Source organism: Pteronotus mesoamericanus, unplaced genomic scaffold (genome assembly GCF_021234165.1).
Source record: "Pteronotus mesoamericanus isolate MK-2021 breed Mesoamerican mustached bat unplaced genomic scaffold, CSHL_Meso_final contig_657, whole genome shotgun sequence".
NCBI lineage: Eukaryota > Metazoa > Chordata > Mammalia > Chiroptera > Mormoopidae > Pteronotus > Pteronotus mesoamericanus.
The window spans coordinates 17,555,264-17,627,352 of NW_026555229.1; the positions used below are offsets into that span (position 1 = coordinate 17,555,264).

A 72,089-nucleotide genomic window follows, 5' to 3' on the forward strand; every position below is an offset into this window, starting at 1 on the left:
CAAAAAAAGGAGCTATGTTTAACTGACACCTTTTTCATAAACTTTTAGTAATATTTGCAATTGGCAAACCCAGCACAGAAGGACAAAGGGAGATGTCTCACAATCTAGTTGTTTTTATCTGCACAATACCAAACAGTGTAATTTCTCCCCAACCCCACTACTTCCTTTACTGATTTTTTTTCCTTCTCATTTAACTTTTTTCATTTTTGCCAAACTGATCATTTGGACTCCCTCAGAAAGGTTGGGTATGCTAGGTTCGAAAGCACCTTAGCGAGTCCATCTGCCACAAGAGCTACTCACAGAAGGGACCTGATTAAGTCCTCTTCCTAGCTGACTGGTTCTCCCTTCACAAGGAAAGAAGAATCAGGGTGTCTCCCAGGTCTGGGCTTAAAGTGAAAGAGCCAGGAATAGGCATGGGGCTGCCTGAGTTATAAGTAAGGAAGATGGGCATTTTCCCCTGGGTCACTTTAAAAGATCTGATCGCCAGCTCATTCTGGGTAACGTGGTGAAATCTCCAGCCCTACTCTCCAGAGGCTCTTTTAAAATAACATGGCCCTGTGCTCCTCTATTTGTTAAGCAATGAGAGGTAATGGTGATTATTGCATATTAAGAAGAAGCCAAATTCCCCTAGCGCCAAGCAGCCCCCATCAGTGGCGTGCTGCTCAGAAGAGCAGACAGGTGATGTGCAAGCTGAATCTGGGAACTAGACTTTCGTTAGAAAACTTCAGACAGGACCAGATGATTTATTTTGCTACATGCCGCAGAAGCGCACCTTCTGCAGAACAGAGGCCCTGGATTTTGGAGTGCCTTCTGGCCCCTCTTCCCCACCGTCCTGAAAGACCAGGGCTGCCTGCGGTTGGTGTCAGCCCTGTCAGTGACCTGAAGCTCCTTCTGACTCATGCCCACTGGCTGTCTTTGGCACCGGCCCGATAAGGTGTGATGAATCCGGGACATCAGCAGCTGAGCTGGGCAGAATCATGAACACAAGCAATGATGCTAGAACCCCTAGGAAAAGGAGGCTGGGGTATCACAGTCAAGTGCAGGGGAGACAGTATGAGCAGTGGCCACCGAGCCTCGGGGGAGCCACTCAGAGGCTCTGAGCTGCTGTATCTTCCTCCGCAAGAGAGAGAAATAATAGTACTAACCCCATAAGAGAGCTGAGATGACTTGATACCATCACTACATGAGGTGTGAGGCATCCAGTACCAAGTAAGCAAAAGTGGTGATGATAATTAAGATGAACCAAATCAACCTGAACCTGGTATTCCAGGTCCTCTGGGAGCAAATCCTCTCGGGGAATGTCTCCAGAAGTTTCTGATGTGGCTGCTGCTTTTTAGGTCTGTGCAGGAGGGTCGGGTTTCCATCCACTCAGAGAAATTGGCTGAGCGCCCCATCAGAGGGCAGGGGCGGCCCCCACACCTTCTTGTAATAGCTTCTATTGGCGCTTACAGTGGCCTCCTCTGAGTTACCGACTTGCAAGTGGGGACGGGCCTCGGAGGGTAAGTCAGACCTGTGAGTGCAATCATGGGGCGTCCGCAGCCTGAGGTGGGCTCTGGGCAGTTTGTAATAGGAAGCCGACAAGTGTTGTGCGTGCCCCAAACCCAACCGAGTGTATAACGTCATCAGCAAAATGGGTGCTCTCTGGGGTGAGGCAGGGACCCTGAGGTGCCAAAACCCACCTCTGAATGCTCCGTCCGAGCATGAACTGCTCCCTGCTTCACTTCTCTAGTCCCCAGTGTCCTCACCTGTAAAAAGGCAGTTTCAGTCCCCCATGTCCAAGGATTGCCATATGGACTGAATAATGATACAGAAAAAACGTACCAGAAATAGAGGAGCTTGTAGAGTGTGGCACCCAGTCTCATCCTGGTGTCAAGCACAGTAATTGGAACACTGGGCCCTCATCACGCCACCATTCTTAACCCTAATGGTTTGTTAATTTAACTCATTATGGGCTCTTAGCTCTTGAAAGGGTATTTAAAGACACAAACCAACGATTAGTCTTTGGGGACCAAGGAATAAATGCAAGCATAACGTATTTCTTTTCCTGGCTCAGCAAACGCCAGTTTGATGTGCTAATGAGCCCTAGCAAAGGCAGTAATTGTCAGGTACATAGAGCAGGCCACCAGTCCAAATGCAAACTGTCCGCCGAGACGCAACCTGCCCTTCCGTCCCTGCGACTCAGCCAGGAATAAACACTAATCCGATATCATTTATGAAAGAATAACAAAATCAAAGCAATCTATGTAATAGAAAAGGTACTATCACCAAATATAGGTAATGGAAAAAATTCAAAAAAACACTGATCCTGGAGCCAGAAACAAGGAATCGAATCCAGACTCTGACACCCTTTCGCTCTGTGAAAGCAAAAGGTGATGTCAGCCAGGGTGTCCGACCCCTGGGCGTCTCTGGGCCCCCCTGGAAGAAGAAGAGTTGCCTTGGACCACACGTTAAATACACAAACACTAACAAAAACTGATGAGCAAAAAAAAAAAAAAAGGTTTTAAGTAAATTTACGATTCCGTGTTGGGACGCATGCGGAAGAGACAGCAAATGAACCAACCGCGGCCCATCCTGCCTTCACTGACCCTTGGGTTTCTCATCTGTAAAAGGAGGCCATGTCCCTCGCTGCCCCCCTCACAGGGTGATGAGGGATGGAGTTTAATATGACTCAAATATACAGCAACTCATTAAAATATGAAGGCCTTTGTTTTTGATAAATTCATTTTTAAGGTAAGTGATGGCAGACGTCAGTCCTGCCTCTCTAACTGTCCAGGTAAGTCTGTGACCTCAAAGGAGAAGAGAGAATTAGATGAAGATAAGTGTGACGGTTGGCCTCATGCTATTTTTTAAATTGTGGCAAAATACACATGACACGAATTTTACCATTTGGAAGTACACAATCGAGCAGCATTTAATACGCTCACAGTGTCGTGCATCCATCGCCACTGTCTCGGTCCAGAGCACTGCCGTCCCCCCAAGCAGAGACCCTGTCCCCGTTACTCAGCCGCTCCTTAGTCACTTCTTCCTCCCTCCCCAGCTCCTGGAAACCTTTAATCTACTTTCCGCCTCAGCGGATTTGCTTATTCTGAACTTTTCATCTTAATGGAATAACATGATGTGTGTTTTTTGTGTGTCCGCTTCTTTCACTCAACGCAATGTTTCCAAGGTTTTTATCCATGTTGTAGTGTGCAGCACTACCATTCACACAATTTTAAGCCTAGTGTCTCTAAGATGTATGCGCAAAATTCACTGCTGATAAAAAAAATGTTAATCTACCATTTCTTGAGCACTGACTATGGGCCAGGCACTGAGTACTTTGTATACTTGATCTCACATAATCTTTATCAGATATTATTGCCTCCATTTTACCAATGAGGAAGCCAAGACTCAGAAAGATTAAATGCCTTCTGCAACGTCACACAGCAATTAAATGGCTAGGAATCAAACCCTGGTTTGTCAGGTTCCAGAACTCCTGCTTCTAATCATCATCTTGGGTATTTTTGCACAGCCCAAGAGGACCAGGCCAGAGAGAGCTGGAGTATGACTAGGCAGCCAGCTATGGGGACCCCAGTGAGCTCTGAGAAGGCCTGCAAAGGGCGGCATCAAACACAAACGTGGCTCCCCTGACGGTCTCATAAGCTCCATCCTGGCTGTACCAACAACCAGCTGGGAGCCCACCTGCGGCACAAATGCCACCAGGCACAGTCCCTGGCATTGCCAGGCCCTTGTCCTATATTCCTGCAGTTGACTGTCCTCTCTGAATTAGGCAAGGCAAAGCAGCCAGCGTACAATTTAATTGCTCTGGTCCTGTTTCCAGGGGCCCTCTGAGGCCCAGAATTGGCTGAACTTAAAACATCTGTGTTCTGGAAAAGTGTTCTGTCCTTGGCTAACTGTTCTGTTAACTGCCTCTTTTGTGCTGCCCAAACACAAACACTAAAAACCTGAAGACTAGAGAATTAGGCCTAATTATGTGAATTAAAGAAATACATAAAGCCCTAACTATTGTGAGGATCTCAGGGGCTGTGCCCGTAGACTTAGCCAACGTTCACTAGGACTCAGGGTAAGGAGGAAGAACTGATGCCTCGCTCCACAGGAAGTTAACACTGAGTGTGTAGCATTAGAGGCAGCTCTGCAAACATCTTCCTTTCCATGTGCTGGTACTGGGTTCAGAGGAAAGAGGGCCCTCGTCTCCAGCCATCATCTTGTTATTTTTTAACTGGCCCAGCTGTAATTAATTTAAGTGACAATGACAGTAATATGGTATTAAGTGTAAAGAATTAGGAATAGCCCTGACAAATGTGACTCAGTTGGCTGTATGTCATCCTGCAAAGCGAATGTTCCCCGGTTTGATTCCCGGTCAGGGCACATGCCTGGGTTGCAGGTTCAGTCCCCCGGTGGGGATGTGAGAGGCAACCAGTTGATGTTTCTCTCCCTCTCTTTCTCCTCTCCCTTCATTCCCCTCTCTCTAAAAATAAATAAATAAAATATATATTTTTAAAAGAACTAGGATTAAAAGGATTCTGACTTCAATCCAGGCTGTGCCACTAAGTAAAAGTAGCAAGACCTAGGATAAATAATTTACTTTCTTGCAGGTGTCTGACCTGCAAAATGAGCTTCAGGAAGGGATTCACAGCTCACAGAATATGGACCTTTCAAGATTGTAACTGCCAAGCTTTTAGGGAGAACATTGTGCTCAAGCACCTCATTGTGCGAGTGTCTTGATTTGCTGTTAGTAAAGACAGGAGGAAGCCTGGAAGGGCACAGAGTGTTCCACTCACTTGCTCAGCACAGTAGCGTCTCAGCTTCCAGAAGACCCAATTTGTGTGCCCACGGACCGGAAACCACCATTCTCCCCGCACCCCGTGCTGCTGGGAAGAACAAGTGCCCTAACTTAGCACACAGGGCGCGGTACAGCTGAAGTTCAATAGCTGTTGCTTCCTCGCCCTTCCCCTTGGAGGTTCAAAAAGAAAACGTGCGTCTTGATGTTATTTTATGCAGTCTGGCCAAATGATTTAAAGAACTGACCCAAACAACAACAGGAAAAGCAAAAGATATGCCATGGACACCAATTTCTGGATGAGTAGCCAAGGGAGTTCATGGGTGAAAAGGGTAGCTGGAAGAAAGGGAGAGAGTTGCTCTAGCTTCACTGACAATTCACTAAGTCCCCTTCATAAATAGGGAGAAAAAGACTTCAGTGGCTAGTCTGTCCGATTACAGCTCACTTCCAGGGTTTATCTGTGTCTAAGAGCATAACTCACGGAAGGGCATTGATAGATGAGAAACTAGTGTTCAAATTCTACAGGCAGGAAACAAAAACTAAAGGTTTAACTTTAAGTCATGATCTGTAATGATCTTGCTTTTCATATACCTACCTCTGAGTTGCAAGGGAAACCCAGACTTCACTTCACTGAGCTCACAGTTAAGCCTGGTCTCCTAGCATGTCCAGCTCTCATTCCCATTTCCATGAAATCTGCAGCAAGGTAGGAGAATCTGGAAGAGAGGGTAAGATTTGGAACAAAGCCACTTGGATTTGAATCTTGGCTCCCAAACTGACTCTCTGTGTGAGCTAAGCCTTAGTTTCTTCGTCTGTAAAAAGGGGCAATAATAATAACTTTCAGAGTTTTATTTAGGGTTGAACAAATGAGGGAAAGGTTGACCAAGTTGTGTGTTTACAGCAGTGATTATCCTGAGGACTCACTGAGCCCACGCCCCACTTTGGAGCCCCGGGCACTTTGCCAGGCCTTACTGGGAGTGGGGGTACAGTAGGGGAGGCGGGCAAAGAGCAGAACTTGAGACCCGAGTTTTTCAGTTGTCCAAAAATATATCCTCTTCAGAACTATTCTCTGGAAATTGTGTATGTGAGTGCATTTGTGTGTGTTTTCTGAAGCAGATGAAATTTGTCAAAAAATCTTTACTGAAAATGGAACTTTTGCACACCTAATTGCAGAATTTTGCACAACAAAACAAAAGGTATCTTGCCTGCCTCCAGGCATATCCAAGGGGATTAATTTGTCACTCCTCAAAAACACTGCCTCGGAGGGATACCCACTTTGATTCTCTATTCTCACATTAATTAGCTGTAGAAGAAACAGCACAGTCTTGGTATAGGAGAAATTAGGAGAAATAAACCAGCCGCCCCTCGAAGGAGGGAGAAATCAATCGGAGAGGATGAGGAGACCAGGGCCCACGGCACAGCCGGCCCGAGGGAGGCTCCGTGCTTTACTTGTGTTGCCAGCGTCCCGTCCAGCCTCGGCGAGGATTCTTCCAAGGACAAGGACAATCAGACGTCATCATTTGATAGAGAGGCTGTCTACTGTTTCATAAAACTATTTCTTTGAAGCCTAAACCCAGTGATAAACACTTTTGAGAGTAAAACAGAGACTTAGTTCACTTGTTTTCTGCTTTGTTAGTGATTATGGAGGAAGTTGAGCATATTGGAACTGGATCCCAAATCAGATACTAGAACTTGAGATTATGGTAGGTCAAGCATTGAACACTATTTGTACTTTTGATGATTGCCTGATTGATTTGTCTTGATCAAAATCTTTATCCGAAGGCAGCTTTGTTTCAGATTCATAAGTGTTTATCATGTGCTGACTTTTTAATGGAATTTTTGAGTAGAGTTTAGATTTGCTCCCGTCCTTTGGTGTTGCTCAAATGCATTGGTTTTCCTTTAAAACATTTAAATATGTCCATTAATTTTCATCTTTCAAGAAAATCAAAGTAATACTCAATTAGTGGTATGCGTTTTACTACCTGCAGAGAGCATTTCTGCCACTAAGAAGGGTGCAGGCCACCTTTGCAAGGTGGCTGGGTCCCCCCTTTTGCCCCCAAGTGAGCAGATTCTTGGAAAGCTGAGTGCAGATGAGACACCCTGGTGTTCCCCACTTCTCCCAGGGCCAGAAGCTGCGGAAGCAGCCTCCCTTGCCTGCTCCTTTAAGGTAATTACAACATGTGTTTCTTCCCCGCTGGCTCTGCTGAGGCAGAAAACATTTTGTCCTTTACTTCAGTCATGAGAATAAAGCAAAAAATCTGGAACACAAACACCATTTTTTCTTTGCATTCAAAGACCGGGCTCAGGGTGAGTTCGTGAATAATAAACCGACGTTGGCAATCACACTAATAAGTATGGCGTTGCCGGGGAGAGGAGTCCTTCAGTGGCCCAGGGCGGAGGTGTCCCCTTGTTGGTAAATAACAGCCCTTTATTTACATACAGTTGTTTGGGTTTCAAAAGATAGTCAAAGCCCAGATAGTTTCTGCAGTCGCTTTACACTGAAAGGGATATACATGTGAATTTTTAAAGCGATGTCACACTCATTAAATCCATGCTGCCCGGAGAGACTTGTAGGTTTCAAGGGGGGAAGAAAACGCGCGCTTCGCAGGCAGGCCAGGGCTGTCCCAGGGGCTTGCTTTTGGAAATCACAGTCACCCCAGTGACGATGCAGCCACAGCCTGGGGCTCAGAGAAATCTCAGGGCCGGACGCCTTTGGGTTTAGAAGAACTGCGAACTCTCCGTTTCAAAACTTGCATTTCTCTTACTTGTGGCTAGGAAACGCATCGGATGTGCAGTATCTCCATTCAAACTCCCTGGACTATCAGCGGGTTCCGTTTCACGCTTACAGCAATGCAGGCCCCTGGTAATCAGTTCCCTGGCCCCGACAGGAGTCCTGCAACCAATCTGCCCGCTGTCCTGGTTTACAAGCCTGAGAGGGGAGAAATCCAAAGGAAGGTTCTGGACAGAAGGAATGAAGTGCTATCGCGGACATCTTTATCTGTGGGAAGAGGAAGGGCTCTGGCATTACCTCAGCACCATAGATTACAACATCAGTCGGATACCAAGTAAATGAATTCTAGTGGGAAACCATCAGAAACCCATAATCCTTTCTCAAAGCCCTTTTGTTATTTTAATGTCCGACAAATTATGTTGTTTTTTTTTAAGAAGAAAAACACTTAGTTTTGAGAGGATTCTTTTGCTTCAGTAAAAGTAATTTCACTGGTTAAAAAAGTTTTAATTTTCTGTAACCCAGCCGTTACTGTGCTGGCCAAGCACATGCTCAAGGCCACGGTAATTTTTAGCTTCAATAGAATTGGGCACAGTGACCACCAAGCTCTGCTTCTGGTTGCTATAGCAACGGTGGACCTAAAAAGTACTTAAGTGAAGCGGGGCATTTTTGGTTGCTAATTTGAAACTTTGCCTTTACAGTTTTTTTTTGGGGGGGGTGGTTTGAGTGAATGAGTGTGGATGAATAAATTACACGACTTAGCTGTATTTTTCCTCTCTTTATGTCAGTCTTACCATAGGAATCCTGAGGACTTATCTTCTAAATAACTTCCTAAAGAATGGTAAGCAAAACAGACATTGTGAACAAAATTAGGCAGATGGCAAAAATGAAGAAAAAATAAACCTTTTCTCTGTAGAAGCTCTTTCCTGGGAAGACCCCATGGGAAGTTCACAAGAGGGCACTGCCCTGGAGGAGGGGGTGGTTCCATGTGCCAGCCCGGCTTCGTGATCGATGTAAAGGTGAGTGAGATAGGGTCCAATTGCGCAGGAATGGAAGAGATGGACACATTGACATGCTATCACATGTCAGATGAGGAGCATCGAACCACCTCTCTATGCTCTAGTCACGTGCCTTTCCCCTTCCTTCACGGTCCTCATCACTTGCACCTGCTGGATAAGCAGGTGTTGGAGTGAACACGAGCATGCGTGCTGAGAGCAGTGTTTTCCACCAGAGCTCATTTAAGTCCATTACCTCCCCCAGATTCCAACAACAACCCTCTCACGTACATAGAGAAAGTGCCATTAGCCTCCGTTCAGAGACGGGTCGGCAGATGGAAAGACGTTAAGCGACTCCCACCACAGTGACAGGCAGACCCCGTTAGGTCCAAGGGTTCTGACTCCAATGTCACATGTGTCCAGAATAGACAGTGACAGCTGGGACGGCAGAGGTTTGGAATTACTCCAGAACATGTGAACCGAAGGACAACCTTGGGTGGCAGGCAGAGCCGCAGTCCAATGTAAAGGATAAGAATTAACTCAGAAATTAACCTCATAGGTGTGGCATGCATGATAATGGGTCTAGAAATGGGTGTGGAGGGCCACAGTGCCCAGGGGCTGGTCCTGGCTCGGCTCTTGGACACAGCGCTCCCCCCACTGAGCCTCAGTCACCTCGGCGTGGAGGAGAGGGAGCTGCCCTAAACGACCTGTCACAGAGCGTGGGGGCGAGCGAGGCGATTTCGGAGTCCCTGAGAGAACGCAACGCACCATGGCAGCGAGTCCTGTGAGCGCGATGCCCTTTTCTCTTTTCACCCCTTGGCTCAGGCACCAGACTCGGGTGGGCAGCACTGAATTTATTTTTACATTTCCCTCCATTTCCAGCAAACGATGCTGATTTTTCCTCTTTAGTAGGAATATCAAGACTCCTCCTAAAATAAATGTGTTTAGTTAAACACAGTGGATTATTAAGAGAAAACCATTAAGTAAATAACATTAGAGGTGGGACACAGACCTTACAAAGGTTATGAAGGGGGTTCAGGTGTGAGTGGCATTTCGGAAGAGCTAGGTCAGATGGCCTCACGGGCCCTCCTGCCCTGAGAAGCAGTAGACGGTCGTGGTCATGAACGTGGGCTCTGGAGCCAGGCTGTCTGGTCTGCATTCTTGGCTCTGCTCATTACACTTGGATGCATTTGGGCAGGTTACGTAATCTCTCTGTGCCTCACTTCCCTTATCTGCAGAATGGGAATAATAGCGCACCTCCCTCAAGAGCTTGCTCCATACAGGAAGAGTGCCTGGCTCAGTGTAAGTGCTACATGAGTGTCTACTGTCACTATGACCTGCAAGGAGTCCTTGACTGGACCACGAGCCAAGGACTTTTGGAAGAGAGGGGTGTGGTCCTGTAACCCTGCCCATCCTCAACGGCTAACCAGAGCCCACTTGCTCGTACGCACTGCGTCCTGTCCTGGAACACGCCATCCCAGCGCCCATTTCTCCCTCTCTCTCCCTGTTAGAAAGTGAGGGAAGCCTTCCAGAAATGAAGGGGGTGGAAGAGAGAGCCCACCTGGCTCCAGCCTCTCTCCACGCAGAACGGTATAAAGGTGCCCAGGTGTTCTCTGTTTTCCCATCATTTTCTGAAATCCCTGCAAGAGGCAGCTGTGAGCCACATGTTAAATCATCCTCTGAGCCAAAAAGAAAGAAAAGAAGCATCACGAAGTTCGAGCAGCAAAGACGGGAGCGCCCGTTCACTGTCCTCTCCAGGCGCTTCCCTCCACAACCCCCACTCTGCTCCCAGCCACACTTCCTGTTTCCTCAGGACAAACCTCATTGGTTTCCCCTCAGAGGCTGGCGATGAAGCATCTTCTGGGGCACTGAACCATGACGGAGGCCGCAGGAGGTAGCAGCCTGACCTTGCAGGTGTCCTCCTGTGGAACCTCAACTGCGTCTCTATCTTCAGCGGGTCTACCCCAGCCCAGCTCCACTTTGGGGGCCACAGAGGCAGCCGGGGTTGTTGCTGGGACACCCAGCTGCTTTCTTCCGGTGTAAGTTAACATTTTCCCAGGGTCAAACGTACAGGCAGGGACATTCTGAGCAGGTTAGATTTTCATTTATAATTTACCGCCCAACACTCTTCAAATAGAGGCAAGTGAAATGCTCTCCACCTGCCTGCACTCCCTGGTGGCAGAGAGCAGATAACTTTTAATAGACTGGCTAGGAAATTTTATTTAAAGGGCAAAGTTAATTGTATTCTTTTCCAGGGAGCTGTGGAAATTCTTAAGTAGCTTGGTTGCAGCATTTACACACCACCAGAAGGCACCGTGAGGATGTTCCTGTGCAGCGAGGGGCGCAGAGAGCCAGCTGCCGCAGGCACGGTGTGTGGAGAAGGTCATTGTGTAGATCATGAGCTTCCCGATTCTTGAGTTGCTATTCTTAACACAGTAGCAAAGGAGCTTCCCACCTTCCTGGATCCCTCCTATCCTCCATATTTCCTTTCCCACTTCCACAGAACACTTGCAAACCAAACCATGGCAGCGGAATTTAGTATGACCAAGGGCCAGGATATTACAGGGCTTACGAATGTGGCTTCTGAAGCCAGACTGCCTGCATTTTCTATAAACCAAGCAAATGGCATTGGGCAAATTACTCAAGCTCTTAGTGCCTCAGTTTCCTCATCTGTAAAATAAGGATAATAGTATCCACCTCGGGATTGTTGGGAAGATTAAAGGAGTTCTATATGTAAAGCATTTTCAACAGGTCTGTAACATAGCAAGTACAGGATAAATGTTAGCAACTCTTGTTTACTGGAAAATTTCTCCCATTAGGCAAGTATCTCATGTGTTGACTGTAGTATCCAGCTTCCAAGGTGGCCCCCATTGATTCTCATCTCCTGGCATTTGTACTCTTGTATTGTTTTTCCCAGGTTGAATAAGGTTGACTGTGTGACCAACAGGACTTTGAGGAAATGATGGCATATGTCCTCTGAGAGTAGGTCATAAAAGTCAATTCACCTTCCACCTTATACTCTCTTCAAATAGCTTCTCTGAAGACTGGAGGATCTACCTGCAAGAGGACTCCCTCCCGTGGCTGGAAAATTAATGCTGGCTGTTTGCCAGAAGTTACAGCTCCTCCCTGCCTGGGCACCACCCACCCGCCCCCCGCATTTGGGCTGCTTGGGTGCCGCACAACATGGCAGCTGGCGAGTGAACCAAAGCGAGTGATTGAAGAGAGAGCACATGGTGTTCATACCATTATCTTTTCTTCCATTGGGTTTCTTTATTCTTGAAAGTTCATATTTTCTTGAATTACTTTACAAGTATCAGGCAGAAGCTATCTAAAAATTTTGTTTCCTTAAGTAAATTGTTTCCAAAATAATGACCTCCTTCTTTGTGATATGTTCCTCCAATTTCCTACACTGTAAGCCCATCTTTTTTCTTGAGTCGTTGCTTCAAATTCCATCCTTCCTTCCTTCCTTCCCTTTTTGCTCTTTCTCCTCCTTCTCCCTTTTCCATGAGTAAAGAAGGGTCATATCTGCATTTGCTGTTTGCTTCCAAACACAGTAGGTGGACTTTCTCTGGCCTCTTCATTGAATCATTCTCTTGCTTTCTGAGAACTTTCTTCCAGAGCTTGGGGAAGGTTGGTATTGGTTAGCTTTGCTGTGTAACAAAACACCCAAATCTCAGGGGCTTAAAATATCAGTGATTTATTATTCCTCCCATCTGTGGCTCTGCTGGGATTTAGCTGATCTAGCTGGGCTCGGCTGAGAGCTCTGCTTCAGACCTCTTGGCAGCTCTCACTGCGGGTCTGTTGGCTGGTCGGGGCAACTCCACTCCATATGTCTCCCTTCCTCCTTTGCCCGCCCTTTTTGATCTCTCGTACCTAATGTGGGCATGTTTTTCTTGCAGTGATGGAAAAGGTACCAAATGACAAGTGGAAACATGAACTTAGCATCAGAGCTGGTGCACTGTCATTTCACCTGTATATCATTAACCAAAACAAGTCACATGGCCAAACCCAAATTCAAGGAGCATTCAAACTATATTCTGCCATTCCGCTCAGAGACAGAGTGGGAGAATTACGATGTCACTAGGAAAAGATGAACACAGGGAGGGGGAAAGAATTGGGGCCAATAACACAATCACCCACAGCGGTTCAAAGAGAAACAAAAGATCTCTTGCGCTGGAGTCCGCCTTTAAGGATTCAAGAAAGAAGCCTGAAAAGGAATGCTCTGAGAAGAGGAAGGCTGTCAAGGAGAAAGGGTTCAAGACCTCAGTGAAAAACAGCCCAGACTAATTTTACTAATCTCCCTACTTGTTCAAGGCTTCATCCAGTCCTTCCAGGAACTGCACAAACCTGCTGTAAGAACCTCTCAGGGAGCCAGCCTGGTTCCAAGCTACTGACTTTTACTTTCTCCTGGAGACTTGCAAAGAAAAACCATGCAGCGTTGATAATTTCCCAGCTAGTCCCAACCACCCCAACTAGGCCGCGCGGTCTGCCTATAGATTGGCTCTTACACAACTGAGCACATTTGTCAACTGTGACTACCTGGAAACGTCATCGTTTTGCATTGCAAGCGCATGCTCACCAGCTGGTACCCGTGAGCAGATCCCAAATGGGCTTCATTATGGCAATGCGCAGAACTTTCGTACAGTCTAAAAATAGTTTCCCCAAGAGCCCAGCCTACAGTCTGTATTCCAGGGACTTGGTTGGTCTCCACTCCCCAAGGAATGGCACTCTCTGTCTACTTGGGACACACAGACTTTCTGCTGAGCTCTTCAAAGAAAATCACATTTCATGCAATCCGTGGGTTCTACCCGCTCAGGAATTCATGCAGATTTTGTAATAGAAGGAAAAATTAGAGGTTATCCACTAAAGTTCTGTAAAGGGCCAAATAGTCCATATTTTAGGTTTTGTGGGTCATACCAACTATTTTACACTTGTTCAACTCTGCTGTTGTAGCAGGAAAGCAGATATAGACAATATACCAACAAATGAGAGCGGCAATCCTTCAACAAAGCTTTGTTTCCAGAACATCGGGCAAGTCGAACTTGGTCTACAGGCAGGGTTGTAATTGGCTGGCCTCTGCTCTAATCTAACCCTTTATTTTACACATGTGCACACTGAGACCTTGGGTTCCTTTTCCTGTTACCACTGACTCTTGTTTGTTTGTTTGTTTAAATGTTCAAGACTTCTTGCAAGAGTAAGAGCCACTTAAGGTTGGAGACCTTGAGCCATCCACCATTGCAACCCTGGTAACTCCCCAGCTCAGGTCCTGGTGCAGCAGAAGGCACAGCTGAAATGAATGAATGAGGCCCAGAGAATGGAAGTGACTTGACCAAGGTCCTGTGGCCTAATTAGCAGCAGCACAGGAACCAGAATCCAGGTCATAACATCACAAGCTCTCTGTTAATACAGCATAATCTGCCATTGGTTAAATATAAAGTTGGCTAAGGGGTCGGAGAGCCACTGAAAAGCTGGTTAACCCATCGGTACCTCCCAAAGCCCCCGCAAGCTGGGAGGCCCTGTGCTCAGTGCTGCAGAAGGAAGAGCTTACTGCAGGGAGCTGCACATGCAAATAACTCTTAAGCGCATTTCCTAACTCTAGCTACCAGACAGATTCAGGGAGAAAATGGCTTTTATTGTCTACTTCTTTCTGGCTTGGTTCTACAGTGCATGTATAATTACACACACACACAAACATACACACACAACAAGATTGTCTAAGAACCAAAACTCTTAGAACAACTCTGACCCAACTCTGACCCAAACTCCAAGACCTTCTGGGTCTTCCTCAAATTGTATATACATTTACATGTGTCTTTCTAAAAAGAGGGCCCATGACATTTTTTTTTTGCAGATTATTAAGGAATCAGGGATTCCCAAACACACACAACCATAATAAGGTAAGGTGACTTATGATACAGTCCTTGATTAATGGTACTGGTTTGGTTAGGATCTGTTCTAGCCCCACCATTACAGGCAACAAAACAGTGGACAGCCTAGCAGTAACCCTCCTAATCCTGATTTTATACCCTCTTTCTGGAGACCTCCTCATCCTCTTGTTGTAAAAGCCACAAATGTATCTCTAATACAGTCACACTTGAGAACTCGTTGGCTTCACAACTTGTCAAACCCTGTACTTGTCTCATTTTGATGAGAAAAAATGTCTCCGCTTGCTCAGGACTCATTGCGCTTGCTAGAACTTGTACGAGTCACAATGCCGCCCAGCAAGAGAAAATGCTTCATCATTCAGTACTCCTCGGTTTCGGCACTCGTCCCGAGCTCCAGAACGAATTAACGACAAGTACTGAGGTTCCACTGTACTTGAATGCAAATGGGTTTCTGAATAAAGACTTATATTTTCTCCCTCCGGGTACTTTTCATTTTTTATGTCGCAGAAAGGGCTCCTTACCTACGCAGGTGTTATTTCCATGTGCCTATGCTCAGGAACTGTGACCAATGTGCTTTCAGCTGTCTACAAAGCTGATCAGAGCCAGAACTCCACTTCACTGCCTCTGACATCCAGTCTTTGCTGATAGAAGGAAAACCTTGCTTTAGAACAAGATCTAGCCTTGGGTAGGTCATAGCAGAACACTGAGGAGATTATTCAAGCTGGATCAATGTAAAAATCTTAAGTTTTGCAATGTTCAGAGATTATCATTGTCTCCACTGTTACTGTTTTTGGCATCAGGAAACATGAGGTCAAGTGATGAAATATTTCGGGGAAGAGGTTTCAGTCACCTGTCACTTTCTTTAACATCCCACCCAAGAGTGCTCTAACCTTGTTCAAAGCCTTCACCTCCAATGTGCTTTTATTGTTAGGTCACACTGATAATTCTTTGTTGCAATACCTTTCCTGTTTAAAAAATAAATTAAAACAATCTAAGAAGGCAGATAATGTTTAATGGAAAAGGGCAGCGATGGGCTCATGGTTGCCTAGCAACCACTAGACATTGTTTGGCTGCTTCACTCTAGAGAAGCCACAATGGCGGCTATAATCCTTCCCAGCCCCCACCCCCGGACGGTGTGCGAGTGAGTGACAGTTCCCTCTGGGCCCGAATCATTTTCTTCTTTGTCTTGGGCAGCAGGTCATTCTTTTTTAAGCTTCCAAACAGGGAAAACTCAGTGCCTAATTCTTGAATACACTAATGCCTCCACTTTCATCTCAGAAAATCTATGGCTGAACTTTCCAGGTTCTTCCTTTGGGCAGTTCTACTTAAGTGTTTTCATACATCCTCTGTTCCTCCCCTTGAGTTTCCCTGTCAATCAATTACCAACCCTGGTTAAGTATTTTTTGAGGTCAGGCAAAGCACTTGACATGATTTAGTTTTAGAAAGTCTTCCCTTGTCTTATCCTCCTTTCTGATTCGAGAAGGGTCTTGACATGACTGTTCAGGTCCCAAGGGCCCAGGAAAGCTTGGTAAGACTTTGGCCTTTGGGTTTTCTCACAACTCGTAAATGAAGGGGGAGGAAAAATATGCTTATAAAAAGTGTGTTAAGTATTTTCGGGATTATACACACGATTGGTAAAACAGAAGGAACCTATTTTTAGATATAACATTTTCATTAGCTTATCTTAATAACCACAAGCCTGTTGTACGGACCCCCAAATGCCTAAACTGCTTTAACCTTTGCTGCCCCTAAATCATAAGGAGCTTGGGATGCATTAGGCGTGGCCTTGCGAGAGAGATGACATGGCCACCGAGCTGGAGACTGCCCAGTAGCTTGCTCATCGGGACAGAGAGCTCGGCTGTGATTCTAGGCCTTTGTATCTCAGAGGACTGCGTCCCCTCGAAGCAGAGTGTTTCCAGCAGGGACCTCAAAATGGAAGGGTTTAGTAGGCCCGGGCCCCCCTGGCATCATGCCAAAATGCAGCGTGTATGCTCACATGTGTATCTTCTTGGAGAGAGGGTCTGTCTGTAGCTTCCAGAAGGTTAAAAGCCAGTGGCAGAGAGGAAAGGAAAGAAATGACGAAAGAAAAGGTTGGTCAAACATCTTTTGGTTTCAGAAAAATATACTGAAGATACATTAGAGTAGAAATGTCTCTAAAGAAAAGATGAAGGCAATAAGTATGTATTAATTAGTTAGTAGGTACTTTTGGGCATTCGGTAAAAAAATTTTAATGAACACCTACTACATACCAGTCATTGTGAAAGGCCCTATGAATACAGTCATGAAAAAGGGGCGGTCCATTAAATCAGGGCATTGCAGCCTAGGGGGCTGAGTGACATTGGCTGAGCACGTTCCACATACATGCTAAAGAGCTTTATGCATGTTAACAACATCTTGACAAATAACCACATAAACTTCATATCATTATATTATCATATTGAGTTCCAGATTACGTACAAACTGAGAGCTTTCACTGCCACTATGAATGGTGGAACCTCAAGCAGCTTCCTTCCTCTCTCTGTATTTTGGTTCTCCTTCTGAAAAATGGAGATAACAGCACCTACCTGCTAAGGCTGGGCGGGTTTGTTTTGCCCGGGGCCGTATCCTCAGTGCTTACAATAGCACCTGCCACATAACAAACCCTCAATACATATTTGTTGAAAAGATGAAGAGAATGGGGGAAACCCGTTGTCTCTGGATTCTGTTATCTGCCCTTAACTTTAGAGAACATTCTAGTGCCATCCTTGAGCAGTCTTGGAGGTAAAGGAACCGGGACACAGAATCCAGAAGGCGGCAGCTTGCTCCTGATGGGGCTGTGCTATTTACAAAGCTTTTGACCTAATGGAGCCCGGCTATTTACAAAGCTTTTGTTGGAGCTGGAGCTACTTCGGATCATATATGAATTTCATAAAAATGCCTTCTAAGGTGAAGAGAAGCATCGAGGACTTTAAGCCCTCCGCCATGGGGAATGCAACTTTTACTACATGGACTGGATTTTTTATTTTTGAGCACTGCTGGCAAGGAAGCAAGTACCAAGCGAGGATTCCAATTGAGGTCTTTGACATGGAACCTCTTTTAAAAAAAAAAATGGAAGTGGTTGACTGAGTAGAGCCAGCCTGTTGGGGGAGGCAGGCATTTATATTGACGGACCTGGACACAGAATTTATACCGCATGGTGCACCTGCCTCGCTACGGCTTGTGTAAAACATGCAAGTTTTGTTGGCTTGCTTTTCTCTTTCCCACTCCAGCATCCCCACGGAGGAAAGAAGTGCTACTCCAGGGTGGTGATTCTTTAATATTGGTTTGCATCCATCAAAGGAGCTTAATAAACTGCAGAGCCGCAGGCCCCGCCCCTCAGAGGGACCCTGGAGTGTTCATTTTTAACAAGTGACCCTTCTGCTTGCAGCTAGTGTGTAGGTCACATCTGAGAACCCCAGGAACGGAGAAAAAGACCACAGGCCTAGCCTGGGTTCTAGCCATGGCTAGATGTATATAGCTTTAGAGTTCTTTCTTAAACCTCCCAGCATCTGTTTCTCCATCTATAAAACAAGTATAACATGTATTGGCTTCCTTGAAGAGATGCTTCCAGAAGTATGGAAAGTGGCGAAAACATTCTAGCTTTTCAATCTGTAGGCTTTCCTATGATGTATACAGCTTGGAGGTGTCTCTTTAAGGCAGGAAGGAGCCTATGCGACACTGAATAATCAAAGTGCTTTAACCAATTAAATAGAACTATGACAGTAGTTCCAAAGCTTACGTTCCCAGTCACCCGTGAATATTGAATGAAGCGATCAAGACAAGAAAATGGCGCAACTGCAGGACCAGGTGTTTATTCCCCATCCACCCATCCATCCACCCTCCCGTCCATCCATCCACATAAAATGTTGGCCTGAATCCTGTCAGGCTGGCTGCAGAAGCACCTTCCAGACGGCACTCAGACGTTCAGTAGGTCTGGGCTGGAATCAGAAATCTTCATAATATCAGGGTGCAGAGGGTGTGATTTCCATGCCCTGGGGGCAAATGTCAAGAAAAACTATGGAGTATGAAGATTTAAGATCAGCCTCAAATGAAGGCAGGGGGAGGGGAGGGGTCCAGCACACACACCAAAGGGGAAATGCACAGCGGCCCTGCCCAGACCAGCTTCTGGGAACAGAAGCGTTCCAGTCTCTAAGATGTTACCACTCCACAGATACGGCCCCGTAAGATGTGTGTTTCCCAGAGTGTTGTGACTCAAGGTGTGCATTGTTAATAAAGGACAGGTGGAAAAAATAAAAATGACGGGATTAAATTTGAGCACTGTGACAAATGTCCACAGGGGTTTATGGGCTTCTCAGAGCCCGTGATGTAACAATGTGCATCACTGACATGTGACAATGTCAAGGTAACCGTGTCAATAACATGCAATGTTGACCACAGAAGCCTCTTTTTCTTAATGGGCCAAGGATCCATGGAACTTATTTTGGGAGTTTCCCTGCTCTGTGTATCAATATATGCACTTATTCATCAACCTATTTAAGCATCTCTCTAATAGTAGTAGGTGGTTTTAAATTTTCCCTTTTTCCCTTGTACAGCACCTGCTGTATGCACAGTGCTCATGAGGTATTTTTTTGTTCAATCTGTAAACAGCTCATTAGTGTTCATACTGTCTCTGGGAGGGCTATTAAAGGGTTTCGTTTATTCTTAGAATCAATCATCGCAACACCTAGGATTTCAAATGCGGCAGGCCCCCTATTAGTCGTGCCTAGTTCTCATTTCGTCAGGACGCCAGGAGTGATGCGGGTCACTTACACCCTTCCGACGTCACGTCCAGCACCCCACGCTGCTGGTCCGGATCACTTCCCCTGGATAGGCTCAGCAGCCACGACAAGGCTCGCCCGTGGCTGTGCCCATGCCCACGGACACGGGCTCACACTCCCCGCTCAGCCCCTTCACTGGGTCTGCGTGCCCACCCCCCAGCTGCTCTTTCGGCCGCCAACAGTCAGTCCACAGCGGCCCCCCTTCCAGAGACCTGCCCTCCCTCTTCGTGGCCACCTTGCCAGGGACATGGTGTCCCTCTGCCCCTGGGGCAGCACGGCCGCTGACTGGCTGAGACGCGGCCAAGAAGCAGCCGGCCCCTTTGCTTTATTTAAGTGTGGCTCACGGTGCCAAGGCTCTTCCTTGCGGGGCCCTCTCTCTCTTATGCCGGCGTTCTTCCGTCCCTCGCAGGTTTTTCCAGAAGCACACACCTTTGTAGGTCACTCCAAGGACACGTGAGACGTGGCTTCCAGGAAACCAACCTAAGACACCCCCTTTTGTGATCCCGACTTGAGCCTTGGATTTGGCCCAGACGACCAGGGCCCCCTGAGGCGAAGTGTCAGCCACCTCCCACTGCTGGCTTGTTTGCCAGCTCGGCGACACTTGTCGCTCTCGACCCTCCACCTGTAAGACCCCTTTCCTCAACCTGTCTGCTCCAACAGACGTCCCTTCTCCCCTCCACATCTCTCCAAACGCTGTCCACAGGTACTTCACACAGAACGTCTAAACGTGACACTGCTAAATGTGACATCACAGAACATCCGACTTGGTGTGACTAAGGAGGAAGTTAGTCAACACGACCCCCGTTACCCGCCCTCTGCCGCGTCCCTCACTCCCTGGGCACAGAAGTGCAACCCCCCGAGCCACCTCACAAAGCTGTGTGCAAGCAGCCTCTCCAGGATCACGGTTCAGCCGCTGGACCCTCGTCACCCAGACCAGCCCACAGCCAAACCCTCTACTGAGCCCCCAGCGTGTCCCGTTGTCCTCGGCCTGGGACACTCTCACTTCCATTGGTCTCACAAGCAAAGCCCCTATTACCCTTATGAATTCTACTGAGCATCGCCCCTGCCGTGAAGCCCTGACGTTTCCGCAGGTGACTACACTCTCATTTGAGCCTCCCTGGACGTACAGTTCTGTTTCAGCACTCATCGCGGACCGCAGATCCTTGGGACCCACACCATGCATGTTACCTGGTAACATGAGCGGCGATTTTCATCCGCTGTCAACACATCCAAGGAAAAGTGTCCACATCAAATCACAAATAGCGGTTTACGCTATTCAACATTATGCCTCAGTGATAGCTGCTACCCAAGTCAAGGTCACGTGTGACTGAGGCAATTTGGCAGACAGTGCCAGCTTCTTCCTGGGGAACAACCAGTGCACCTTTTGCAGCATCCTTGAAGGAGGGTGTGGTGAAGCCACCAAGTTCTAGCCCGTGCAGGACTAGTGAGCAGGACGGTCCCACTCCCACGCCAGGCCCATGGCTGCCCAGGAGTGCCCTTCCGTGACACCCAGGGATACTGGGGACAGGAGGTGAGAGAATTGCTGTCAGCCTGGCTTTCAGAACGGCTGCACAGAGCAGAGTCTCCTGTTGACAGGAACGTCCTCCTTTGTCCCGTGAGCTAGAAGGAAACTTCTATGGTGTCTGAGTTGGTCTAGGTAGGAGGCATACTTCCTGCGGAAGCTAACGTCACCCTAACGTGGGTAGGAGCTGTGACACAGCTGTCCCAACAGAAGGACATGTTGATATAGTCTAAGACTTGACACTTAAAATTACCACATACGGTGCAATATCAGTTGCATTCGTTCCTCTATGACCCTCGTCTCTGAGCCTAAGAAACAGGGCAGAGCCCGGGGGTCAAGCCCCTCAGGCGTAGGGAGTCCAGGCGGACGAGTCGCTAAGCCCGCAGGGGCTGCCGCCGGCCGCCCCGCTAAGCAACCCTGCACTCTGGGGAGGCTGTACGCCTGTACAACCAAAATGTTTAAGTCTCGGTCACTGACTTTATTATACGTAGGTTATTTCTCTGTATTTAACAAAGAAAACGTGACTCGTTTTCCAAGAGCCCGCCTAAAAAACCCAGTTGTCCCGACATGGTTTACATCTATTTCCCATCAGACTGTGCTTGTTCATCTTAGCATCTGAGAGGGTCTGCTTAGTGTCTGACATGCAGGAGGCGTTCAGTAAATGTCTGTCAGAGATGTTGTAGAAAGGAATTAAAAAAAAAAACACGAGGCCTCATTGTTTCGCTATTCCTTGCGATGTTCGTAATTACTTCTGGTATCACCCACGTTACAAAGGAAAACAGTTTTTATTCTGGGCAGTCATAATTGTATACTACCCCATCAAACAATAAAACATTATGAGCTGAGGCACATTCAGCCTGAAGATGAGGTGATGTATTAACTTCTTGATCAAATGCCAGGACTAACAGAGGAATATGAACAGACACCAATAATTACAGCCTGTCCTGTAGCTGCTGGTTTCTAAATCTTTAAGCTCAATGAACAAGTATTAACTGGACAGACACACCCTCCAGAATTAGAGGTGGGAAACGATGACCTCACTCGGTGCCTGTCACAGAGAAGGCCCCCTGCAGCAATGTGGCAAGTCAGCCCATGGGCGCAGAGTGGGGCGGACCAGGCTTCCAGGAGGCCGTGGAGCAGGCCCAGGGCAAAGCCTGGCCCAGCGGCGCCCGGGCCGAGGCTTCTCCTGGGCACCACCCTCCCTTCCCCTTTCATTCCTTCCCTTCTGTGCCTCCTTCCAAAATCTGGTCTAGATACAGAAGGTGCATAAGAGCTAATTTAAAAAATCTTATGCTCTTTTGACTTCAATCTAAAAAAGGGGTTACGAATATTAATAAAAAGGTAATTATCCCTCAGCTAATTCTGGATTTTACAAGCACACCTTAAAACACGGCACACGGCATGGCATTTAACGGGCATTCCCATTGGAAGGCGATCATTATGGTCCAGGGGTCAAGATCACAAAGGCCAGCGTGGCGGAAAGCCTCTCTGGCAGCGCCCGTTTTTGAAGAAATTGTACCCAAATGAACACACATCTCCCGAGTGCTCGCCAGGGAACAGGAGGAGCTACTGCGGATGACACCAGTGCTTCATTTTAAGCTTGGAGCGCAATGGCCTGGCCGCCCCCCACGTGTCCTCCCGGTGCTCTGGGTCTGCCACGTGGGGCCTGCCCTGGGCCTGCCCGGAGTCGAGGATCCCTGCCCAGCAAGTCTCTGCGCCGTCGACAGCCACCGTGCTGCGAGGGTGTGTGGCTCCTCTGCTTTCAAGGTGAGGAGTGTGGAGGGAAGATAAAATAATAAAAGACTAAAGAATGCAGCTCTGCCGATCTGATCAAAATCTACAGAGCACCCCCCTCAAACATGGAAAATGGGTCAGGCCATGTCGTTTCAGTAAGCTACACAGGTATAGCTATACCTTAATCAAATCATCTTTTGGTAGTTCACTGACATGTACTCTAACACAGATTCCGCTTTCTAGCAGAAAGTTTCTTACTAATTTAAATCTGAAGACGTAGAAAGATGATCTGATTTCTTCATAATAAAATTAATTCCTTGAAATGCTGTGCCCTGGGTTTCTAATGCCTCAGACTTTTCGAAGTACTTTATGATCCATCACCCTGTTAGCATGTACTGCTGCCACACATACCAATCTGCATCTGCTTCTGGAAAAACATTTTCACGTACATATTTTGTCCAAATATTACTATTTGTTTCATGAAAGTCAGCTAAGACTTTAGCAGAGTGTAAATTTTAAGCCAATAAATAAACAGTTGGCTTGAAAACAATACTAAACTGACATGAAAGCATTTACTGCTCTGCCAGACACTAAAAATAGAAGTGATTGCTGCCAACATGGAAAAATTTGAATTGTTTCCGTTGGTTCTGAATTTGACTACCAGGTTTCACTACATTGTTTTTCAAAAATGGAGTCTGACAAACATCATCTGGTTTCCCTAAACTTTTTCTAAAAAAAACAAAAAAACAAAACAAATCCAACTCCACACAATTGGAATCTTATTTAAATATCAACCTTATACAGTAATTTCTATAATTTAGTAAAACATACATTTTTAAAAAGTACTATCTTTACCTAACAAATGAAAATTTGGATATTTTAAAAATTAATCTTCATATTTTAAGAACTCAAACTTATCAGAGTAAACCATAAGCTAAGTTATTAAAATATTTAAAAGATAACAATCTAGACAAAAGGCATCAGGGAAATCAGTAAGATTTTAAACACGAGCTTCCAAGCTGTTGTTACTTGATGTTCAGACATTTCATTCCTGTCCTTGGCCTGCCCCTCCCTTAGCTGTCTCTAAAAAATAAGTGTGTTTAAAATATGGAGTTTGAGATTTATGATCAGTTGCAGAAACCTGTTTAACTACTGATTTATAGTTTTGGCCAAGGTATTTAACTCTGTCATCAGAACTAATTATAGCAAACCTGAGATTATACATTCAAACTCTCCTTTTGGTGAAAGAAATGGACTGTTCTGCTGAAAATCAGAAACATCCTGAGGGCTCCCAAACAGGAACACACTACTGACTTCACTTTCAGAACCAGCACCGTTAAAGCTCAAAATTATTGTTCTTTAGTGAGTTGTTTTAGCCTGAAGTACTCAATAAATCACAGTTACATTAATGCCATACTGATGGCCTGAAACATATTAATCTCCGTTAACTATAACTGACATTTACATCACTAATCTAATTCAGGCATTCCGGGGGTAGTAAATGCACATGTCGAAGCTTCAGGAACTGAGGTTATTACCGATGCAAAAAGAATCCTTACTTCGCTGTGACCAGATGAAGAGGACAAATGACTACACTTTTTAGGCAACATGGTACCCTGAGAATAATGTTCCCATTTTAACGCTTTAATGAGTAAAACGTCTAATTCAAATTAAAGCTAATAAAATAAAACTGGTTCCAAATGACGTGCCAGCAGGGCGAACCCAAGACAGCAGGTCCCTTCCTTTACCCCAAACCCTCCCTCCCACCGCCCACCCCCCTCTGCTGTACCAGGTTTCGAAGCTTTTCACAAGCCAGACCTCCAAGGACTGGGGTCTCATGAGATGTGGCTCCCTTATCACATGCATCCCCTGCTACATCTGATTTTGTCGTAATGCCTCCTACTGAATTCAGATGTCCGACCCACGTTAGGCAGTGGGGCAGAGTGGGCAGGCGCTGGCACTGGGATGGGCTGAAGGGCTCCCAGCCAGACAGACCCTAGAGGAGGCCGCTCTGGCAAGGCCCCAGCAGGAGCAGCCCGCCAGCCGTGCCTGCGGGGCCTCTGAGCACCCTGCGGAAGTGGGTGCGGGGAAAGACAGCCGAGGCCAGGGCTGCGGGAGAACATGCCCGGCCCTGTGTGTGAGATGTCGGTCCTCCCTCGCTCAAAGGTAACACTTAAGTGTTTCAGACAAAACCACTGCGCTGTGCGTGGAATTTTTAAAGGAAAGGTTCCTATACTGTAAGTCTGTATTCACCTATTAGGATTTTACAATGAGATGTTGTAGGTAAGCAGGATATGATTGATTCTGTAAAATGCAACAGGAGACACTAAATCATAAAATGTAATATTTTCCAGTATTTGGTCTGGACACCTTTTTGTGGTGAATTCTATAAGCAGATAAACCACCTCCTAGAATCCTGCTTTCTCCACACTGGCTTTCCTCACCTAAGTTCCTGGAAGCAAATAGCAATTTCCTTATTCCAAGAACACAAATAAAACGCTCAACGTGCCAACAATAAAATAGTAAAATTATGTTGCTACTATACATCTAAAAATAACAAAATAATAATAGAATTACAATCATCACTCATTTCCCATGTTCCTAAATTTGCATTACCAACCCAGAGAACGTTTACAGCAGACGGCTAGAAAACCTCTGACGAAGGAAGGTGAACGGATGACCACCACGGTAAGTGGTTTTTAACCTCTACCGAGCACCTAGTAGGACGGTGCCAGATTACCTGAGGCCTGCCAAACTCCAAAACATCCAGCTGCGGTCTTGTTTCCGGCTGGTCCTATGACTTCTCCGAGCCCCTTCTGGTTAGGACTGTGACACACCCACCCAATGACATCCACTTCCCATGGCACCAACCCCTCTTTCAGCTCATTAATGCATCCATCTTTAAGGAGCAATGGGGAAGACGAGTAATAGTCAGACCGTGGTCTTAGAAGGTTCAACGTTATATTGTCTTCAGTTATAACGTTCTCATATAATTATACCATTTTCTCTCCTAAGAATCATCTCATAATTTAAGGAATGGCATGGTTCAGAGAGATATTTAGGAAGACATTTCCAGGCAGAGCTGAATTTAAATCATCCTCCAAACACTACATTCTGTCCTTTTATTTTTTATTGCAGTATTTTATCTGAAGTTACACTAAAGCTAACCAATTGCTTTTATTATGTGACTGTCAGGTATCAACTCTACAGCATCCAATAAAGAACCAATAATTACGTTTAAAACATTAAGATAGAGTCATTTGTAAAACAATGTCGAGACTTTCTTACATTTATGACCAATCCATTATAAACAAACGCCAATCTTAAAAAACACAATTCCAGAGTACGTGCCGTTACACTGAGTACAGATAAGAACGCGCAAGGAGCTCATTGGCTATGCTACACCAGATGGATGAAAAGCAAAATCGATTTTATACTGTAGGTCCTGTAAATAAATAAACCCCGACCTTTTTTCCTGTATGTACGCTTAGATTCCCTGTACAAGTAACAGAACACTCCATTTCATTCCTTTCAATAGAATACTCTTTAGAAAAAGACTGATAATCAACCCCCAAATTTTATGCTTATTTTTCTACTTCTACCAATTTTCTGACGTATTTAACATAAGCAGGGATTTCAGTCGATTGAGCAATTGAAGACTCAAGTAAAAACTCAAGAAAAGACACAATGTCTTGAAGGACCTTGGCGAGTTACATGTATCCCATGTTGCTTTTGGTTTCCCATCTCTTCTTTGCTTCAAATCTAAAACAAAGAACATAAACATCTCAATTTATTTCTAAAATATTTTACTAAAGTTAACATGTTACTAAGTGCCAAAGTAAAATAAACTTAAATTTTCCTACTCCATCGATTACAAAATGTACATCAAATAGGATAAAGAAATGCCTCCTTATTTACAATCCGCTAGACATTCAACACAAATACAAACAATTAAACACAAACTGGACTCATAAAATGTGTCACAGGATGTGTTCATTTCTGTGTAGTAGAATTACTACTAAAAGCCTTAAACTTACCCCCACGCAAGTTTCTTCTTTTTTCGAGCAACCTGTGAATTTTCAGCTTCCTTTTTGGCTTTTACAAAGTTATGGCAGGCAATGGCTTTGGCAATTTTTACACCAAGCTAAGAATTAGAAAGAAGAAAAAGAAAAAGTAAAAATAATATTCCAACTACTACATGAGTACAAATACTTGAGCACTGGGGGGTAAGAAGGCTGCATCCAGCAATGAGGAATCCTGTGCTCAGGACCCCTGAACTCCCACAGTCCGGGGCCTACACATGTGGCCCGCACTCTCCTTACTGCCCACGGTGCCTTCCCCCTAGTTGTGCCCGTCTCCTGGATGGAAATCCTGCCCAAACGGAGGCCCCTTGAGGGTCCACAAAGGTTGTGATGAAGATCTGCAAGCTGTCTCAGCGTTTCAGGAGGCTGAACAGGAATTTACCCCTGATAAGGCTGCACTGACTGACAGAGACATCAAGTTTCTTTGCTGTGGGCTAGAATTACAGCAACTCAGTATGGTCACGCCCGCTATCTCATGCCGATCAGAAGCTCTGACTGGCAGTCATAGATGTGATTAATAAAACATGGGAAAGCTAATTACTCCTTCGTAAATGCACTTTGTATGATGAGCAACAGCTCTTAATTCACCGATAGAAAAAAGAACACAACGGATGCTAAGAGGTGAGAAGGCTGGGCACCGGGACCACGGTACCCAAGTCTTCCCTCCACCGGTCCCTCCGTTCATACTCCTCCTTACACCCACCTGCCAGTCCTGGAAGGTCCAATCAAAATAAAGCTTCCTCCTCTCCAACCCTAGGTCTTCTCTACCTCAGCCTACAAGCCTTTGTTTCTGCATCTCTCCAGCTGGTTGGCTTCTACAGTTACCACGCTGCTTTACCCAGCTCTCTGTGGCAGGGCTCTTGCTGAGGAAGTGCCTCCAGGACAAGCATGCTGATCTAGTTTTAGTGGGCTCTGATTTTAAAGACATACCCGTCCATATGGATGGGTCAAAAGTATCTGTTAAGAACCCAGGCTAAACAACAAAGGCTAAAACTCTTCCCGGTGTTTACCTTTTCTATCCCTGGGCTCAACCTAAAGCGCGTATTTGTGGGTTGCTGACATATAGGAGGGAAAAAAGTTCTGGAAGCCACTTGGAATCAAGGTACTGAAGCCCAAGTTTTAGGAATCTGTTTGCCAGGAGTGAGACACAGTCAGCAGTTAGGAGGACGTGTAAGGAGAGAAGCTGGCTTAGCCAAGTGAGCTGTGGCACACTCAACATGTCTTCCAGTTTATCTGCGAGAAGAGTCTCCTTCAGGGTAAAACTAATGAGTTGTAATCAAGCACTGACTGGGTTTTCTAAATGAGAACAAAAATAGATCTGACTTTTCCGTCCAGCCAAGAGTGTAGCTAAAGAATGGAAACAAACAGAAGCAGCCTGACAGTCACACCAAGGTGCTGAACTGGCCGACCCCCACAGGAAAGCCGCTGAAGACAAAGCGATCCGCTGTGACCTGAGAGCCCCCTGGAGAAAGCAGACCAGCCTGTTTCTCAAAACTCAGGCCGCTATGAGCGGCACTCCCACGGCCGCCGCCGTCTTTCCCCACAAGGACAACGTGCACTCGGCAAGCGCTGCGAGGGCACAAATGCGCTCTTCTGCCAGGCGCTGCTCCAGGCACGGCAGGGAGAGCACTGAACAGGAGGGCTCACTTCCAAGTTGCAGAGCTGGGAGATGGGGCTGCCAGCCATACTTTACTGCCTCAAGGCTGGACTCGGTCTCTTGGCTCTCTTTTTTATTTCCAGTTCTCCGTGAGTTAAGAGTTCGCCTAGGTCAACAAAAAAAGGGCCAGGCACAAAGGGCTGCGGCCTTATCATCCAAAGGGAAACCGGAACCTGCAAGGGTGCTGCGGCGTACCCCTCAGTGAGAAGGATTTCCTACCCATTGGAATCCGTCTGTCACAAGTGAAAAGCCAGGTCAGCACCTGTCGGGTGAGGCCAGGCAAAGCTGCAGTACCGAACAAATCCCCAGATCTCCCGGGGTGAACTTCTATTTCTTGTTTCCCTCAGAGTCAGCGGTGGATGGGCAGGGCTCTCCTCCACCTTGTGCTGCCGGCTTCTCAACACGTGCCTTCTGAGCCGAGTTCGCCTTGGCAGAGGAAGAGACAGCCAGAGGGTCTCAGCCTGGCCCCCAAAAGCTTTAGCCCAGAAGTGACACTCGTCATTTCTGCTCACAGCCGTCTGGTCAGAACCCACTCACACGGTTCCACCTAAATGCAAGGCGGCTGGGAACATGGGATTCTGTGGGATACTACAGCGGGGGAGCAGCAAGTACACTTAATAAACAGCCTACTGTTGTGCAACAGAGCCTGCCACTGTGTTTAAGATGTACACTGGGCCCTGACCGGTGCAGCTCCGTGGGCTGGGCGTCGTCCCGCACACCGAAAGGCTGCCGGCTCAGTTCCCGGTCAGGGCACGTGCCTGGGTTGCGGGACCATCCCCAGCGAGGGTGCGTGCAAGAGGCAACCAGCCGATCGATGGCTGTTTCTCTCTCACGTCAATGTTTCTTTCCCTCTCATTTCCCTACCTTCCTCTCTAAAAATAAACAAATAAAATCTTAAAAAAAAAAAAAAAGTGTAAACTGGGCCTCTCCACATTTATGTTGCATATTTAATCTCTTCTCTGTCCCCATTTCCAAAAGGTAAAACACAGAACCATACTTTTCTACTTAACTGTATTCCTATGTATTATATTTATACCAAATGCAAATTTTGCCAAGTAAATTTTACAAAACCAACAAAAATATGACTCAGCTAGTTCATATTTAAATTGGGCTTATACTTTGATTATGAAACAAAAATGACCTGAAACATGTCTGCCACATACCATTAACCATGTGACCAAGTTATTTTCTAAAACTGTTGTAAATTAAGATGTATCTTATATTTTAACTTAATGAAATTTTCCAATATGCGTTTTGTAGATTTGGGACAGAGAAACCAACGAGCATCTTGATGTGTCTGAACACACAGTCATCTGATTTAAGTGGGCTCTTCACCTCAGCGTGGTCACAGTCTCTAAGGCGTAAGAGCTTTTCGTTCTCCAGCCACGCGAACGCCAAATCCAGGGCTATCAGCATCACAGTAAAGATTTAGAGCGTATGTTCCATAAGACATTGTATGAACTTGTAACAAGTAATTCATTATAATGTACAAAACACATATTTACATGAGAGGGTGCCATTTTGTGGACTAACATAATAATTGGGTATATAGGCAATACTTTCAAACAGACCTATTCATGTAAAAGCTACATTTTCTATCTGTATTTTGCCTTGGATTAGGTTAAATGGAATGTTCTTCAACTGATAAACATTAAACAAGCCTGGTCTATGTATTTTATAGGAAGAGCCTTTTAAGCTCGCACTGATGATGAAAAATCCTATCAATCTTGTGTCCTTCATATGCTTAAAATAAATGTTTCACTTATTCTTGTAGAGAATTTAAAAGCAGAACTATTTGAAAATGTGAAAGAATAAGATCTTCTATGGAAGAGACAGTAAAGAAGAAACACATTTTCCCAGGCAAGATGACTAACCCGAGTTCCAGAGATAGAAGAATATCGTGCTATGTTTCAGTATTACAAACAAATAATACAGGCCAACAGGAATCCCCATTCATTTCTGTAAAAAGGAAAATGCTTCTTCATGCCCAAGTAAACATCATAAAAGCTCGGTCAATGGTTTCTATATTAAAAAAAAACCTGTTTCGGGTCATCAGATAACCACAGCAACACAATGTGGGGAGAAATTTTTTTAAATGAATAAAAATATATACAGAATTTCTTGTATGTGCAGCCAAAGTATCAGCATTTTCCATATAGAACATCCACTATTTTGCTGCATTTTAATTAAGGTGTCTAAACATTATCACAAAGAGCTGCAAATTGGTCAGAGCAAGCGGTAAGGAAAATTAAGCTCTAAAGGCTTTTTATCACCATATTTCAGGAACCAAGGGTGTAAAATGTTCTAATTTGGGATATATTAAAAGCCATAAAAGGTCTTTCAAAAAGATTAATGGTACTTTGCTTGGATTTAAGATAAGGGCTTTAGCGGTTGGGGAAGCGGGCCCCGGCCGGACCCTTGAGGCATTCATCTTCACAGCCACTTGGAAGGGTTGTAAAAGCGGCTGCACAACCTCCAGCAATTGCTCTGCGACATTTTTTTAATTCCTTTCAATTTTACAGGTTTAGCATGTGTAAATCATACTGGGTTGTAAAATAGATATAATGGCACATCCTGTATCACAGTGATTTTTAAAAGACAAACTTTCAAAATCAAGTTAGTTTTGCTCACTAAACCTTGCCCTTCTAAAGTTTGCTGATAATCATTTGAAGCATCTGATTCAAACAGCTTAATCCAGCCTAACTGTAAACTTCTTATCCATTGCATAGAATATTTTACTCATCTCAAAATTACTAGCTTGTAACAGATTTATAAAGTTTTCCTCCCTTTTGAATACTTTCAAGGCACTTATTTTAAAATACCAATTATCATACTTTAACTTTTTATGGAATAATAGGTTTCTATGAAAAATATTTATGCCATTCTCTTTTGTTCTTTAATTAAATGAAAACAGATGTTTTCTGAAGTGAAGCGGAACCATTACTGGAGCACTTAAAGTGTCAAGGTCTTTAATTTTTATATCGGTTTGGTCGACAATTCCTGATTGTCTTTACTCAAGCTCAACATTAATGTCAAGCAAGTTACCTAGGAGACGGAAGAGATCAAAGAGACAAAAACCCCTCCGATGTCTGATTAATCAAGTCTGCAAACAGCTTATTTCTTTTAGCCTGCATGCAAGTATGAAAATGAGATTCTGGGAGCCGAACACTGCGCAGATTTGTTCATTCTTATCAGAACAAAGCCGGCGGCAGCTCATTTCATGGATCATTGGCACTGTCGTCAGAGCTGCACAGAACGGGTGACAGCTCCTCATTTTGAGGCTTGAACAAAATTAGCAAAAAGTCGGCACAAATTAGCCTCTCATCTTTTTGGTAATATGACATTATTCATTTACTTTTTATCCAATTTTTAATTTTTTCCTTGTCAGCTATCCCTTTCTAGTGTAGCATCCTAAAATGCTGCCTTAAAAACAAGCAAAGAAACAGCCAAAGTTGAAATAACATGCAAAGTTCAAAAAGCAAATAAAGGGGAGGGAAAAAAAACTACTTGCAATGATTGATAATGCTTTATTTTTTTATAACTTTCAAAACTTCACACTAGTATTGATAAACCGCTCAGAACACCATGCAGTTAAAGAGTTTTATAAAATTGGAAGTTAATTTCAATAAAGAACATGGTGTGGCTAATGCGTTTCACTCCAACCACCACTGAATGTGGCATGCGCTTCGGTGAGTGCAGGACGCCTGCACCTGGATCGGTGCCGTTCCCTCCGCGTCACACCTGAGATGCTGGAGCTCCGATGACGGCACACACGCCGTGCCATCCCCAGTCATGTAAACTCTGGCTTTAAATCAAGCCATTTTCTATGACAGAAAGCAGCCTGATTTCATTGCTGTCTTAAAACGTGCATGCAGAGGTTTGCATGTCCGTGCACTGCATCCATCTGTGTGTATGTGAAGTGCACCAACACCTATCATTTATATCTACAGCCTCATGTCAGTTAAACCCAATGGTTTTGGTTTCAAAGTAGAACCCAACAAATCCTGTTTTTAAAACACATCATAATAATCTGTTTATACACAAATATCGTACCATGTATGTCTGTGTGTGTCTGTGTGTGTCTGTGTGTGTCTGTGTGTATGTGTGTCTGTGTGTAATTTACCTTGGAATTTACTTAAAAATATCTACTTGGCCCATGAGGAGTGAGAAGATATACTTTGATTCATATAATCAACTCCAATTTCATAGTGCAGTAGTTTATATAACACCTGTTTTAATGATGACTATTAAGGCTTCAAATTATAAGTAGATTACAGTACTCCAAAGGAGGGAAAAAAGATGTTATACTGTTGAAATTACTCCTGGATATAGACATTTATATTTAAGCAACTTATTCCATTCATAATGGGGAAAAAAAGCATTAAAAAATGAACCATAAGCTGTTAGATGCTTTACACAGTCCCCATAAGAAAGACATTTTTTAAAGAACTGTAGTACTGTTTTCAGCAATTTCTTTATCTCTGTTCTTCTAAGTAAGAAAGCTTATTAACAAGCTTTGAACTTAAAATCACATTTACAATAATGTGCCATCAACAGTTTTATAAGCTAATTAGAAAAAGATTAATTAATGACTGGCTGCTAATAAAATGGCAATCATGAAGAAAGAAACCGAGGGTGCTAAGCTTCAACTACCACCAATTAAGAGCTAATTACAAACAAATTATATATGTGTTTTGCTGTGGGCTTTAATTTACTAAAATGGTTTTAATTAAAAGAGAAAACATGCTGATTAATTGAACTGCAGAAAAAATCTACAGTATAAACTACGCTTTGTCTGTCTCTTTAATTAGACTTGTAACATCTGAAATCTTTTTTTAAGGTTTGTGAAAAGCACAGATAAACATAATTAGGGGAGAGCAGAAGGAACACCATCCTAGGTGATCATCCACTCAGAACCCAAAGGTTAAAAGAAAACATCCTCAATGCCATGAGATCTAAGCAAGCCCATCTAAAAACCTGCGAGAAAAACTCATCGCTCAGTACCATTCTTCTTTTTCTTATGTGAAACTGCCCCAACTGCAAGGCTGCACACAATTTTTTATGGGAATGAACCTATCTCGAACCTCGATGTAAAGGAATTCAATGAAGTCGTCCCTCACCTGCAAAGGAATAGCTTATTTTCCACACACTGTGCTAACTGTTCACCTATATAAAGCAACGTGACTATGCGCAGACTACAAAACGATTCATGGAGGAGCATTTAAATTAAAAAGCCACTAAGAAATGACCAGTTATAATGAAAGTGATCAGTTCTAAACAACCCTTAACAGGCACACCCCCCTCTGGCAGCAGAGCGAGCGGCCAACCAGTAGGAGCCCACTGCGTGAGCGAGGGCCTTCCCCTCCCGCCTCCCACTTTCTCCCCATGGCTAGCCCGTGAGACGCGCCACAGAGAGAACAGTCCTAACTCTACTGTCTGACTGGAAAGAAAAAAATAAAGAAAAAGTAAAGGGTAGAGTAGTAAAACTTCAAAGGACTTGAAATATATTTTGCCAGTTTGCAGGCACTAGATGACTTTGTATGAATTAATGTATTTTTCATTATTGATACTAGATTAACAAAATCATCTCATTTCTACAAAATAAAATGTTGAAATGGAGAAACTTTAAATTCTTAATATATAAAAATAAGTAGTATTTAATGCACTTTTACTCTGCTTACACAACCTTCAGTGGCTAGAAATCACAATAATTAAGAAAATAAGAAGTACCTGCCATCTTTCACGAAGTCACAGGTTCTGCTGATAAATTCTTACAACAGCTAATTGGAATATGAGTTCAGCTTCGTATGTGAATTGTTTTACCTTGGAAACATGGCTGTTAAACATATTTCTACCCAAAGAGAGTATTCATGAAAATGGGAAGAAAATAATTCTGCTCTCAGGATTATGGAATAAAGGGTTTAGAACCACCAGATTTCCCTCACAGTAACATGTCATTCAGTTCGGCTTCTTTTGTGTGTGATGCAAACACCTTTCCTACAGTATTAGAGCTCTGCAACAGCCCTGATTAAAGTGGCTTTAAATCACCAAGTTTGGCAGCATCTCCACTCCAAAACTTTAAACAAATGTTTCAATTCTGAACTCTAGATATGATCATGCTCCCGGTACTTTGTTAGCTCAACCCCTCAAAATTGTATTATTTGGAAAGGACTGGGGAGGGGATAGGAGGGGGAGGCAGATAATTCAAGCTGTCATTCCATCAAGACAACATGGCATGTACATCAACGTAAAACTAATAACCAAAGTAAAAAGCATAAATTGTAGCCAGAATCCTCGGAGGGAAACTAAAGCCCAACAGTAAACTGGGAAAATGCTGAAGGCTGGTTAAGTGCTCTGGCACCCGACGCACTGCTGATGAAGGACCGCTTCTTGGATGTTAACATAAAATGTGGGAACTACCTCTTCAAATGTATACCTTCCCCACTTCAATGAGAACGCCTTTGGATTTTCTAGGAAATTGCTCTAAAAACAGTTTATGCTACAAGTTAATAACCTGCCCAAATTTAGACAGCACTTAATTTAGCTAGGAGAGACTGTAATTCAATCAATTCAAACATTTTTTAATAAACTATTCCTACATTTGTTATTGAAATAGTAACAAATTATTATTTCAACATTATTGACTTTACCTATATTTTGAAATCCAAACATCTGCATAGCCTGTTTAATAAATTTAATAAAAATTAAAATTCTTAAGTTGAATTCATCCTGCCAATATAATACTTTTATATCTATAAAACTGTGATATTAACATGGGATTTTTAAAAACCATTCTTACTTGTGAGACCTTAATTGGGTTCTAAAAAATACTATGCCCAATAGCACGAGTGGTGGAAGTCCTTTCCTTTGGCCTGTATTCATTAACCCAGGCAAAAAGCTTCATAATATAAAACATTTTATATCACTACTCCAAATTGAAGGGTTTTGGCCTTAGTGAAGATGGCAGCAGGTTATAACTACAATATCTCAGATATGAATATTAATACTTTGCAAATTATATAAAGTACCAGAGGAAGATCACTATCAATGAATGGAATGTGCTGCCAATTCAGGCCTGAGGTTAACAAGCCACAAATACGCTCAAATACTTTTGTGTGTGAGTGTGTGTAAGAATAATATTTTTTTTAAAAAAACAACTTAACAGTTTCATCAGTATGACACACACCCAGGTCCATTTTTTTCACTTCATCTCTCCTCCAGGATCATTAACACCAAAAAAGTATTTAATCGACAGGAGGGAGTTCCAAAGCAACCGCATTACTGCATGGGCAAAACCAAAGATAACAAAGACGACAGGACAATCCAGGCTTCAGACACGGGGCCTTGAGCCACCCCCCACTCCCCCAACCAGATTATATAAATTCCTTAATGTCGTCGTTAATTTCAGGGAAAGGGATTCTGGAAAAATGCACTTGCTGCGTCACAACAGTAGTGTGCTGACAGTCTTTTTTGGGCACATTTTTGAGGAACTGTTTTCAAGGCCCATCCTCAAACATGGTTCTGGTTTTGGCTTCCTTTTTCTCAGTACTGATTCTGCCCTATTGGTTTCAGAGACTTATAAATGTTAAACATCAAAAATTAGTTTCACTTATTATGGTTAGAAAAGGCTTTAAGAACTCTGGGATCTGTGCCTCTGAGCAAAGGCTTTATCAGCTGGTCCCAGTCACTGCTTCTTGAAAAAAGAAAATGCCCCTGATTAGAAACCAATATACCTGATTTCTAAAAGGACACCTACCATGCATGTATACATTTAATTTATAAAGGGTTTCTGCCCCGAACGCACAATTACTTACTTCTCAAAATCCCATCTCATCTCCATGGTGTGTGACACCAAAGGAATAAATGTGAAAAATTAAATCTCAAACTAAACTATTTATTCAAGAATTCCATCTTGATTACTTTAGTTATTCTTCATGGGCACTTAATTAACATGGCATCAGTATCTTTCCAATGTCTGTGTCTGCACAGCAAACACTTTCCAGATGTTTTTCCACTTCCACAAAGACAAGAATAGGACCCAAATTATTGTTTCTCTTTTAATCAGAATCCTTTAACCCCGCACTAAATAAATTTAATTTATTGTACTAGAACAAAGCATTACTTTTGTATGGAAGTAAAAAGAACACTTGAGGAAAATGTTCGCTATCCTTACAAATGCTGAAAATATCATGTATTTATTTCTATAGCAATCTCATTTATCAAAAAGTGTGACAGAAAATAACCCTTAAAATGGAAAATACCTAGTCTGTATTATACAATTCCCACTTCTAAAATAGCAGTATGACAAAACAAAACACAAAACCAGAAACCAAATATCCTCAAAGGAAACCCACATTTCTGAGGCCTCTCAGGCACTACGTCTGTACAGCCTCACCAGCAGCGTTAAAGGGCAGAGAAAGGAAGGCTCACGAGCGAACAAGGTGAGGCCAACAAGGTGGAGGTAACACGCAACTGCTGCTCGACAGGAGGCCACAGGTGACCCAGCCCCTCCCAGGGCACCGTTTAAGCTTCAGGAAAAAAAGGGAACTTCTGAATCCCTAAGCCTCTCTTCTGGACTTGTTTTTCCTACATAAAAATATAAACCTCACAAGATACTTATGGCCAGCAGCCATAAACAAACAGTCATCAACAGTAGATTGTTGACATCTGATGATGTAAGAGTGCAATAGCAATTCCACACAAAAATTGACTGAAATGGTAATTTCATCACTAGGCTCAGAAAAAATGCTCACCTTCAGGTGAGTAAGAAAGAATAGTACCTAGAGCCAACAGTTTACACAGATGTTTCCCATGAAATCAAACACCCCAGAGTAGCTACAGCTTAGGAATAAGATGAAGGAGATAGAGACACGCTAAAGTGAAAGCTATGGCAGAGCTTCTCCCCTAGAAAGTACAAAAAAGAATAACAAACAAAACACATGCCAATACAAGCTCTTTACTCTCTGTGTGACCTTGCCTAGTGACACCCAGCAGTGAGCCCCAATTACAGGAATATTCCCCCGAAAAGGTGCAAGTCAGAATATTCCAGAAGCCTACGTACTTAAAAGAAGAATATTCAACATATCCTGTATCTGTGAGTTTTACACTATAAACTATAAACTATAGGTTAAAAAAAAGGACTGAACATTCTTTAGGGCTGAGGGAAATGTGCAGAATATGAAGTAAAAAGGCATTTTGGGGAGCAAGAGTTAGAAAGTCACTGTGCCCTGAGGGCGAGTTAAACTGAGTTAAAGATGCAAATAGAAAAAGAAAGCCTTTTAATCATAACGGGCAAAAAGCTCTCTGAATTACATAAAAATCTAGGGTTGAATATCAATCATGGATTATTTCCACTGTATGTTTTAAACTTAATTTAGAAACATAAAAAACAAAAATATTTTTAAATAAATAGCAGAGCAAGAGGGAAGAAAACAGACTGAAAGGAAAAATCTTAGAGCAAGTATCTGAATACTGAACTTACTTATGATCATAAAAAGAACACGCATTCCTCTTAGAAAATCTGGACATACAGAAAATGTGCCATCGGTGTGACTCACCTCTCGGGTGGCCAGCTGGTTGCTGAGTTCCTCAGCCTTCTCAATATTCCACTCCTCCACAGCCTGGTCGATGCTCTTTTCAAGGCCCGACTAGAGGGAAATAAAACCTAAAATTTAAAAGCAGGTAAGAAAGGCAAACAAGCATCTGCTAGCAAAGACTATGTCTTGCGACTACACCAAGTACATACTCAGGCCGTTTGACTCCCGTGATGACGCTGCATGGCAGTTGGTACCAAACCATTTACTGACAAGAAGGCACCTCAAGACATCAAACGGCTTACCCAAGGTCATGTAACTTCCTGGACTAAGAAAAATAAGATACAAGTCCAGATTTTTGTGACTCCAAAGCCTGTAATTTCTCTTACTAATAATAATAATGTTAATGATAATAGTTAGAAATTATGGCATGCTTATTATGTGACAGACCGCGGGCTTAGTACTGTAAGAAAGCTCATTTAATCTTTCTAACAACTCTCTGAAATAATACTGCTATCCTGTTTTAAAGGAGAGGAAACAGAAAGGTGGGCTCACTAACTTGGCCAAGGTCAGAGTCCGTAAGTGGTAAGGTCATCGCATGATCAGCCTCTGCCTCTCCTCTCTACTGCCCATTCCAGGAGCTTGAGACTTTCACTCAACTGCTTCTCCTACTCTTTGACTATAGGTACTAAGTTGAATATTAAACATGGGAAGAAAGTTATATATGAGAATGATTTTATTTCCCAATGGAAATTTTTTATTTACTAAAGATACTCCAGAAAAGCATAATTAAAACTTTCATGGAGTTACCAATCAGGTAGGATTCATCATATATTTATGGAAAGATGCTTAGACTTAAATAATTGAAGTTTAGCTTGTGAAAATAGTTACTACAGAAAAACAATTTCTTTAAATGGTCTAATATATGCTTCTTACCAGAAAATCTTACCCTAACAATGGCATATCTAGTGTATCCTTTAATGTCCATATTTTTAGTCAACCAATGTCTCCTCCCTTATCTAATAAAAGAAGTCCTTCAATGGACCTTCCATCAGTGGATTGATTGCTTATACCCATCACCTCAGTGAAACGCTGTTCCTGAGTAGCTTTTGTTGAAATGAGACTTTAAAAATTCCCACATATACAAAGCAGAAACAAACTCACAGATACAGAGAACAAACTCTGGTCACCAGAGGAGAGGGTGGTTGGGGACTGCGTGGAAAGGTGAAGGGATTAAGAAGTACAAGAAGATGTAAAGTACAACAAAGAGAACACAGTCAATAATACTGTAATAACTAGGTACGGTGTCAGATGAAATCTAGACTTACCGGGGTGACTACTTGGTAAGGTATTTTGGGTTGGCCAAAATGTTCATTTGGTTTTTCCTGTAAGATGGCACCAGTGGTGCTTAGTTGTCTTTAACTTCATTCGAAACAATTTTGTTAAATTGCATTGTGACAGCTATCACATCAGCGTGCATTTTTTTAAAAACTTATGAAAACTGGTGAATTTTTGTGTAACCATTTTAATACTGAAGATGGAAGAAAATACACAACATTTGGGACAAAATGTCCTTAATTTCAAGAAAGGTAAAAACGCAACTGAAACACAAAGAAAGATTTGTGCAGTGTGTGGAGAAGGTGCTGTGACTGATCGAACGTGTCAAAAGTGGTTTGCGAAGTTTCGTGCAGGAGGTTTCTCACTGGATGATGCGCCAGTCAGGTAGACCAGCTGAAGCTGACAGCAATCAAATCGAGACATTAATTGAGAGGAATCAATGGGAGACAGCCGACAAACTCAAAATATCCAAATCAATAAAGTTACTGGTGAAAATGAAAAATGTGTCTTTTTTTTTTTTAAACAGAAAAAGCTCCACAGACCTTTTGGCCAACCCAATATAAATATCTAATCACTATGTTGTACACTTGAAACTAATACAAAATTGTACCTCAACTCTAACTGAAAAATGTATTTGTTTAAAGATTCTATTTACTTGTTTTTAGAGAGGGTAAGGGAGGGAGAGAAACATCAATGTGTGGTTGCCTCTCGCACTCCTCCACTGGGGACCTGGCCCACAACCCAGGCATGTGCCCTGAGACTGGGAATCGAACTGGCGACCCTTTGCTTCACAGGCTGGCACTCAATCCACTGAGCCATACCAGCCAGGGCAACAAATTAATTTTCTTAAAAGTACTATTACTTCAGTAGTCTAAGTGAAACTGTTAGTTTCTAGATCACAAACAATTCTCTATAGGCTTCAATTTATCATTCCATTATGGATAAAAATGATGATTTTTGCCTTAGATTGACTATTTTTATTATAGCAAAAATGGAATAAAGTTTACTGTCTGAACTAAAAAAACCAACCATATACAATGTATCCCAAACGATTACAGAAACAAGGACCAGTGAGGTTGTCGTTGATGTCCATGTTAAATGAAGACTGTTCCTTCTCAAAATCTTTCAACCCACCTAAGAGCCTCACACGATGACAAATTTCTTTTCCTTGTTCTCAAAGGTAGCTTGAGACTTTCATTCAAGTGCCCCTCAGAGCCTCTGACCCCAAGCCACGTGGCCCTGTCCTTTTCCCATTCTGGTCCTGTGATCACCTACCGGTCTCCAAAAATTACCCTTTCCTGTAAAGCTGCAGAACTCACCTCCAGATGTTCCCAAACAACCCTGTGGACGCACCTGCCCAGCACCCTTCATCCTTCAGCTCCAGGGACCTCTAACCGCCCCCCAGCTCAGCAGTCATCACCCCCGGCCAGTGCCGCTCCCGGTGCGGCCCGTGTACCAGTCTGGGTCTGCAAACAGTCCCAGTTCACAACAGAGCTCGTGCCAGAGTGCAAATCAACTACCTGACTGCACACAGCTCTGCTTAGCTGACGCACTCTAGGGGAGGAGAAACGAGCAACGAGAACAAAACTTCCTTAATGAAGGAAGCAGTACCCTGAACTGCATTCAGGCACCCGCTCCTTAGCTCCTGGAAAACTAAGAGTCTGAGTGCGCTTGCACTAGGCCACGTAACAGACGCCACCAGAAAGCTCCACTTCCAAACCTGTACAACCTGGAGTTCTTTCTAGACGTGAATTTCTGTCCTTCGACTTGCCCCACGTGTTTGTTGCCAGTGAACCTGCCTTGTCTGCACGTGGAACCCCACTCTGACACCCCCACATTTGCTCTCAGTCCTTCAGTCTCTTCCTGGATTCTCTTTTTCGCCCTCTCTGGCCTGCAACCCATGACTAACCTTTCCTAACAAGACTCTCAGCCAGCAGTTCCCAAAGTCTGAGGCTCAGCCAGTACTGTTAGTACTGCCTGAGGAACTCGTTAGACAAGCAAATTCTCGGAATGAGCAAGTCAGGGAGGAGCCCAACAATCCACCGACTGCAATAATGCTACAGTTGGTGAACGACTGACCTAAACAATACCTTCCCTTTCCCCCATCTTACCTTCTTTTGGCATTTCCCAACCATTTCTTTCTACTACTTTAACATCTAGGTATCTCACTAATGTCAGAGAAAATCAAATAACTCAATTCACTGGCTTCACCAAAAGCTGTTTTTCAAACTCTCAATTCTGCTCTTCAAAGTTCCCCCATTCCTCTAAGAAACTAGTACACATCTTTTCCTTTTCCTGAGTACCCTAAACCCTACCTCCTTCCTTTTCATCAGATTATAACTCTACCCCTTACCTCACGGGAGCCCAAGGCAGGAGACGGGAGGGAAGAAAAGAACCAGGAACATGCATGTCCCTTCGACAGTCTTCCTCTTCAAAAGGGGTCATCTCCCGGTACCCCGTTCTTCCATCCTCACTGCCTCCAAGAAGGAATCACCTCCCTTGGCGAGACTAAGCCCACCCCCTGTGCCTGTCGCACTCCCTCTGCCACTGAGGGCAGCACGCGTGTTGCCAGCCGGGTGCGTCTCAGCATCCAGCCCCGTTTCTCGCCCACAGGAGGCGCTCCGCAGCCTGCGCTACTGTGCAGTCACCCACCGTTGCATTAGCACTGGAAGGACCCACTCAAATGGGGAACCTTTTTACATATCCACTGGTTTCACAAGTTCCCAAGAAAATTCCACACAGGACTATTAGGGTACTAGTACCCTATGGTTAAAAAACGGTCCCATTTTATTGCACTTATTTATATATAAATCTTCCCACTGCTAGAACATGCATTCCTTGCGGGCATGGAGAACATCTTCTCCATTCTGGGCTCCCAGACTTTAGCACAGCACAGTACCTGCACCTGGGACATTTTAATTATTTGTATGGCAGAAATAAAGTGTTTCATTTAAGAAATGCTAAAACCATGGCGACTCCTTCCTGCACAGAACATTAGGTATCTCCACAAACGCCTGAGAGGTGTGAAAAGAAAACACTAACGTCGCGCTTCAGTCTTCCCTGCACCACAAACTCTGGGCGGTCAGACACCGCAGCCCAGACCGCACCTCCTTCAGGCTTTCGCCCCCCAGCCTGACCCCTGCCGGCGTCCTTCTCAAGCCTCTCCTGCTCGTCCCAGGCAGGGCTCCGTGTGCTTCCCTCCGAGCACCTAGGCTTCCTGGGGTTACGCACCGCCTGGGTGCCGCATTCCCCTACTCCGCCATCTCAAATAATCACAGGTCAGTGAGGAAAAAGAAACCCACCCTCCTCTTCCCACCGATGTGCGTGAATAAACCAGAGGTCTGTTCATTAAGTCAACTTGCTAACTTCCCCTTGGCCACCACAGATGGAGCCCCAGCTGACAAGTTAAAGTCACAAAAGGGAAAACAAGAACAGTCCCCTCTTCTAGAAACATATATGAACTGCTGAGCTTATTATTTTCACTTAAAAATAAACCATCTAAAATTACAAATTTATCTCTTCCCCGTCAACCGCCCTCCACTCCCCAGCCATGTGGAGCAGCCTCTAAGGGAGACGGCATAATATGGTAGAAAAACACTGGACAAGAAGTCAGGAAATGTGGTCACAGCTCTGGGTAAATAAGACACTTAATTCTTAAGTGTCAGTTTCCTTAGAGAAAATAAGAGCATTGGCTTGGATGACCAAAATTCTCTCCTAGAAATAAAATCCTAGAATTCCACTTATATGTTCAATTTTGTGTTTAGCTCTTTTAAAAGTGTTTTTTTTTTTTAATTTCTACAGTTTCACTAGATATAACTGTTTTGTTTTTCCTCTCCTTTTTCTTTTTTGGCAACTTAAGTAAATATGATAGTTACTTTCGGCTGTGAAAAATTTCTGGTTTTATGTGCACACCCAATCTTCCTGCCTCTTTAAGAAGACATTAACACTCCAAATGCTTATCTTAGTACAAAACCACCCTTAGGTAAGACTCTCCCATGACTTTAACACCACAAGTTAACAGCAGTTTACAAAGAGCATGGCTCGCGAGGTCGGACCTGGGTTCATATTCCAGCTCCTCCACCCAGGAGCCAAGCATCCCAGGTGAGTTCCTACACCTCGGCAGGTTCTAATTATCGCGCCTGTAAAATAAGAATAATGCCCCAGTCTTTGCAAGGTTATAAGGGCCACAAGAAAACATATGTAAAATACCTATCAAAGTTTTTAACATGCAGTAGTCATTCAATAAGCAAGTTGTCCGTACAGTATCTAAATACGAGGACACCGTTAAAACAAAGAGAAGCGTAGCTCCCGACAGCGGCAGACCTCCCCGCAGCTCTTCGGCGCTCAGACCGAGCACGGGACCCAGCAACTCACCCTCCAGTCAGCCAGTGTCCCGTGAACAAGGTTTGAGGAGGAAGGCTTTTTAAAGCTTTAGGCTGGACCTAAGAAAGCTCTGTGGCAATCGGCTAGGACGCCCTCCACACCACAGGAGCGGCAGGCCGCACCGAGGGCTGCTCACACTCCGCCGGCCTTGGCGTGCTCCTCAGACGCCTTTCGGCAGGAGTCCGAATTCAGCTTAAGATACATCGTGAGACAGACAGACAAACTCAGGGATGGCAATTTGGCCGCAGGTGAAGACTCCCCTAAGGCCAGCATCTACCCAGTTCCCATGAGGCGAAAAGTAACCTCTAATTTCTCGTAAGTTTAGCTGCAGTTCCCAAAAGGCAGTACTACAAAAACCTAAGAAATTCATGGGTTTAACATTAAGGAGAAACCACCCACATGTGTATATGTAGAGTATCTTTCAATGTGAGAATAAAGCTTTTTAAGTCAAACTGTATCACGATACAGTTCCACAGAAATTTTGCTACTAAATACTTATTCATTCAAATATGTAATATATTTCATTTTTAAAGCTTCATACAAGTGAATTACCCACTCAAGTTTGTTGTGCTATAATTAGATCTAAGTATCTAGGGAAAAATTTAGGTAATCTCTCCACAAAGAGAGGGTGCTAAGAATTAGTGTTGTTACCTTTGTACGTGGAGCCTATCCATTTTAATTATTTGAGTCGGGTAAATAAAAACTATGTTTGGCTTTACTTCAGAAAATCTGTATTTGGGACCAAACGACTTGGGTTGAAGTCTCACTTCATTTCTTCCCTGCTCTGTTTGTCTTCTCTGACAAACCACGATGGGCTCCAGTTTCTTCATCCATGTTCTGGGAATAAGACTGGCCCTCCCTGCTCGCCCCCCAGGGACCACACAGGGGTGGAGGGAGCGCGCTCTGTACCTGACGCCAGGGGAACAGCGTGAACCCCTAACCCCCCAGCCAGCTCCACACACACCGCCGCAACTCCGCCCTCCTGCCTGCCCCTCGAGGCACCCAGACTTCCATATGATCTGTGTGCTGGAGTTCCACGGGAGGTTCTGGGTGGAAAAAGCACTGCACTGAAAAAAGTAAATTTGAAAAAAGTTACACTATACAACAGCAATTTCCTCTCATAAAAAATTAAAAAAAAATTATGAAAGACATTGTGCAACTACTCTAAAAATTAAGTGTCCCTGGTTTTTCATGCCAAAAAGTATCCATTTAGTACACATAAAACTACCTCAATAAGGGCTGCTGGCTAATCCAATAGATTCAACTAAACAATACTTGAGACATTCATCATCAAATTGAGTGAAATTTATTCTAAAGAAACTCCCACATAGATTCAAAATAATGATTACAGGATTATTACGAAGTCCCAGAACTGCTGCGAGAAACACAATTGTGGTTGTACTTAAAACAAAGCACACTTTCAAACAGCTTTGAATATTAGGAAGAGTGCATTTAAAAATATAAGCCTCTCTGCATTGCTGAGGAAACAGGTGAAAGCAGTGCAGTAAATACACAACCTTGACCGAGCAGTTTTAGGGTGGCAGTGCTCCAGGAAAGAAAGAAAAAAGCATGATAAACGTAAGATTAAGAAGGTCACCCCTCCGCCTAAGAAAAAAAGTTTGCTTTGTTTTACCATTCCTGAGGGTCAGGGGAATACAGAGTGAACAGGCTGAGACGTGGCAGCAGATCAGCCTCTACTCCAGAGAAACAATGAACTAGAAATCGACTCTAGTTTTTCCATGATCCTCTCTAGATTTCCTGAGCCGTTTGCTACCATCTGCTGCATTTACATTTATTCTTAGCTTTCATCTTGGTGCCTCCACCATGGACATTCTTTAATGTCTACTTACTGTGTCACATTTACAGCAAAAGGGGTGCACGCAAAACAGCGATCTCAAACCAAAGAATGAGTGTGCACCCGCTGGCGTGTGATTATGCTGAACTACCAGGAGAATATGAATAGTTTGGCTTCACTGAATCCTTCCTTTCCTTTTGGGCTGGCATTTATTCATAGAATAGCACTGGCAAATGCTGGGCAGGTGTAAGACTGGCCGAAGTCAGTTCACTCATTTAGAAGACTGCCGTAACTTTCTTACATGTCACTCATACAGAGTAATGTCTACCGTTAAGAAGATCCAAACATAAAACAGATCAATAGGTGACTATGAAAAAATCTATAGTAGTCTTCTCTTAATGAGAAGTCTCATTTTTAAAATGACATTTGACTTGTAATTTCTTTCTAGAATACGTCTAACATATAAAATGGAACACTAGTTCGTAAAACTCAGTTGTCTAAAAGATTTTGCACAAAGAATCTTTGTATCCCTTATTAAAGGTACCCTATACAAATTACATATTTCAGACAATGAGTAAGAGCCATATCCAGCCAGTATCAAGAAGGAACAATTTCATATATACAGGGTAATAATAAAATTCTAACACAGATTGTAAAAAATACTCAAAATTTCTGCTTTTTACAATGGTTAAATTTAATTTCATAGCTTTAACTTCACTAAAGTCTGAAGTCAATACAGTTAAGAGAAAACATAACAAATACTATAAATAATTGAAGACCAAAGGCCACTAATTCACAAGTAAAACTTTTTTAAAAATTCCCTATGAGAACCAACAATTAACCATTTCTTCCCTCCAAAGAACCACCTAGTCGGAGGCTGGGACTTACAGCAGGTAGGCCAGAGACGGCCCACAGGTGACTTGCTTTAGACCAGGTTTGGTAAAATCAAGGGCACCCCCCTCACCAGCCCACCAGAATCATAAGGGTCAAGTGCATGGCAATTACACTTCAAAATGCTTCGCAGCCCCTTCTGCAGTGAAGCTAGGAAACTGAGCATGGTCTAATAAAGACTAGTTTTAGTTTCAACTCTATCAGTAATCTTTCTTTGTAAGAAAATTCTGCACTTGCATGAACATTTGTAAAAAAAAAAAAAAAAAAATCGCTCAGTACCAGTAATTAGCACAGAAAATGATTCTGGTTCCAACTCCCCAGTGTTCTAGGAACTAAATGACAAGAATACTCAACAAAGTTGACAAAAGCACAAGATCACATGTAAAATTCCGTCGTGTTAGTTCCTTAATGCACATGCCCTCACTGATGCAATACCACCCCACAATGGGTTGAAAATCGGAGGTTTTTCACAAGAAATACTGATTAATCAGAAAATGGCAACCGTCTCTATGTACACACAGTAGTCTACAGCAATGACCCATAAACGGGGCATCTGCCTACATACACAAGGTACAACACACTTGGGGTTCAACCAGGCAGGGCCTGTGCCACCCGCCCCCCAACCCCCCGCCGCCCTACCACTCCGTGGTGTTTCCATGCTGCGGGAATCTGTCACCATTTCCCTATGTGAATACGTAAGTTACTCGTTCAAGCTTCGACTCAGCATCACTACCACCTATAGGGCCGACGACTCCCAAACATGCTCCTGAAGCTCAGCCTCGCCTCCGAGCTCCCGCCTCACTTTACCAAGAGCTACTCCGCTCCTGCTCGCTGGCATCGCCCACGCCCAGACTGCACTCTGCAGAGGCCCCGCTCTAAACCTTCTCCGCTGCCACGCTTTCCCACCTTCATGACCAGCATGGCTACTCACACCACTGCTTCAGGTAAAACCCTGACTGGCTCTTTCCCTCCTCGTGCCCCCACCCCCCACCACTGCCTCACAAACAATCCGCACACAAGTACCGCCGGTGCTGCCTCCCCTGCCAGCCTCAGGTCCTCCCACTCTCCCCTCTCCAGCAGCAGCCCTGGTTCAGCCGCCCTGACCGCCTGCCTCGGTCTCTTCCCCGGTCTCTTCTCACTGACTTTTGCTGCCCTGCAGTCCATCCTCTGCATGACAGCAATCTTTTTAAACATAACTTCGATCCTATCACTCCTTTCACTTAAAACCCCTGAATGACTCTCAACTGCATGGCGACTAAAACCCCACTCCTTTCTGTGCCCCTTAAGGCCCTGCCCAGTCTGGTCCCTGCTCCTCGCTGACTGCACTCCAGCCAGGCTGACCTCCCTACAGGTGCTCAGGTGTCCCATGGCAACTGCTTCCTCTCTGGGATCCTCACCCAGGTTACTACTGGCCCTCCTTGCTTAGCTGGCCCCTCCCTGTCCTCGGGTCTCCGAGAAACGGCAGCTCCTGAGGAAGGTCTTCCGCGACCGCGACAAGCTGAAGCAGGGCCTCCCTGTGAACCTTCTCCCAACGCCCTGTTCGTGTCTTCCTTCACAGCTGTTTATCTAGCATCTTGTTAGCACACAGTAGGCATTTTAACATTTTCACTGAGTGAATTAATGAGAAATATGTTACGTAAGGCTAATTACTAACATTTCCTACTGGGTTATGTAAGAGGCAATAAAAAAGACCTCACCTTCTCAATTTTTTTCTTTTTCACAGGGGGTTCAAACCTGTCATTGACTCCAAAATACTGGGTAAGTTCCTTCCACTGGGCTTCACTTGAGGACTGTTCACTGTAAGAAGACAGACAATAAATTTTGCACTAAATGTACTCATGTTCACTTTTATTGTTTTTAATTGAGTACTATAATTATATTACATCTAGTTCTTACATTTCAAAGGTTAGTAATTGAACTATTTGTACAAATTCCACAAATACTGTCTAGAACTGGCAAATTTTTTAATTCCACTTACCTATGAGATTTTTCTTCATTCTTCAATTTACCTGAAAAGAATTCACAAAGTGTTAATAGCTAAGTTGTAATTTCAAAATTACATTTATTAAAAATTAATGAGCTCAATTACAGTTTAACATTAGCACCATTGACAATTAACCTGAATTATAACAAAACACCTTTTTTGGAGCGTTTTCTCTTTTTCCTTCTGAATCTTGAAGTTGAAATTTTCTGTTCAGAGTGTTTTTTATGCAATTCTTGAAATTTCTATATAAAAGTTAAAAAAAAAATTTTGAAGCAAAGCATACATTCAAAAAATAACATGTTAATAAAAAATTAAATTCTTGTATTTATAAACATATAAATTTAAGTTCTTCTTGAGATACTCTTCCCCAACTCTTTCTTGACCTGTGTTTTCATCTTACTTTATTTCTAAATAAATCAATCTGATAATCTGAGAGTAAAATTCAATGACTCATAAATAACACAAAGATAAAATCAAGATAGGAATTCCTCCTGTATCATGTTAGGCAAAGTAGCTAGTCTTACTAAATGTTTTCTTCCTCTTTTTATGAAAAACAAAACAAAAATGAGAGCAAAGATCGGAGTGGCCAGTGGACTGACCACAGACCCACAGAGTAACAAAAGAATTCTGAGCCAATCTTCCCTACCTATTACCTCCCAAGAGTGCATACGTTCTGAGCATGGCAGAGAACTCATCAGAGAAAACCTACATTCCACACATGCAAGGGAATTCCAGAAGGACACGCTTCATACGCATTTGTATTTGCCTCTGCTTCAGTTTTTGGTCCATCTGCAGGGAAGTCTGAGATCTCTGCGTTTGTAATGGTCCCATCTTCTTTATCTTCCTGTAAGTTCAGTCCAGAGTTCTCTAATGTGTCTTCATCTTCAGAACTCAACTCAACATCACTTTCATTTAGGCCAGGAGGTAGCAGCCCACTCCACATCTTTTCTTCTAAAGGAAAAAGGATGAATTTAGACCTCTTTTAGGTTTTTAAAACCATGAAATGACACCCCAGGAGTCTAATAATTACACCTATAGTTTGGGAACAGTCCATCGGAACTTTTTAAAAATCTATAATGGGATATGCCTTCCATATTAAAATAATGAAACTCTTTCTTTGCTTGTAGAACTAAAAAGTGTAAAGTAGTGTAGCAAGTTATTACAAGACACACCTATAGATGAATGACCTGAAGAAAATAGGAGCTTGATTCTATTTTATATGCATAATTTTGCCTAAAAAAAAATTCCAGTACAAGCATCCATTGCTCGACAATGTTACAAGCCTAACAATATACACTGCAGGCAATTTAAGAACAGTATTATATTTCAAGCCATAACAACTAGAGAAGAAAGCAAAATTGACCTGTATTTGAATGTATAAAACGTTCAAGGGACATACTAAGGAGCAGCCAAACAATTATTCAAGGAAAAAATTTTAAGCTATACAAGTAGTTTGAGAAAAGTGTGATGGTAAAAATGATATCCTAGTTTAAAATTTTTTACTGTTTGCTAAAATAATATTAAATGGCATATAATCCTAGCATTTTAACAAAAACATATAGCTTTTTTGAATAATAATACTATATTTGGGAAACTAACGTTAAAGTTCAGAATAATATTTAGCATTAGCTATACTGCCCATTGGTAGAGAGAACCATTAGTAAGTTTAGTAAAAATCATTTTTAAAAATTGGACTTGCAATCTATTTGATCAAATTATGAAAACTGAGTACATTTTCACTATTAAGCTCCATGGCACAGTCTATTTCAGCACAGGTAGTGAGCCAAAACCAGTTTGTTTAAAAGATGCCTTAAATAGAGAAGTTAGTTGTACTGCCCATGACTTACTATCAACCTGAAGGAATAAAATGGAAGGATGGAAACCTTTTTTTGCAGAGTTTTCTGCCCCCTATTGTGATTAACCTAGTAACAAAACCACCACCATTGTCTCTGGGACAAAGACATCATGGGCTCTTCTGTAACTCTGGCTAATGGATTCCTGATAACTTCAAGAACCTCCTCCCAGGTCCAAAGAATCAGAGCTTCCTTCTGCCACTTGGGCCCAGATTCATCCACTGTTAGCTCTGTGAAATATCCTCACCAAAACGTTCTCTTGGCTCTTTAAGAGGAAGGGCTCTGACATCTACCTGCTCCAACTGTAATCCTGTACACCATATACTAGCAGTATGAGGAAATCATTTTTTAACCCCTCAGTTTTTGCATCTGCAACACAGGGATAATTATACTGCACGCGGGGTCATTCTCAGGATTACATGAGATAAGCCATGAAAACACTCAACGCGGTGGTTAGGAGGTCCTAGGGGCTCTTTCAATGCTAAGTGCTTTTTGCTACTATCATTTCTGTGGCTACGGACTACATTTTGATCATTTCTATTATGGACAGCAGCATTCATAAGGTAGTTTTGAAGTTTTTAATGTTTGAAGTGATTCACATAACAATTGATGCAAATCATTTCTCCCTGATTTCCACAGGCTCACGTGAAGTTTCTATTAAAAAAAAAAAAAAAATTGGTGTCTAGTTTTCTGAAGAGAGCAAAAAAAAACCAAAAGCAAATTACCATGAAGATAATGAAGCTTAAGCTTCAAGGCTCATTTGCACAAAACACTATAGCTAATTTCCTATTTAGAATATGTATTCCTTTTTTTTTTAAAACAAAGAGGAGACCCAAAATTATATAGGCTCCAGGCCCTGTAAAACTTGGGACACATCCCTAAACCAGGCCCGAGGATTTTAAAAGCTGGAATGGAGGTCATCTTGACACGCTGGCACAAAGGATATCATGTAAAATATGTTGATATTAGAAAAGAGATGTTATGCTATTAATAAAAATATTTCTACTATTCTGAAAAGTAGGGGGAGGGGAGCCATAATAGGCTCCTACATGACTTTGACACTGGCATATAATATACCTTTAGACTCATTATCCATTTCAGGATGTAAGTGTAGTAACAAATTTCAAATTTAGCTTTCTGGGCATAAGTGGGATTCTTCTATGCTTGAAGCCATTGCTTCTTTTCCCTGTCCTCAGCATCTTCTGCAGGTCCACTGTGTGCCACGCACTCTTCAAGACATGGGGACAGTAGTATACAAAACAGGCAAAAAGGCCTAATTTCATGGAGCCAATGGTTTACACACACAGCAAGCTCCTGTCCATCAGCAGCCAAGTACCACTGAGCCCAGATTTCAGTCGCGGCTGCTCATGAAAGACATGTGCCTTCCAGACAGGCTGTTCTTCCAATGGACCACTAACTACTTCAGCACCTCTACAGGCGAGTCTGTGCTTTGGGCACTACAACGTGCTTCTCGGTTGCCATGGAGAGGACAGGGCTTTACTCAGCAGCCCTCAAGCAATTATCTATTCTTTATCTCCTTTTGGACTTTCTCAAAATCATCTGTTTTCAGCTCTTGCTGATGTGGCACTAAGAACCGCCTTCAGGGTGGCACTGGCTGGAGTGATTTCTTGTGTGGGCCCGCAGGAAAAAAAAGTCAATATAACTTTCAAAAACTGGACCCTACATCCAAATCTATAAAGTAAGACAAAATTCAAATACGGTATGTTTTAGAACTCAACTCCTAAACATCTTCAATGTGCCATTCTCCTGTAACTGTTAAAATAAAAAGAACACCTAAATACAAGTGGCCCTTGATAAACACAGATAACTAACTCGCTGAGGAGCCTGCGAAGTGTAGCTGCCCACATGCGCCACAGCCTGACTGCACATCAGGCAGCGTGGAGTGGCTTCTTTGTGACATGCTTTGGGCTCGTGTTTCAAAACACTGTCTTTCTATTCAAAGCATATACGTATCTTTCATACATTTCCAGCTGTACCATGGTAAGCCTCATGTTATTTCTGTTTTGTCCATTCTGATTCTTTGGAGTGTCTCTCATGCCACACCTTTCAGAGTATGTTCCTTCACTATAAAGCAGATCCCTGCAAATTACCCTTTAAATTTGGAAATTACTCAGTCATTCCCAAGAGACATGGTACACCAGACTAGAAACTTAAGTTTTTTAGTGTAGATTCTAGCCAGGTCTATACAACAGTCCATGTATTATTAATAGCCTTTCAGTTTTTAGCCTACAATCCATACAATTTTTAATTTAATCAAGTTGACCCAACAAAGATGTAAATGATTCAGAAGCCCTTTTGACTCTATGGTTTTGAAGATCACCCTCTTCATTTCATACACTACTTCTTAAGGTTTGTTTCCTTTTCTCCTTCCACGATTATTTTTTTTAAAAATTCTGTGCATACCACACAGAACACATCACTAGTCCTGGGCTGACATGATTTACTATGAACTGCAAATATTTATGCATCACTCCAGTTTGCATGGCTGGGTTTTCTTTTGCCCTTGAAAACCCACTACAGTCACTGTTTATTGAGCACACTTGGGCAGATCACAATGCATCAAGAAGAATGTGACCCTGATCAGCAATTCCTAATTTAAGGTTTTTACAAAATTTTATAAAGATGGAAATGAAGGTCTCTGAGCTACTTTCAATATTCAAAAAGGCCAACATATTTTTTTCTCTTAAACATCATCATCCACCTTTAGATGAGAAGACAAATTTAATGAAGCATAATTCTTCACCACATATTTGTTGATGAGAGACTCTGACTGGTAGCTATAAACCTGATTTTCATTGAAAAAAAAAACTAATAAATATGCTTTAGCAGATACAATCTTTCAAAACATGACACTCATGGAGATATCAAATTATAATAAAAGGGTCTTAGGTTGTGCAAGGATTGGGAACGGCTGGTACCCAGGAAAAAGACATGGTTTTGAAAGTTGAAGACGGTTTTCTAGTCCTGAGCAACATAATTGCAGGCAAGCCACTGCATTTTGTCTGGGTTTCCATTCTTAAGATAGAAAATGAAGGTCTGTTCAGATGATCTGAGGTGTCTTGCAGCTTTAAAATGTTTCTTTACAGATCTTAACATTGTATGTGCCCAAATACTGTCACTGCATTCTTTGCTACTACTCTCCATTCTCTCCCAGTCAGATGCAACAGTGATTAAACCCCAATACCCAGCAGATAAGGTTCTCTCCTCAGCCTAGCTGCCACAGCCAAGATTAATAGTTTTCTATTAGACTACGCACTTCACACAGGACACTGAAAGATGCTCTGGAGAAAGGGAAGAAAACCCCAGTTATGACAGAAGAAGAAACAGAACCAGGAAAGAAAACAAAGCAAGTCATTGCTATACATAGTATACAAACAATGTGACTAGCACTGATTTACCATTAATCTCACAGCCATCCTTCCACTAGGAATTATTACCTTTTACAAATACGGTAACTGACTTGCCTAATGCACGTGATCCGCTTATTTTACCACAATGGATCTCTACGGCTTCAAATTCTATGCTGTTAGAGGGCATCTTAAGTGGTAATATATTCTTGGAGACAAAGATTTGAATGTGGGTCTGAAGAATGACTCTAGCCTGTAACCTTAGACTTGCTAAAATTTAAGAAAATTTTTTTCTCACTGTTTTAAGTGCAGAATGCTATGTAAGATGCTACACTAATCTGTATGTATCAAAGTCACACTGAAGTAAGACTGTCAGGTTTTGTGGTCAACCAGGAAGCTGCTTATAACCAAAACACAAAAGATATAATCTGAGCAGTCTAATGAGTAAATGTCTCCTGTCTCTAATATTCCAAAATTTCAATTCCATTTTCACCAAATGAAGCTTATTTCCCATATTTTGTATTCAATTAGAAATAATCACAGGAACCTGAACCTTGTCTGATATGAATTTAACCCTACTTGTATAATAATCATATACCACCACCCACCAATCTAAAGGTTTCTGTGACTTGGAATTAGTTGCTTAACTAAAATACTTTTAAACATGTATCATCATTAATGTAAACATCCTATTTACTTTCATGAAATAAACGTGTTCCCTCTTCCCAAAAAGGTAGAACATACCAGTGTAAAACAGGCTTGCCTTAGGATTTAAGTTACCAATCCTATCACCCTAATAAATTATTGTATATATGTATTTAGCAGGACTTTGCATGTATGCATGTTTTAATTAACAGAGTGTCTGTTCAGTCCAGAAGTGGAAAACACTTCCTCAGACCCAAGAAAGATTCACAGTTAACCAGTAACATTTTGGGGCTCATTTTAAGTCGGATGTCGCTGTGCAAATACTTACAAGGCTCAAGGCTGCAAGAGGGTGGCTCTACAAAGGTACACCTTTTCCTGGTTGGCCGCGCAACCCGGAACTCTGCAGGCTCTCTGGCGGCAGTGTCACACTCCGGTCCCCAAACGGGATTCCCGTACCGGGCACAGCACTAGGTGCCCAAGGTTCCGGTACAGGAAATCTAGCCTGCCGACACACCCACTAACTGCTGCTCTTTCCGGGGACCCAGCAACTGTAAACAGGAACCTCTTTACCTGATCGAAAGCCTCCTCACCCCTCTCACTTGCGCCGGGGCCGGAGTGGGACGGAGAACCCCTCTGCAGACACGGCGCCGCAACGCCCCTTCCGAGCAAATCGGGAGGCCAGCCCCTCCGACTCTCCCGCGGGCCCGGCACGGGGCGCCTCGGTCTTAGGTCCGTGAGGCCACCCACACTGGCTCCCTCACTCCCCGCGCCCGGCCCTTCCCTACCCCCAGGCCGGACCCCAAGCCTCCTGGGAGCCAGCCTGGCGAGCAGCCCTACTCACCGGTAAGAAGCCAGCCGCCCGGCAGCCATCTTAAGACACTGCCAACATCGCGCTTTCTTATTGGCTCTGACATCTCAGCCAATGGGCTGGGGTTGTTCTGGCCTTGCAGTCGCCGTGGCAACCGGCCGCGCTCAACTCAGTGATGAAAGTCGCTGAACCGAGAGTGGTTGGTTTTTTTCCACTTCCTTTCTCTCACCGTTTTCCCTCTTTTTTCTGGTCGTTTCTCCAGCCTTTGTTGTTTCTTCATCTCCTCCAATAACCCGGTGATGGCTTAGACCTTGACCTGAGTTCGATCCACAAGGAGAGAGAATCGCTGCCGATGCTCGCTAGGCCCTTCTGGGAATGTTTCCATCCGTTCATCCTTTTCCCTCCCTCCTTTACTTTTTTTTCTTTCTGCACATATTTATTGAGCAGACTTCCTTCAGCCTCTGTTTAGGAGGAAACGGTCCGACTCCTGCTCTCGTGGAGTTTACCATCTGACTATCGTCCAAGCTGCTTCAGCAGCCACCTGTGTGACCTTGGCCGAAAGCTTATTGAACAAACCCCTGTTCCATGGCAGCCACTGTTTAGGCCCTGGAGGAGCGTAGGAAATAAGCATGGAAAAAACAACCAGGAAAAAAGAAAAGCGCTATGAAGACAATAAAACAATAATGTGATCATGATGGGAGTGGGGATCTTTTAAAAGGGCTTCCCTTCTCTGAAATAGTGTTCTCTAATAATGATAAGAATGTTTCCTATTTTCCAGTGTTGTAATGTTTAGATAAGAAAATACATATGAAGCCTTTAACCTATTTATTACTTGGCCCACAGTAATTTTGTCTTAGCTATTTATTATTGTTAACATTATCGATAATGCCTCTTTTGAAACATTCTGAAAATGTATAAAAAGGTTGTGTGGCACTCAATAATATATCACGATTTAGTATAAGCAGGTCTTTAAGCTTGTTGCTTGACTATCTACTGTCCCAGCCCCTGTGTCTTCCAGAAGATGTGCCAGGTTTACGTGGTTTTCTGCAACCCCAGAATCATAGTGATACCTGAATTGACAAGCTTAGGTAGCTAAGGTCCTTTTAACATGCTCACATTCAGATTCTAGAATAGAAGCAGAGCTGAGCTATTAAGAATCTGTATGAAACTATCTTGGCCAAACATATCCAGCTTGTCAATGGAGTTTTCCCTGAATCCAAAACCTTAAAGAGTTATAGAAAGGATGTGTGCGAAAGCGCTGTTGTAGCTGTGGCATTGGGCCGCCTAACTGTTTTATTAGCTCAGGCAGACTGGGGGACTTAGGCAACAGAAACTTATTTCTCATAGTTCTGAAGCTGAAGGTTGGGAGGTCCAAGATCAAGATGCCAACAATGTGGGTTTCCTTCTGAGGCTGTCTCTGGACTTGTAAGGCGGCAGCCATCTAGCTATGTGCTCGCAGAACCTCTTTTGTTTTGTTTTCTTTTGTTTTGGTATTACTACAGGTGTTTGAAAAGAGAGAAAAAAGAGGGGGGAGAAAGAGAGAGAGAGATCTCCTATCCCAGGTCTCTTCTTTTGAGGAGACTAATCCTATCAGGGCCCCACCCCTATGACCTTAAGTAAACTTAATTCCTTAGAGTCCGCAGCTCCAAATGCAGCCACACCCAGGGTGAAGGTTTCAACAGATGAATTGTATTGGCACACAAACATTCAGTCCATAAAAATGCTTATGATGGAAGTGTGGCCAGAATGGGGAAACAGAGTGCAGAGGTGGAAGAATTAAGACGTGGACTAGGGAGGAATGTTGGCCCGTTTAAGATCTAGATTGTTTCCACATAAATTCCATCAAAGAATACTCATATTTCTTACTACAAGTAAATGTGCAAAATGGAGACTATACTTATAAATACTCCAAAGACCTACAAACACCACACTTCATATCAAAGGTTTTTGGTAAGTCTTACTTTAAAATAGGTGTTTTAAATTCTTCTCTGTTAATTTGAGAATTCTCAAATATCTGGTTATGACATTATTGGATTCTTATAATAAATGTAAATAGCTCAAGCTTTTCTTCTGGTTCTGGTTATGAGACTTTTACTCTCTGAATATTATTGTTTTGCAAGTTTTCTGGAAGAACTGTCAGTCATTTGATTTATTTTAATCAATAAATTTACCTTCCCTTCAGCAAATTCCTGCCCTGGAAATCTGCCAAACCATGCATTTTGTGAATGAAATACTTGTATTTGTGAGATTTCTATGCAATGTAGAATTATTGAATACCTTTTACTAAATCATAATGTGATGCAGCTAGTGAATTGAGCTTGAATTGTGTTGCATCTGGCACTAATTTCAAACATGTAAGTTTCACTTAAATTATCAAACATATCTTAAAAATCATAAAGCAGTTTTTCTTTGCCAAGAAATATTATAGTTTCTGAATAGTTTTTCCTTATATTTCGTCATTTTTTTTCTTAGTGTAGAGATTACAAGTCACACTCATGTTATAAAAGATTAATTGTGGAGGTCTTTTTTGGTGACTGCTAAATCTCTGATTGATGAAAATTTTCCCAAATATAATGAAATCCCTTAAATATTTCTCAGTTGGAAAAAGTGAATACGACCTTGTTGAATATATAATAAATGTGTTTCTTGCTGAAACTGAGAAAGAGAATAATTAATTTCCGTCTGTGCAGAATGCCTTATTCTCTGCATTGAAGGAAAAGTGGTCTAGTGACTTATGCAGAAGAGTAGAAACTAGGGAGTTCTGAATTTTATGAATTGTGGGACAATTCCTTTTCTGGATTTGTTTTTTAAATTTGCAAACCATAGCCTCTATAAACATTGTTAGTCTTCAGAGAGTGTGTTAAACAACTAACACAGTGATATCAGCAAGGGTTAACATTTGAGGAAATAGCATTTCTGTAATATAGGATGTTGCCAAAGAAAGGCATTTTTTTTAAAACTGGTCATGTCTAGTGCTTTCAAAATCACCTGGTCCAATGGGCTCTATATCAGAAGAGAAAGAGGACAGCTTATTGAACATTTATATGCTAGGTATTTTGCATCTAATATCATATAATCTTATGAAGTAGTTATTATATCCATTTTACAGATAAGGAAATTAAGACTTCAAAAGTTTAAGAAACATGCCTAACGTCACATAGTTAGTAACAAGCAGAACCAGGTGGGGATGTTACCCTGACCCTTTTAAGATAAAGGTCCCAGCACAGTACGGTCAATAAAGTATAAACATGATGACTACCCAGTGGCATGTGTACCCAGTGGGAGCTCATGACAAGAGAGTCCTCAGGAGCAAAATGTGTCTTCCCTCCCCAAACCTCTTGGTACCCAGCGAGTGATCAAACCCTATCAGAGGGACCCTATTCAATCGTTCCTGCTTTGGCACATTGAAGCCTATGTTAGTCTCCCCTTTCCTAACACATTACCTTCATCTTCCAAAACAGCTCAAAGCCTGGTTAATTTCTCTAGATAAAGGAACACATGTAAAGCTTTAACATAGGGCCTGGCATTTATTGACTAATAGTCAATCAATATTAGTTTCCTTATACACAAAAAAAATAAGGATGTGTGCGCGCGCGCGCGTGTGTGTGTGTGTGTGTGTCAGGGAGTAAAAGGAACACATAGTACAGAGAGGATTTTTTGGACAGTGAATATACCCTGAGTAGTAACCATAAAAAAAGATTCACATCACTATATGTTTTCCCAAGCTCATAGAATATACAAAACCAAGAGTGAACCCTAAGATAAACTATGGACTTCAGGTGACTATGATGTGTAAATGTGGATTCATCAATTTTTTTTAACGAGGTACCACTCTGGTTGGAGATCTCAGTAACGAGGGAGGCTATGCATGTGTGGAGACAGCAAATGTATGGGAAATCTCTGTACCTTCTCCTCACTTTTGCTGTGGACCTAAAACTGCTCCAAAAAAATCTTTTAAATCTAAAGGTTTTTTTTTAATCAAAACAATAATTTATTACATGTGAAAATTATATAAAACTAAAAATTTAGTGTTCATAAATAAGTTTCTATTGGGGCACATAGGAAAAAAAAGCTAAAGAGTACATAAATGTTGATAGATTACCAGATTAATATGTCAATGTCTTTGTGGATCGTACCATACACCCAATGCTCAGCACTTTGCTAAAGTTCAAGGAGAACACATATGAAGTATATGAACTTGTCTATCAAGAAGTTCGGTGTCTGACACATGTGATAGATTTTACACCGTAAGTACTAAAATTTTGAGAACCATGATATAAGTACAAACCATAGATCCTAAGAATGGAAAAGTAAACTACATAAAATATAGCATGTGCCATTTCCTTTGCTTGGAAAACCTTTCTCTTTTATACCATTGAACTTGTTTTCATCCTTCAAGACCTAGATCAGATATTACCTCCTGAGTTAAGCCTTTCCTGATTCACTCAGTTCATGCATTCTCTGTGCCTTCATAATAGTTGATACAAAGCACATTGAAATTAGTTGTCATAGATCAGTCTGCTCCGACCAATAGATTATGAGCTTCTTCAAAGGCACAGTGTTTGTCATGGAGTAAGTGCTCATTAAATGTTTGTGGAGAGGACAGATGGGTGACAGAAGTGGAGATGTCGATGCATGTGGTGAAAAGAAATGGGGAAGGTGGTTTAGGAAAATCCTGGAACAAACGAGAGTGACAGGATTGCTTTGGTCTGGGGACGATGAAAGAAAGCAGCTCGCATCAGACGATGGGGGCCTTCCCCAGGGCAAATAGACTAGGTTCTGCCTTAATACAGCGGAGGGAATTATAGGACCCTAATCAAGGGAGTGATCAGATAAAGCAGGTGCTCCAGGAAGATTAATGTTATCATCTTGCGAGTACAAAAGATGGATTTGGAGGTAGTTGAGCCAATAGGAAAGGCACCTCGCTGGAATAAATGATTAGCATCAGAAGCAAAGGCAATAGGAATCGAGAGTAAGGGACAAACCTGAGCATCGAGTCTAGTATTTCCTCATCCGTTCATTCATTCATTCTCTCTCATTCTTGCTTTCATGCTTTGGCTCTTACTATTGCTCCCTTCTTCCCACCCATTCATAGTCTGCATACGGTTCTATGAATTCAACTATGAAGTCTCATTAAATCTGACTTTCAAAGACCCCCACAAACATGTTGTAGGCCACCTCTCATCTCCTTTCCACCTTCAGCCCCAACTTATTCTAAACAATAACAGAGCTCTTCCAGGCCAATGGTGGTCATGTAGGTGGCCTCCTCGTGGTCTGCTGGAGGATGACCTAGCACACTTTCCTCTTGATGTAGAGAGAATGCTCAAAGTGCTCTCTGCCACTCCTTTGATTCTTACAGTTCAGAGTGTAGAAATTTCACCTCAGCTACTCTCTTCCTCACAAATACAGGTACACCATCTGGAAATCTCTTTTTTCAGTCTTAGCCCAGTAACTTTGGTGTCTTGTTCTCCACCCTTTAGTGTTTGTGTGTGTGTCTGTGTGCGTGACCCATAAAACACCACTACCCACCACGCTAGTCAGGACTGCCAAGCACATGGTGATGATGTACTTGTGAAGAAAAAGAAAACTACAAGTTTAAAGTGAAACAACTAATTAAAGAACTAGCATCTCACTTTGAATGTGTTTAAAGAAAACTTTAGAACATTTTCCAAAGTTTCCCCTCTTCAAGTAAGGCAGAATCATTTCTTATTCAGTATTATTATTTAATTATTTTGTTTGATTTTATTGCAACGTGGCATTATCTTTCATGGTCTGGGAATCTAATAAGCATTTAGGATATTTTCTTTAATGAAATAACTATTCTGAATTTCCTGTAACTCTTTGGAAATAAAACCTTGAAACCATAGATTTGCTGAATTGAGGGCATCCTGAATGATCTGCCTCATAATAACTTACCCTTGTGAAGTTCCCTCTTGGAAATTTTTTCAAATCGCCTTCTATCTTTAAATTTTGAGTAGGTTTCCTTATTTATTTCCAGTTAGGAAAAGCACACTGCACTCTATAACCTGGAATCATAGAGATGATCTCAGCCAACCCAGTCACATCAGAGTCTCAGTCACACAGAGCAGGCCGCCTTGCCCTCCCGGCTCGGAGCTCTGAGCTCTGCCCATCCCAAGAGCAATGTCTTCCGTCTCCCTAAACTCACTTCCTAAGTCCCTTCCAGAATTACATTTTAATTCATATATTGGCTTTTTATCTTTGCCTGTTTGTCTTGCGTTTTAGTGGTCACTCTAGGAATTACAGTATCCATCCTTTTCACAGACTACTTAATATTTCCACAGTTCATGTAAAGTATAGAAACCTTGGACATGTACAGGTCCATTTACTGTTCTTGACACATCTGCGTGATGGTGCCACATATGCTACATCTATATACATTATAAATCCCACAGTACAGTGTTTTGTTTTGCTTTAAACCACATATATATCATATATATTTCAAAGGAGTAAAGAGGGGAAAATAGTTTTTTACATTTACTCACATATTTACCATTCCCAATGTTCTTCCTTCCTTCCTGAGTGGACCTGACTTTATGTCTGCTTTCATTTACCTTCATGTAAAGAATTTCCTTTAGCAGGTCTTGTACTGTAGATTGCTGGTTATGCATTTTTTTAGTTTTGTTTTATCAGAAAGTATTTTTGTTTCACCTTCATTCTTTGTTTTTTTGAAGTCAGGTTTAATTGAGGTAAAATTTATGTACAATAAAATTCACCTCATACAGTGTACAGTTCTATGACATTTGACAAGCACACCCAGTCATATAACCAGTACCCAGTCAAGACATAGAATATCATCAAACTCAAGTTCCCTCATTTGCTTTTATAGGAAACCACTTCTTTCGGCCTCAGCTCCTAGAAACCACTGAGGGTTTTGAGGGGGGATTGTTTGTTTGTTTGTTCGTTTGTTTTGTCCTCATAGTTCTGCTTTTTTTCAGAACAAGGTCTTACAAGAGAAATAAAACAGTATGGAGTCTTTTTATTCTGGCTTATTTCATGTAGCGTAATCCATTTGAGGATTATTTATGTTGAATGTATCAACAGTTTGTTCCCTTTTTATTTCTGAGTAGTATCCCATTATGCAGCTATAATGTTGTCCATTCACTAGTTGAAGGATATTTGGATTGTTTTCTGTTTTTAGCAATTATGAATTATGAACAAAGATGCTAAAGCACTCACCTAGAGGTTTATGTGTGAACAAAAGGTTTTCACTTTTCTTGAATGAATACTGAGGAGTGGGATTTCTGGATTATATGCTAAATTAACGTCTAAGTATGGAAGAAACTGCAGCTGTTTTCCAAGAGGTTGTATCATTGTTTATTTCTGTCGGAAATGTATAAAAGTTTCAGTTGCTCCACATTCTTGGCAGGGACACTACAAAAAATTTAGGCACTCAAATAGGTGTATAGTGGTATCTCAACTGTGGTGCTAGTTTTCATTTTCCTAATGACTAATGATATATGTGACTTGTCTTTTTGTTTTCTTAACACTGTCTTTCAAAGAACAGAAGTTTTCAATTTTAGTAAAGTTCACTTGACTGATATTTTCTTTTAGTTTGTGTTTTCTGTGTTATGTCTAAGAGATCTTTGCCTTATCCAAGGTCACAAAGATATTTTTTCCTGTTTTATTCTAGACACATTTACAGTTTTAGATTCTAGAGCTATGATCCATTTTGAGTTAATTACATATATGATGCAAAGTATAAGTCAAGGTTTATTTTTTGGCAATCTGTTGAAACTCTCTCATCCATTGATATGCCTTTGCACTTTGGTTGAAAATCAAATTGACCATATATATGTCGATCTGTGTTCTGAAACCTCAGTTCTGTTCCATTGGTCTATGTTTATATCCTTTCTCTAATAACACATTGTCTTAATTACAGTGGCTTTATAGTGAGTTTTGAAATCAGATAGTATGAGTCCTCCAACCACATTTTTTACACAAAAATTGTTTTGACTATTCTACTTTGCTTGCTTTTTTTGTACCAACTTTAGAACTATTTTGTCAATTTCTACAAAAACTACTGCTGAAATTTTGATTAGGAATGCATTGAATCTATAGATCAGTTCAGAGAGAACTGACATCTTAACTTTAATGCATCTTCTAATCTGTAAACACTATCTCCTAATTTATTTTTTTAAGTTCTCTCATGAAAATTTTGGGGTTTTCTGCATGTAGGTTATGCACATATTTTAGTTTTTTCTTACGTATTTCATGGGGTTTGTGCTATATTGTATTTAATTTCAATTTCCAACTGTTCATTGCTATTAAATAGAAATACAATTTTAAAATTTTTGATCATGTCCTTGAAAAGAATGTGGATTTTGCTGCTACTCTGCAGACTGTTCTATAAACATCAGTTAAATCAAGCTGATGGATAGTATTGTTCAGATTTTCTAATTCCTTACTGATTTTCTGTCTACTTATTGATTACTGAAGAAGACTGTTGAAATCTCCAATTGTTTTTATTGATATGTCTATTTTTCCTTTATGTCTATTTGCTTCTGGTATTTGAAGCCAGTTTTAGATACATATGTAGTTGAGTTTTATTACATTTTGTGATGACCTATTTGTCCTTATATAATAGCCAGCATTATCCTCAATAATATGCTTTATTATGAAGCTGACTTCATTTGCTATTAATATAACCACTCTAGCTTGTAATTAGTATTTCCGTAACACTTTTTTTCCCATTTTAACATATTGATACATTTACATTTAACCTGTCTTTCTTGTAGACAATACATACTTCAGTCATTTTTTTATCCTATCAATCCCTGTCTTTTAATTGTTGTATCTGCAGTATTTACATTTAATGTAATTATTCACATGGTCAGATTTAAATCTACTATCTTTCTAGTTGTTTTTCATTTTTAATCATATCTTCCTTCTGTGCTTCCCTTAGATGAACCAGTGCTCCCACCTTATCTCTCTCTGATGGGGTCTGTCATTCTTTGGATTTTTAGCTATTTGTCAGCCCTGTAAACTTGGTGTTGGATGGGATCAAGGAAAGTTATAATTTTGTCTTTTCTACAGCACTGTCTTATCTTAAGAGTATGAGCAATGCTCTCTTCAACTTTCGACATCCTAGGTGGAAGTAGAGTTCATTTTTATGTTTTAAAGTTAGTGGGTATTTTCTTTTTTTTTTTTAAGCTGTTGTTCCACTGTCTTCTAGGCTCTCTTATTTCTGATAAAATGTTAGATGTCCATCAAATTATTGTTCTCCAGTATAAAACATGTTATTTTTCTCTGGTTATTTGCAATATTGTCTCTTTAGGTTTCAGCAGTTTGACTATAATATTTCTAGATATGCAGTTTATATTTTTTTATATTTTGCTTAGAGCTCACTGAACTTACTGAACTAGGAAATGTATGTCTTCAATCAAAGTTGGAGAATTTTCAGCCATATTTTTAAAATATTTTTTTCTATCCTATGCTCTCATTTCACTCCTCAAATATTAGACATTATGATATTGATCTGCAGAAGCCTGGGGCTCTGATAATTTATTATTATTTTTATCTGTTTTTCAGGTTATATTATTTATATGGGTATCCCTTTAAGGTCTCTGGCTCTCTTTTTTGCTACACATATGCTGTTGTTAAGCCATGCAGTAAATTTTTTATTTTATGCATATTATTTTTCAGTTTTATAATTTCTACTTAGTTTATAGTTAATCTCTCTTATATGAGGTTTCCTATGTTTTCGGTCATTATGTTTTCCTTTTAACCCCTAGCATAACTATTTTTAAATCCTTATCTTATGACTTCAACATTGGGGTCTTCTCAGGGTTATGCTCCACTGATTTTTTTTCCTTTTGAAAAGGTTCATGTTTTCTTGTTTCTTTACATGACAAGAAATTTTGGATTTCAGCCTAAAAATTGTGAATGATATGTTATAGAAATTCTAGATTTTTTTATGTTTCTCCAAAAAACATTCACTCTTTTTAAAAGCAGGCAGTGAACTGGTGGAGCCCAAAGTACAATCTCTGTCTCTCTGTGATGGGCGGCAGCTCAAATCTTAAAGTTTCATTATTTTCACATTAGCTGGCCTGCTTGGAGTCTGTTCTTCACTTGCACAGTTCAAAGGTCATCCAGAGGTTAGGGCATAGTTAAAGGCACACTCTTTTGTCCTCATTTTGTATATGAATAAACTGAGAGAGAGAACAAGTTGTCTCATGGACCAAGAAAGAAACCCTGATTTTCTACACAGCATTTCCACAATTCTACAACTAAAATATCCCAGCCACCAAAAACTTGGATCTAAGTCACATCATTTGATGGTCACTGGGAATGTTTACTGGTGTCTAAACATATATATATATATTTTTTTTTTTTCTTTTGCCAGAGTTTGTCCCAGTCAAAATGAAGACAATCCTGGGAGTGAAAACACAGAAAGCTCTATTAGCTAACTACACTGCATCATAACCAGATAACTGGCTGATTTCAGGCAGGTGCTGTAACAGGGGAAGAAAGACTAGGAGGGCCCAGGGTGTCCAGGGAGAGGAGGCAGGGCTGGGCAGACAGGAGGAGGGGAGGAGGAATTCTTGAGGGTAGTTGAGGCACAAAAAAATCAGCTTCACCTACTTCACGGTTTTCTGGGCTTGGCCTTGCTAGCACCAAACGTGCATTTGAAATTCATAATGTAGATGAGATGATTAGGTGAACATGCTGTATTCCAGAGGAGATGCTAAATTAAAGTCTATTTAGTTTATATTCACCAAAGAACATATTGTATTTTATATGAGATTAGATGTTAAGAGCTGTACATCGGGCTCTGCCAAGTATTAGCTCAGATTAATTGCAGGTGATAGTTTCAAATTTCAAATAGATGTATTAAATTGTTCCTCTGGCCTAATGTCCTTCCAATATTATAAGCCCGCGGTCCCCAACTGCGGGGACCAGTTTTGTGGACGAAAGTTTTTCCATGGACCAGGGTGGGAGGGGTGGTTTCAGGATGATTCAAGCATTACATTCAAGCTCACCTCCTGCTGTGTGGCCCGGTTCCTAACGGGCCCAGAGGTCAGGCCCCCACGACAGGCCGTCCTAACTACTTGAGCGTGTAGTGCAGGTCCTGACCACGTGGCAAGAAGAGAAGCACAGTGTGGGAAAGGTCTTAGTCATACTAAATATGTCCACGTGTGATATTGAATGAACTTAACATGAGGGCATTTTCTTAATCATAAACTGAAAAATCTCATTCCCAAGAAGTTGTTTTGACTTTAAAGCAGAGGATACTATAAAAGGTAGACTATTATAAACTCCCCTGAAGCAAAATATTTGCTTTATGTAAATAGCCTTCTCAAGGGATAAATAATTGAGAAACCTCAAAATAAAATTATGTATGAAGCTCTGAATTTCTAACCAAAAAGTTTGCCAAAGATTTACCTTTGGAAATGATCTGTCTTGAGGAAGTCCTGAAAACACACCAAAGTCATAAGTGACAATTAAGGGCAAGAATTAAAATGAAGACCCCTTTGTTCTAGGAGTCATACAGATTTAGGTACCAAATTTTTTTTTTTCTTCCAGGCAGGTGGCTTAACCTTCCAGACCTTTCAAGAGTGTCCTACCTTTTGGCGTCTTAGGCCACACGTTAAATACATCACAACACATAATCTCAAAAAAATCTCATAATGTTTTAAATAAATTTATGATTTTGTGTTGGGCCGCATTCCCAGCCATCCTGGGCGGTATGCGGCCCACAGGCCTAGGGTTGGACCTCCCCGCGAGATGTTCTCATGTGTGAAACAGGAGTAAACAGCACCTGCTCTGCCTGCGATGGTGAACATCAAGTGCAGGGGCCACGCTGGATGTGAAGCAGCACCCATATCAATATGACACTTGTGCGTGGAAGGTACAAGTCTGGCACAAGTACCCTGCTTCAAACCATTCCTGACACACCTCGCTGTGCTGTTTAATGAAGGGTTATCTTGGAAGATGGTAATTACAGAGAGTACATTAGAGCCAAAGCTGGGCGAGAACTTCCTTGAACGTCCTGTTGAGGAGAAGGGGGTGGAAGGAGCGAAGTGTTCCGCACCTGAAACTCCAGGGGGCGCTCAACCTTAGAAGAACAGCAAATAATATTCTTAAAATGGGTCAAGTTGGAGACAGGGGTAAATGGGGCAGTTCCCCTAGAACCTCTGCTTGGAATGGGTTAAGCAGGAACATGATAATACTAGTGATTATATTGCCATCCATAACAGGTATACAAGCAGAAAACTAGTTTATAAAATTAGATACTAGACACTAGCAATGGTTATTACCAGGTGGTGGGGCTATTGGCGAGAATGTGTGATTTTTATTCCTTTTGTTCATCTATACTTCCTACTTCTTCTATAACAAGAATGTATTATTTGCACACTAAAATGTTTTTATATAAAAGTAAAGATAGATTTTAAATTTGACCTTATATGTGGACTCTTAAGAACACATTTTCTTTCAGTGACTAAGCATATTATTTTATAGGTAACTTCTTTTAGATGGAAAATGTGCTTCTTGATCATCAGCAGTAATCACTTATGGTAATCAGTCCTTTGACTCTCACTTGGTAGTTGCCACGGCCTGATCTGCTAAGAAGGGATTGGTTGTGTGAAGGGGCGTGGCACAAATAACCCTTAGGCAGACAAGCCACAGAGCTAATGCAGCGCCCCAAGGAAAGAAAGCCTTACCTGTCAGCTATGAGTTCTCTCCCTGCCCTGCCAAAGACCTGAGGGCACGTGACCTAGGAATGTGCATCCCAAGATAATACTACTTTCAGAGAACTCTACTTATAGGTAAGTAACTCTCCTTTATAGGAGGTATCTTTGTGTGGCAGACTGTTTATGGGAGCAATTTGAATTGAACTTTAAATGAAAAAGGCATATCTCTGTAAGTGGTAATAATTTTAGTCATCTCGCTGTGGCTAGGGGTTGTGGAATTCATTAGCACAGATTAACATATAAAGTAGGTGAGATATCTAATAGCAAACGGAGAGGTTTAGGGGCCTTAATTCATCACTGAATGAACAGCGTGTACAGTATTAGGGACTATGAAATTTTTAATTTACACAAAGTGTCCAAGAATATAGGGAATAAATTTAAACCCAAAACAGATAATGGAGCTATGCCCTGCCTGGCTGGCAAGTTGAATTGTTTTTACACTGAGTGAAGAAAGCTAATTATCCCAAGCACAAGGAGACTGCTAAAAATAATAAGATTATAAGGAATAATTTGCTGATATAATTACAACAAAATTGGGTACACACAATCGTCAGATACATGTATTGCTTGACCTGGGTGAGAAAGTGAAATAAATCCTTCTTCTATAGCCTTCGTAAATTTGTTTTTATCATCTCCAAGTGGTGTTTGCACAGGCAGCACAATTTGCATGTGTAATGTGGCTGTACAAATTGACAACAAGTAAATTATTCAAGGAAATAGGCTGGTCGCGGGTCTGAACTATCTCGCAAAGCCTATTCATTTTGAAGAATCACTGAGACGTGAAGCTCATACATCAACCGTTTTCTGACAATCCTCAGACTTATTGTCTCCTAAAATGTCATTATGGCTATTATTTATGAAGCTAATTCATTTATTAATATATATTTAACTCTGACTTGTCATGCACCTCAGCAGACATTCTGTGCACTGCATATTTGTGAATAGATGAAAGACTTTTGCATGCTTTAATGATTACTGTAAGCTGCCATAGATTTATAGAATGCAGCTTTATTATCGACTTGCATTAATACCTTTTTAAACTTTTTTTTTGCTTAAGGCCATCAAATATGAATAGCAAATGACACATTCAAAGGATTGTATGGAATAAGATTTTCCAAGAGTTTGTTGAATTTTAGAACAAAATGGGTTATCTGTCAGTTAAGGCCTAATTCACCTAAAAAGATGGGTATATACCAATTATGCTGAATTTTCTTTCAAAATATAGGCTGCAATTTTTCAAGAAAACGGAAAAATGTATGATTCATTGAGCTCTTTCCTTCTAAGAAGACAGCCCACCCTTTTTTGTACCGAGGTTGAACAACAGTTGCCAAGGAAGCTGAATTTTAGGTGTTCGTCATTACTTGGGCCCTCACATTATGCTGTTTACATTGTCTTTAATCAATAAATGGGTGTTACATGAATGACCTTCAGTTTTTCTGATAATCCATGAATAAAATCAGTAGAAAGAACATTGACCAAGAAAACTATTTTATACATTTCTGCTCTAGCACGTCCAACCTCTAAAGGATGTTCTGTGACTGCCACCATGATTTAGAATAAAACATATGTATATGCAGTCAAAATACACAACATGTTATTTTTATAGTGTGCCTAAGGAGAGATCAATACTGGACATGGACGGCTATTTCTGGTTGCCACTGCATGAAGTCTGCACACTAGCATCTCCAACCGTATGTCCATGGCTATTCTGTGTGTCTTTATGTGTTGCTGAGGTAGAAGTAACTGGAAAATGAAAAGGAGAAACAGTACAGTTGCTTGAGATATTCTGCTCTGAGAGCGCTTCATGCAAACCATTGAAGTATTCACCATTTTTCTCACTTAACATTTCTACATCTGTGTTGGCGTAGAGATAGAATTCTTACAGCACCAACCAAGGAATAGGGCAGCACAGGCGAATGTAATACCACTGTAATCTACAAATGGATTGAAATTATCACAAACCAGATGTTTTGTTTTTAAAGATAAAAAGAAAACAGAAAAATGTCATTACTGAGTATTATATTGAGTGTATTAGCTTTAATAATGTCATAAATCATCAACATTTTTAGATAGTAATTAAAATTTGTTTTAAAAAATACGAAGTAATCTATGGAGACACAAAGTAAATTAGTGGTTGTCTAGGGCTGGGGTGAGGTGGAAAAGATGGGAGGGGGTGACTGGTAAGAAGCATGAGGTTTCTTTTGGGGGTAACAATGATGTCTTAAAATTAGTGGTGATGATTACACAAGTCTGCAAATAGGCAAAAAAACCATTAAATTGTGCACTTCAAATGGGTGAACTCAATACAGCTTCTTGAAAAGTACTGCTTGATATATGCCAAAATTAAATATTTTACTATACAGAACCAACATCATGAACTATGAATAGTAGCATAAGGCAATAACTACTTAGGAAACTAGCTTATGAATGAAATTAAACTGAAATATAAAATAAGTAATCTATCCACAAAAGTATGAGAAGGAGGCCTACCTTTCCAAAATTCAGCCTTCAGCAAGAATGGTATTTGCGTCACATGATCTGACAAGAGGGAAAAAAAAAATCCCTGCCTCTCAAACATTAATATAAGCCACCAAATGCAGCCGAGAAAAATCTTTAGTAAATGCATAGGGAGATACAATTTTTCATTTAGAATTATTGTATAAGACTAACAGAGCATCAAACATCTATTTTTAAAAATAACTTTCTCATATTAAGCATCTTCTCAAAATGCCCTATTAGATTTGGAAAGCAAGCCACACACACACATACAAAATGTCTTTCTAACTGCATGACCCTAGCCGGGAAGGCTGATGACATTTTTATTAGTAATATTAATCACATGCTTAAAGGGAAAAATGTCTCACTTTTCCAGGAACCATAATATTTACCTATTTACACCTTTTAAAATTTCAATAACTCCAACTTAGAACCCTTAACCCTCATAACCTTCAAAAAAGAAGTAAAATGAAAATTAATAAATGTTCCCTAGTGTGCTATGAGCCATTAATTGTACAGCCTGAAAAGCTTTAGCCTAATAAGAAACATGCCTTCAGCAGAAATGTGAAAGTCATCTGCGATGCTCATGATTTAATGATAAAAATGTGCAGTCAATTTTCAATGAAGTTGAGGCCTATAACCCAGGAATATTTTAACTCACAAATTCTTGCAGATACCTGAGGAACTTTGAAAGGTGAACAACTTGGAGGCCTGAAATGTTCTCAGCGTGAATTAAATAATTCATCTTTAAAGCAGCCTACAGATAGAAGCAATGGAATTTCTAGCAATGACAGCCGATCAGAGATAGGTCTGGCCCTCACAGCAAGAACACACAGCATTTCGTTAATCTCGCAACAAAACAATTTTACTAGTAAAATTTTAAAGCATTATAATATTAGGGCTAAAGACATGTCAATAGCATCATTGACCATAAATCCCACATAAGTTTTGAAAATCAGCTGTATGTCTAGCCATAAAAGTCCTCAACATAATTCATTCAGATAAATATTTAGTTCTCACTCTGAACCAAGCCTGGGGTAGACATTCTGGAATGAAAGTGGGCAGATTCCAGGGGGATATAAAGATGAATAAAATACAGTCCTTGTCCCAAAGGAACTTAAAATCATGAGAAGACTGTGATGTGTTTGCAAAAATCTTCCCATTCTTGTTTGAGTTATTTACAATGAGCAATGTTTTATTTTTGTAATCAGAACTGAGAGCCTTAAGATACATTTTTTTTTAAGCACTTCAGAGCTATTGAATGAGGTGCAAGTTTTTATAGGCGTTCATAAGAGAGATCTTCGCCAAGAAAAATTTGCAAGGAAGGATCAGCATGTGAGCTGGGCCTGGAGCAATGGCCAGCATGATGATAGGCTGAGTTGGAGAAGCCATTCCAGATGGGAGAGATTGTGTAAGCTGAAGTGTAAGCTAAAGCTGGAAGTAAAAATCATGTAATATGTGATGTGCTATGCAATATGGCTGCAGATTAGAGTGTACATAGAAGGGAAAAAACTAGAACCTTATGTCCACGCTGAATCACCAGGGGCCTACACTGTCACACCCAGGAGTTCAGATTCGGTCCGTGAGGTCATGTGTGTGATAATTTAGCACAGAGCACCATGTGCATAGTAAGTACTCTGTATATATGAGCTGTTATTTAATATTATCATCCAAGGTCCCAGAAGGAGCTGAGGCAGAGCATGGCCAGCAGTCTTGAATTTATTTTCCTTTCTATCCCAAAGATAGGCTCTAGATGAGTGCTCCCCAGTAGGTAGGTCTGTATTGAGGAGCAACCCACTCTCAGATGGCCCGATCCATTCCCATGCAGCCTCCTCATATCCCTCAAAGAGATGCAGTGGCCAGCTGGAAGTTTCTTCATTCCAAGGCCATGTCCTCTTCTCCATCTTTCTTCCCAAGGCCTCAGCACATGTTGAGTGTCCAAGAAATGCTTGTTGAACCAACTTCCCACCCCTATTAGGTGTGAATAGTCCCAGATAAATGAATAAGTTGATATTCTGACTATGCATCAGAGCATATGGCCTATTAATTGAATAGTTGAATTTGTCATCTCTGGACATATTATGGATATCTCGTTGCTGGACGTGCCGG

At 42.0% G+C, this 72,089-nt stretch overlaps 1 protein-coding gene across 2 annotated transcripts; it reads right to left on the bottom strand.

The window, feature by feature from the left end:
• Positions 1-25,433: 25,433 nt before the first annotated feature.
• Positions 25,434-54,877, bottom strand: FAM204A (family with sequence similarity 204 member A). 2 transcript variants are annotated; one of them, XM_054581586.1, is made up of 8 exons: positions 54,292-54,364; positions 48,807-49,048; positions 48,252-48,339; positions 48,092-48,122; positions 47,811-47,910; positions 37,731-37,820; positions 26,472-26,578; positions 25,434-26,196 (listed from the first exon to the last, which is right to left on the bottom strand). In XM_054581586.1, the coding sequence occupies exons 2-8, from the start codon at positions 49,038-49,040 to the stop codon at positions 26,145-26,147; spliced, it is 702 nt and encodes a 233-aa protein (XP_054437561.1). In that variant the 5' UTR covers positions 49,041-49,048; positions 54,292-54,364; the 3' UTR covers positions 25,434-26,144. The 2 variants fall into 2 exon arrangements, with proteins under 2 accessions (XP_054437561.1, XP_054437560.1); XM_054581585.1 differs by lacking the exon at positions 54,292-54,364 and adding an exon at positions 54,805-54,877 and having other exon boundaries at positions 25,436-26,196.
• Positions 54,878-72,089: the final 17,212 nt, after the last annotated feature.

Coding starts and splice junctions, on each gene's coding strand:
- FAM204A (XM_054581585.1), bottom strand. CDS start 54,877: ATGTCAGAGCCAATAAGAAAGCGCGATGTTGGCAGTGTCTTAAGATGG. Junction 47,911..48,091: donor AATGAAGAAAAATCTCATAG/GTAAGTGGAATT, acceptor GTCTTCTTACAG/TGAACAGTCCTCAAGTGAAG. Junction 37,821..47,810: donor AAAAGAAAAAAATTGAGAAG/GTGAGGTCTTTT, acceptor ATTTCCCTCTAG/TCGGGCCTTGAAAAGAGCAT.